At 44.4% G+C, this 71,769-nt stretch overlaps 2 protein-coding genes across 2 annotated transcripts in view; one reads left to right on the top strand and one right to left on the bottom strand.

The window, feature by feature from the left end:
* The window catches only part of BIRC7 (baculoviral IAP repeat containing 7), a 7,110-nt gene extending 5,378 nt beyond the window's left edge, over window positions 1–1,732 (top strand). Inside the window, exons 5-6 of the mRNA XM_010569524.1 lie at window positions 960–1,031; window positions 1,530–1,732. Coding sequence (XP_010567826.1) covers window positions 960–1,031; window positions 1,530–1,732 — 275 coding nt within the window. The remainder of the gene's footprint in view (window positions 1–959; window positions 1,032–1,529) is intronic.
* Window positions 1,733–11,755: 10,023 nt separating this feature from the next.
* NKAIN4 (Na+/K+ transporting ATPase interacting 4) lies at window positions 11,756–57,842 on the bottom strand. The gene is made up of 6 exons (XM_010569523.1): window positions 57,789–57,842; window positions 32,237–32,374; window positions 31,644–31,724; window positions 22,796–22,993; window positions 14,900–14,960; window positions 11,756–11,844 (listed from the first exon to the last, which is right to left on the bottom strand). Exons 1-6 carry the CDS (start codon window positions 57,840–57,842, stop codon window positions 11,756–11,758), a joined length of 621 nt encoding a protein of 206 aa, XP_010567825.1.
* Between the last annotated feature and the right edge of the window lie 13,927 nt (window positions 57,843–71,769).

The following is a 71,769-nucleotide window of genomic DNA, read 5'->3' as shown; positions in this document are numbered from 1 at the left end:
CTGACTCGCACACCCACATTCTTGGTGCTGGTTTAACTTCTTATTCACTTCATCTTGAGCACTGTTGTGGCTGTCTTGCGGGTCTGCCTTCTCTCTTCCTAGGCTGGAACTAAGAGTAGTAATGTACCCAAGCCTGCCTTTCTTTTGAGAGGCTGACAATGAGGTTCTGCTTTAAAGAAATCTGAAGGAGCTGTGATTACTGGGATATCAGTAACTATATCTGCCTCCAATAGGCTGTAGTGTAGATATCCTCGATATTTTTTGCTGCCCCTAGACCTGCAGTAGCAGACAGCTGCATGATGTGAATTTGTCCACAAGCTTCCACATCTGATGCAGACAGAGGCAGTTGTCTGAAGCAAGGCTTCTCGGATGGATGAGTACTTCAGGCCTATTTAAAATTGAATCAATGACTTGATCAGAAATAGCCATACTTTTTTGTTTGTTTAGATAATGTATATTCTCCTTATCTACATCTGTCTTGTGTTATCTGTTTTATGGAGTCTGTTTGCCAAGTGAAGTTTATTTGAAGATGCAGTTCCACACAGACTTTCTGTGGTAGCAAGCCTGCTTTCCAAAGCTCCTGTCTCCATATCATGGTCTGCCATCTCTTCAGCTAAGGCAAAAAAAAAAAAGTTTTCCACAACCCCAAAAGTGTGATTAAATAGTAGCACAGGAGCAGGAATGAGCAGCTGATGGTTCCTGCTGTCTGATAGATAAACTGGCTTTGAGGAGATGATGTGATGTGGACATGTCTTGGTAGGGAGGTTAACATACATAGCGACTGAAGCACCACTGAGAACATCAGCTTCACCAGGCTGAGTGTGTAAAGCTAACAGTGGAGTAGAGGCATTTAACCTAAGGCTACTGAAATCCAGGATGTTTCATCTTTTTAAACAGCACTGCCTGAAGAGGGAGGAAAGGGGTAGCATTTAATGCCATCTTCTTTCCTGGTTATACAGATGCTGTTCAGAGAGAGACTGAAACATCAAGTTCAAGAGAAGAAATGCAACCTGTGCGACAAAAGGAATCAGGTGCACTGGGCTTACAGTGGTGGTGAAATTAAGCCTAGGCATAATTGGAATGATTTTGATAGTAATGGTGTCATTGGTCATTATATTAATTATTTTTTTTAATCCTGAAGGGGAATGTGTGCTAGCTTGAATGGTAACTGAACATAGAGACCCTTATTCAGGAACTGGAGTTCCACTGTGAAGCAGACTTATACAAAAAATTTGGTTTATCAGGATAACTTACATATTACAGTAAAAAGATGTTGATTTCTGTCCCTGCTCAGTCCAGCATGTGTAGATAAGCTGATTGTTGTGTAGATAAGCCAGAGTCTTATAATAGCTGTAGTTTTTCAGTTTAAATGAAATTTGCCTGAGAGGTACTTCTGCCGCCTTCACAGTCAGTCTCTAAACAAAATGATGAGCAAGTTGCAGTGTGACTTCCTAAGATGACAGGACTGGCACTCTGGAGCTGTTATAATACTAACAGTTTGGGCTTTTTTTTTTTCTGTTTTGGTAAAGATGAGTCTCGGATGAGCACAGAAGAACAGCTCCGACGCCTGCAAGAGGAAAGGACGTGCAAAGTGTGCATGGACAGAGATGTGTCTGTTGTGTTTGTTCCTTGTGGCCACCTGGTAGCTTGTGGAGAGTGTGCCCTTAATTTGAGATTGTGTCCTATCTGCAGAGCAGTCATCCGGGGAAGTGTGAGGACTTTCATGTCCTGAACTGTGATGTGCCTAAAGGGAGAGATAAGTCTATACAACTCATTAATAACACATCAGAGGAGGAAAATGAGTAAAGTTTGACTGATGCTGGAACAATCTTATTTGCAGGGTAGCTTGGCATAAGTGTAAAAACTTACTAAATGTGCCTTCTATGCACAATTCCTAGTAAGAGTTGCTGGTTTGCTGTACTCTTGCTGATCTTGCTGTAGCACTGCTCCAGAAAAACTCTGCTAGTTTCTTTTGTCCTCCAAAAAGAGGCTTTTGTTGACAGATTCTCCTTCTCCAAGTTCTTGCATTCTCAAATGAATCCCTGCTCTGTGTTGAAATCAAGGGCTGTTTTCAGTAGACTGTCTCTGGTTCTTTTTCCCCTCATAACAGTTTTTTTAGAGATTATTCTGCTAGGGTTGATGGCTTCCTTCAGTAAGTCTGAGTCAAAATCGGAGTATTTTTATACAAAATGTGTTCCATAGAGATGAGAATGCTTAGCAGCAATGTACTGTGGGGGAAGGAGAATCTAGCTCTTTCTTCTGAACTCCTTGCTGTCTTCCCTGTCCCCCATGTTGAATTGTCAACAATTGACAGAATGTTTCAGTAATACTCTAATCCACATAACTATGTGAAAAGCCTGGTTTGCTGTAGACTTTCCAACCTCTTTACTCTCAGCTGACCTCCCTAGACAGAAGGTGAAAGGCTCTTTGGTCAGGGTGACTAGGTGATCTCATAGAAGCTTCTTACAGAGCCTCTTCCCTGGCTGTTGGGTCCTATTCTACTAGAAGATAACTATGGAAACTTACCTTTTTAGGACTTCTGTTTGCTGGATGAACTGATGATTCTTATTTGAAATGGAACATTCTATCATGTAGCCAAAAAGAGAAAGTTTTGTCAATACTATAGCTTGTTAACTGCAGGGGGAAGAAAATATGTTTTTTAAAATTAACTGTTCTTTTTCACTGAATAAAAAGTTTTCTTTTATTTATCTTACAGAGGTATGAGTATCTGATTCTAGTATAATACCCTGCTGGGGGAGTGTGTGTGGTGGTGTCCTAAGATGTTAGAGTGGCATCAGATTGTAGATCACTTTAACTTCTGTCCTTCAGTACTACATGGACACGAGTGAGAGAAGCAACTCTTCTTGCCATCTGTTAGCTTCCTTAGGAATTCACAAGATGGCATGTGGGCTCTCCAGGCTCTTAACTGCAATAGAAGTGGTGAGGATGCAGGAAGATAAGGACCTGATACTTGAAGCTGTGTAAGTGAGGAATAATTCTGTATCTGAACTCAAGACAGTTTTGGTACATGGCTGCATACATCTGTGGAGACTGGAGCAGTGGCTCTGGAGTTGCTTCTGTTTGGTTCTGGCCCTGGATACTGAACAGGGTTATAGGCTTGTCTCTGAGTAACTTTAAGGTATTGGTTATCTCTGGGCCATGTGGGAGGGCAGATCTCTTTATCCTTGCCTTCAGAAGAAGGTAATATTAATGCAGCTCTTGGCAAAGATGACAGAAATTACTAGTTGAGCTGTTTTTAAACTCTCCAGCTTTTGGAGGAATTGATGGGTCTTTGCCAGACAGTAGCTTTCACAGAACAGAGTTGTACCACCATGCCAAATCGGGTGTTGTGTCTGCATTCAAGCTATCATTGGCTTTATTTTGCCTCTATAAGTAACAGCAAAAGCTTACAGTTTAAGTAGATGTGCTAATCTGAGAAGGGAAAACAAAAACAGCTCAGTGTTGGAATACTGTTATTTCCTCCTAAACTTTAGCTCAGCATGGCTGGAACCTAGCCTGAGCATCAACAGGTCTACAAGGCTGTAAATATACCAGCTATTTCTGGGGCTTCTTTGATTTAACACTTTGAAAATTGTGGCTTTTCCAGATCTGGAAGGGTGGAGCTGTTTGTTTTTTTCTATGGGAAGATACCCTTTCAGAAACAGGTACACGTTGTTTTTTGACTAGTAGTATCTCAAGTAATGCCTATGCCCAATAGAGGGCACTCCTAACCTGGAGATAAGGGAACCCACTGGAGCAAAACCTTCAGCAGCTCCTTGCTCTTCCAGCATGCTGGAGTTGCAAACGACTGAGTCCTCACCCTAACAGAACAGGATCATTGCATGACCTTGCAGTACTTAGAGAGTAGGTCTAGCACAGGCAGACCAGGAGGAAGGGTTGTCAGAGCATGAAGGATGAATGGCTCTACTAATGAAAACTAGAGGAGGTAATTATGATCCTTGCTAGCTTGTCTTATTTTCTTTCTTCTCAGACTGACTTTTTTTGATGATTTATGGTGGTCATTGATACTAAATATTGTAGGCTTACCTGAACATTTATTTCTATTAAAAGATAATTACCTGTGTCCATCGTAACAGAGTGGTAGTTACGAAGCTACTCAGTCATCATACTTGTATTTATTTAATTGATCTTTACCAGTGTATATTAAAGTCAAGCTGTTAAGTGCATAGTTTGATGCTTAGTCTCTTTAGAGTACTTGGCATGTGTTTTTGATCAGTTTTATTAGTAAATGTGGCATCAAGGCTTGGTCAGTTTGAGAGCTATAGTGTTAAAAACATGCAGACCTCAAAATAATTCAGAGTTCCTTCTGACTTCATATTACCATCTAGAAGAATTCCTTCCTGAAACTACTAGTGAAATGTTTCAGCTGTTCAAAGCTGAACTGTGCTTTCTCTACCATCTGTGCTGGATTTTGATTTCTCTCAAACAAGGCCAATAAAGAATGCTGGTATCTGATGGACAACATTTCTCTCTGAGGAAATCTATTAAACCAAATGGTGTAAAGTCTGTGTTTTCTGATAAGAAAAGGGAAGATTAATTTCAAAAGCCCCAAATAAATGGAATCTTTCATGGAACAATCTCATTGACTAGTAGATAAGTATTCTTCCATTCCTTTTTCTGCCCCTCCAGGGAACATCAGGTAGGCAAGTTAGAATGAGTGTAATACAGAAATGAACTGAATTAAAGAAGAGGTGGAGAAACAGCTAAGAGATAGTGATGCACACTGTGATGCACGCTGTCTAAATGGTGTAGTAGCTTGTGTTCTGCTATAACTTTTTTTAACTTGGTAGTGGCACAGTATTGGCTAATATGAGAGGTAGTTATGTTTTGTCAGGTAGAGCTGTTTTGAAAAGGGCTGAGCTTTTTCTTCCTCAAATAATGAAACTAGTATCAAACCAGCAACAGTCAGTTGTTTGTTCTGCTCAGTCAGAAGCTGTGGTTTCTACTGGCTGAAAAGAAGAAAAAATACCTACAGAAGACAATATTTTTTACTCGCAGCTGCACCTGATCAGAACTCAGGATGTTAGGTTGCAGTGGGCACCTAGAATAGAAGTTGTACAGAAACAAAAAAATGTTCTCAGTACCTATACTTTTGGGTTTATAAAAGAGGATTTTTCTTCCTGGGCCCTTTGGAATGGGACAAAGAAACGTGCATCATTCTCTTTGACTTAGCAGTTACTGTTTTTATTTTAATTCTTCCGTCACACTTCCCCTCCCTTGCATGGCTTCTATCTTGACTCTTCTGAAAAGCATTACTTAAAAATGCCAAGTAATCTCAAACAGATTAGGCAAGACAAAGAATTACAACAGCACTTGGAATGTACGAGCCAAAAACTGCCATGGATGGCTGACAAGTGCTCTTTCTCTGCTTGACACTTAACATGCTGGGAGATGTAGCTAACAAAACTGACATTGGTTTTTGTTTGTTTTTTAATTAATTGCTGCAGCTCATTAATGCAACTTAATTACACTTATATTCCCCCCTTTCCTTCAGCCCATTCCCTCCCCTCAAAATCATCCTGTCACACAAACCCCCTTCCATCAGGATGTTGCCAGGCTTGTGCCTGGAATAAGTGTGGCTGCTCGGTGAAGAAGGCAGGGACAAAACCATCTATGATCCATGAAGAACTAGGCCCTTTCCAGTGTCCTGCAGCAGGTTTCAGCTGTGTATTTGGCTACACCAGCGTTAACTTACTGTGGATGGGCAAACCCAGAGTAAGCTACAGCTGCTCTGAGAATGGCTTGGCATGTTGAAATGGGGCTAAGCTCCATGCTGAGTAAAGATTTGTTGCTTGTACTAGTTCTTAGCTGTTCAGCATTATAGGAGTTAGGTCACAGAACATGGAAATCCAGGACAAATGCCTATTGCTAAGGTGCTGGCCATGTCTAAAGAATAGAGAATGAGTAAGGGAGTCCTGGGTGGGGTTGGGGGAAGAAGGGAAGAGCTCTTGTCTATAACTTAAAAAAAAAAAAGTGCCTAAATAACTCAAATGTAAATAGCCCCCACCTAGTTCTATACAGGCAGGGAGGAGATGAAGTTGTGTTAGGGGATTTAGGCTCTCTTCAGAACAAGGGAAAGGAGAAGGGGAAGAAGCTAACTACAGAACATATGAAATGTCCCAGGGTGTTATGCAGTGCTTCCTTATGGATCCGTGGTGCAAGGAAGCAGCTCTGACTTCAACTGTATCTCTTGAGAGAAGCTCTCGGTGAACTTGCTCTGCCTGAGGTCTTCAGGCCTGTGCCGTTTATCGGCTAGTACCACCAGACTATGGTAGGAACAGTTCGTCAGGGCACTTGGAGAATTAAAAAACAACGGCATGGCCATTCTTCAGTGTACATTCATTGCATTTGAAAAGAAGACCAGGAACAAAAAGTGGAATGGAGTTCACCATCCTCTGCCAAAGATCCAGGCCGTGTGGGATTGTTTCCTGCAGCACCTTTGATGGTGGAGTGCAAGGTTTGTCCATCCTCTGGCTCCTCTTTACTTACGCAGGCCTGGAGAGGGGGGAGGAAAAGCAAAGGCAGGGCATCAGTGTGGAGCAAGTACTAAGCTGCGTACTTCAGATAGCAGAATTGGTGTGGAAATAATGAGGACTTTTTTTTTTTCCTGTTCTGGATTTTTAAATATGATTGACTACAGATGAGGAATAGGATTGAGAGCCCAGAAGTAATGTGGTTAAGTAGTCTTTGAGTCTGGAAAGAATGCTATGCACGTACCAGACCTGAATGTACTGCAGTTAGACTAAGGAATAGATATGAGCCAAAGTGTTAGATCTATGTATCCTCAGCAGTTGGAGCTGCATAAAATTTGGTTAGGAATTTTAAAAGCTAGGGGTCATCTCTAGAATAAAGTAGCTTCTTGAAATTGCAGTGATGTGCTTTTTGTGTAGATGCAGCAGTATAAGCAGATCTACTTTTGTAGCCAGCAGTAAAGATGAGTGAATGTTTTCAGCTGAAACATCACCTCTTAAACATGCAGCTTCAGGCTGATCAAAACAGTTTGCAAATTCATGTTGATATTCAGCAAATTGTTTGTTTGGGAAAAAGTCTACCTAGAAAAAAAAAGCAGAAGCATTTTGTTTTGTGTTTTGTGGTTGTTTTTTTTTCTCCTCAAAACAAAGCAGGATTTTTTTTCTGTTTAAGTAAAAGTTTCCTTTGTAAAAAATTCTGGTCATCAAACAAAGTTTGGAGGGGGTGGGGGGGAAATCAATCCTAAAGGAGTTCCCCCCCTCCCTCCCCCAGTGTTTCAGTCTGGATTTTTATTTTTTATTTTTCTCTTTTAAATTGAGGAATGTTATTTGTGTACTTGTACCTCTCAGTTGATCTATTGAAGAACCTACTTTCAACCTATAAGTGGATGACTGTTATATGGGGTTTAGTCCTTTAATCCTGCATGCTCACAGCTGCTTCATGCCTATGGCTAGCAGACAGACTGCACCACAAAAGAATTGATTAGGGAGTATTAAAGTGAGAAATCACCAACTGGAGCCTTAGATCATTCAATTAACCAATACCTCCTGTTGCTATCCTGTCAATACTGAAGTCTACACCTGATAAAAGTCACACCCTATGTTACCATATGGCCCTTTCCACTGGTAGATCTGAGGAAAGTCAAGTCAGTGAAATCTGGCTACACAACCAAAATCAAATTAAAGCTCTTAAGCCATTAATGTAATGTAGTACTTGGGGTGCCAGATCACAGTGAGTGTTATGGACTGGAGCCTCACAACTGTGCAATTCACTGCTTGGCCTTATAAATAGAGCCTTAAGAGGCAGGAAGATCTATTGCAAATAAATAGAGGCTATGTCCTGTCATCTCATGTGTTCTTGATTTAGCACTAAATCATATCCAAAATCATGCTTTGAGACTATTCTGCTTTATAACTGAGATTGCACAGTGCTTCTTTCTGAAACATTCAGAGAATGATGTCAAAAGAGTGAATGGATGCAGCAGGAACTGTTGACAGATGATCTTGATGATCTGGGCCACCTCCTGTACTGGCAGGTATTGCAGGGTACTTGGAGATAACAGCTTTAGTCAGAAACTTCAAAGCTGTCTTTCTCAGTTACCAGTGCAAGAATGCTTCCTTGCCTCAAGTGACAAGAATTCTGTTACTACAAATGAACAAGAAGAAAAGCAACTCAGAGCTGATGTCCTGTCCTGTGCAGCTGAAGGGGAGACAGTGGTGCAAGCAGGCAGAGCCTGATTTTGAGCTTTAGCTAAGGGTGGGGTAAGAACTTAGCCTTTCCTTCCTGAAACCTCATTGGAAATGCTCTCTTCTGGCCTCAGGAGAATAACTTTGGTTTTTCAATAACTGATTTATTATCCCTTGGCGAAGTACTTTGACCCAGAAACTCATGCACTGAAGACTTTAATGTATCTTCTATCAAGATTCCTAAAATATTATTAAATAATTAGTGCAGTGCCTTGATTGGTAAGCAGCAGTGAGATTAAGGGTAATTCTATTACACAGTAAAACTTCCAGAACATTTTCATGATAATTTGAGTCTCTTTTACTTAAGCTTGTGACTCGAAATAGGAACTATCACAACCAAACCCCCCTGGAGTCAATGAAATATAGAACAGAAACAGTTGTGGAACCTGAAATAGAAATAACTGTATTTATAGGATATTATTGTTGCTGTGTGAGTGTTGGAGTTGCTAATTAAGATGAAGCACACTTAAATCATGCCTTTGCAAGCAACAGTACAAAATTATAGGTTGATTTTTTGTTGTTGTTGGCTTTTTTGAAAAAGAAAAATAACACCTGACTTGATAATTTGTGAGGTTTTCCACTAACTGGAGACTCACAACTGAAGTCAAGGAGGTCAGTAGATTACCATGATAAAGCTGGGAGATAACTGGATTGTGGTCTGCAGGTGCTCATTATCAGTAATATTCTGGGGAGATGTTTTTTCTTCCTAGTAGGAGGCAAAGGTATTTAAGAACTTCTTTCAGTGCAGTGGATGGAAGCTAAAGGCCAGAAAGGGCGTGTACATTCTGAATACTGAATTTAGCATCCGATAACCACTGAAGTAGGCTGCCAAGGAACACAGCAGTTTCCCTTTAATATCTTTGAACCATGACAGCATATTTAAAAGTTATCTAACTCATAGGCTGTGTGCTTGATACAGAGGTTATGGGGGTTGGTCTTGGACTTAAGCTATGCTCATCAGTCTAGGTCAATGCCATTGTCCTGTGGTGCCTTCAGATATATGAAAATTCATAAATTTGGAGAGAAGAAGAAAGACTAGGGAAAAATGCAAGCTAGGACAAGGGAAAGGACACATTGGGAGGAAAGGAAAGAGTGTAATCTCATCTGAAAAGGATAGATAAAACTGGAGTGAATAGGACAATTCCTTTAGGGAATGAAGGAAAGTGATCCTGTTAGAGTTGTGGCGACAGGGCAAGTGCATTACCAGGAGAGCAGCTGACTACCGACAGTGGGGTGATGCCATCCTAAAATGCAAGTTCATGGTTGCAGTTAGCTCCAAGTCAGTAGCTGTAGAATAGATTTGGTTTCGTTCAGCATTTCCTTCAACAAAAAGGAGTTAAAACCAGAAATCCCCTATTCCTGACCCCTAGCTTTTCTGTAAATTTAAAATTGAAAGAAGTTTGGTATATTATTTGTTTTGCATCTTCTTGAACAGGATATAAAAAGAGAAAATGCCTTCAATCATCATGAAATGATTTTCACAGCAGGACAAGGGCATCTGGCACTCAGCACCCCAGACTGCAAAAATCCATGGTGGTGTTAGTCAGGAGTCAAGTATCCATTCCTCCTTGGGCTCCCATTCATACATGTGGAAGAAAGGCAATAGCTAGGCTGAACTAAACAAACAAAAATTGCTATTTGGTGGTTGCTGTGAAATTTATAGAGGGTGACTTTATCTACTGCTCAGCAGCTGTTTTCACCTCCCAGTAGCCAGAAATAAATATTATATTGTGCTGGCAGAAGCTATCAATAGATAAGTGATGGTCTGAAGAATGGGACTGAAGAACAACAAAATTATCTGTGTACTTCAGTAGTAGCTTACCATCTCACTGAGACTCTTGTAAGGAAGTTTTACGTTGCTAGCTTCTGTTCATATTACAGTCTCCCCGTACAGAAAACTTTGTTTATAAGTACTAGCTTCTTTCAGAAAGAGATTTTGTCTTTTTAAGAAAAAAAGCAGCCCAAACCCCATACTGTAAGTGTGATGTTTCTTCAGCACACTGCTGCATCAAGCTAGTAAATCAGGGAGCTGCTTAAAGCTCCACAGCTTCTGCAGACTGTGGAAAATTCCATCCCACTGTGACAAAATGAGAAGGAAATCAATATTTAATCTCCTGTAGCATCCTTTCTAATAGTGCCATAGAACCCCCAAAGTTACAGGGAATTTAACTGCTTTGCAAAAATTACTTGTTCTCCTGGTCTTGTGCTGCAGTGACAAAGTGGGTAATAAGTCCACACTACATTAGAGGAAACATCTACAAATCTATTTGGGGGCAGTTTTTCTTCCCTCAGCCTCACTTTTCTTTCCCATCCTTACATCCCTCTTTTTAGCAGAACTGTCTGGTAACATTATTCCCCAAAACCAGCCTCCCTTAGCAGCTGCTTTAAAAAATTTCTGCATGTTGAACTGCCTTCTTGCAGCTCAATTTAAAGGGTATCAAAAATTCAGATCTTACTGCTGCTTTAAACAGATAATACTGGCTTTCATGTTTGAGAATCTCATTAAGAACCAGCTTTTAAGTGGACAGTGTGAAAGTGCGATCTTGTGCCTTCAGCAGTGTGGAGGGATTATCAGAGGGCAGAAACTGGAATTCAGCAATGGATCTCTATTAGTGGTATGAGAGGAAGTGCTGTGGACAACTCCCCTGTCTGTTCCCTGCTCTCAACTGAACTGGCTGCCCCACACATGGAAGCTTCTTGTAGGCAACAGAATTTAAAACAAAAACAAAAAACAAACCTTATGAGCAAACCTGTACCATCCTGCATACAAACCATCTAATGCTCGGTTTAATTTAATTCACTGGTGTGTTAGCTTTGCACCCTACAGGTTCCCTAGAAGTACAAGCAGATACAGGGAGACCATGTACCCAAGACAGAGTCAAATTTTGTGGTGCTACCATGCAAAGATTATTGGAGGATGACAAAGACAGGGCCAATGATTAAAATTGCATGGATGTATAGGTCAGAGTTCAGTTATGACTGCCTGTCCACAGAGCTAAAATACAGCTTAAATAACTAGATGATGTGTAAATTTTACCCCAGTAAAGATCTTTCATTGAGGCTCTGCCTGACAGACCACAGTTTAACCTTGAGAGCAAGAATCATATTCTGCTGTTGCTGTGGCTTACTCTCAGCATCCACTGAGGCTCAATCTTCCTTCCTCACAGCTCCTACCTTTACCTGCTTGGGCACCATTCACTGCTGAAAAGCCTCTCTTTGCTTTCTTCAAGGAAAAGGCATGCAGTAGTTTGTTTACAATAACATCCTATAGCTGGCCCAATGCTTCCTATCAAACAGCACTGCCATAAGCCAAGTATGGCAACACCAGCTTCACCCTGGCAACCTGGGGCAGAGCAGAGGCAGTTTCATCCCTTCTGGTGTCCACTTGTTCAGTCCTTCCATGCCTGAAAAGCCTGCTGGAGAAATCAACCTGCAAGGAGGAAAAAACCCAAACCTGTGGCACCCTTGAGCAATCAAACTAAGAGGCATGCATAGCCTCTTAGCACAGGAGATGATACTTACAGGTATGTCTGCTTGAACAAAAGGTTGGTGGGTTTTTCATTGACATGGTAGAGAGGAAATGGATCAAATCCACCAATGAAATCAACTGAAAAAAAATCAAAACTCAAATAAACAAACAAACATGGCCAGAAAGTTGAAAGGAAAAGAAAGAAAAAGTTGGTGCATGTCATGGCATAACATAAAAATTAGTGAGAGAACAGAAAAATGATTTTGCAGGTATGGATTGCCTGGTGGAAATCTCTGCCTGTACAGACCTCTTTTCCAGGATCTCCTGGGATGCGCAAGTGTGTCAAAGAGGAGATTCAGCTAACACGAGACTTCAAGCAGAACTAACGAAAGACTCCAGAAAAACAAGGCAGCCTCCCTCAGCACCCTTGGATATTGCCACCATGCTGTGACTTCACATGAGAACCGAGTTAACAAAGCCTCAGCCATTCAGCAATGTGCTGAAGGAAGCAAGCTGGGGAATAGCTCTTGAGTGAATGCCAGCAGAGAAGTTGGCAGCACAGCAATCCCCATGAAGGTTATATAGTGAAGTGGGAATTTTCTTGCCCCACTTGTCTTTCCTGCAAGACAGACAGCAGCAGCTTTGGAAAACTGCAAATACCTCATTATCTTCAGCTCTGATATTTTTCACGTTCCCTCTGCCAACTCAATTTCTTTTAATTGTATACAAATAGGAACAATGCTTCCCTTCTCCAGTATTCACATAAGGGCAATGTAACTAAACAAGGAAAGTTTTAAGTGGCAATTCCCTTAGTAACCATAGAATAGTTTTCCAAGTCTCTCTCAGTTCCCCTGAAATTAGGCCAAGTCTATATTACTGAGCTGGCCAACATAGCCAGGTCAGTAGGGGTATGATGTGGTGACTGACCTAGCAGGCCCTGCAAAACCCTTTAAAATAGATCCAGCTTAGACCACTTTTTGGTGCCAAGTTAGTGCATTTTGTTTGGAAGTGTGAAAGCCATCCCGTCCAAATGCCATTTAAAAATAACTGGAGAGTCTTATTAACTGTATAAATGCCTGTTTATTTTTCGTTCCTGAAGGTGGCACTATTATTTTAAATTTTAGCTAAAGAGTTTTGATATTTTTTAGTGAACAATAGAAAAAATATTTACTAAATATATCGGAAGTGAAAAAAAACCCTCTTAAAAAATATCTAGAAACCCAAAGACAATGTATTCTCACAAATTCCATCTTGATGGATAGCTTCACGCTGATACTGTGATTTTGGAACAACTGTCAATTAATGGGCAAAATCTGTAATTGGGGGGATAATTCCCAGTAGTTCCAGTGAGACTTGACCTTTTCTCAGCCACTTTTGAAAGTGTTTTTGAGTATTTTAAAATCAAGACAGTCTGCAGTTTTAAAAAATAGATTCTAACTATACTACCTAAGTTGTGGAATGTCTAAATTAGGAAGCCTTAAAGAATGGCAGTTTTCAGTAACTGTCTAGTACCTTGAACAAACAAAAGTCCTATCATCTAAGCACGCAACCATGGAAGCACTCAAAAACCAAGTCACTTACTTAAAAAAAAAAAAAATCTTAACCATGGTTCATTGTTGCAATATATTACAGTGCATTAGCACATCTAAAATATTCTTGCCCACAATTCAGCATTAGTAGATCCCTACTGCTGTGTTTTCTCATGAAAATCACGTTAGCATGAGCTTCCTGATTAATGTGCCTCAGCACTTATAATTACTTCATGCTGCATATCAAAGCAACATTTAAAGGAAACCACAAATGGAAGAGAAAATTAAAACGCAGCTCAAATTTGTTCGGGTCACTGGAAGGATCTACCACTGTGAGTGTGAAATATTGATGGTTTGTCATTGTTAATTATTCAAGCTGGCATTTTAACTCCAAGCTGGGAAACTGGGAGGGAAAAGGAATTTGTTAATGAAAAAAAAATACATATCCTGAAATTAACAGCTCTGTGTTTCTAGATAATCCTTCCTTCCATGTGGTTGCCTTTCCTAACAGATCCCTATTATAAAAATGAGCTCTGTCAAGTTATTACTTTACAATATTTAAAAGGGGCTCAGAACTTAAAATATTACTTATAATGTAGCACCTTCACTAAGTGCACTGCCAAGCTCTAAACAAATGATCAATAAAGCCAGTAGAATGAGTTCAGCCACACAGGAAGGAACAGAAAAATATGAGGACAAGTCAGATAAGCAGTGCACCTCATCTTGCCCCTATGAAATCAACATTCTTCACATACTTTCAAACATGCAGTTCAAAGCTGTTGTTTTTCAGCTAACATCCATGCCAGCTGCTCTTTAAAACAACAAAGCTACTTGCACAAACCTAATTAATGTCTTAAAGAGTGATACTTGGATATAAAGCCTTTGGATCAGATCCTTACCTGGAATAAACTGGCCTAGACCCAAGACATTGCCAAAGAAATCAAACCTATGCATCCATTCTTTTTGTAAAATTATTGGTCTCAAAGGGAGTTTTAGAAGGGCAAAGTAATCCAGGACCAGGTTACAGATATCTGCATAGATCCCACAGACCCAGGTGATTCCTCTGAGTCTTTGCTTTTCTCTGACACATGTCATAGTGAATGCATGACACTTAAGAGATTTGTATACCAAACACAAGGGAGTCAGCTCCTTCCTCCTCCTTGTAATTCAAATACAGTACTTCCTCCGCTTTTAAATGAAGTGGTCAGGTTGGTCCTTGGCAAGAAATCTCATGCTCTGCTTCATCCTCAGCTTGGGGCATACAATATTCAGCAGGTTGCCTACTTGAGTACTGGGCTGTATTCTTTGTTGTAGATACTCTTAATTACAATGGTAGTATTTCAATAGCATTGTTATTAAGCTATATAAGCTTGAGAACAGAAGAAGCTGCCCAGTTTCTCTAAAGCTTAGTCTGAGCGAGAAACCAAATCCAAGCTTTTTTGTGCTGAAAGCATAGCAGAATTACAGCATCTAACATGTAGTCACATGGGGAAAAAAGCCTTACAGTAAAAATAGCTGATCCTTGAAAGGCAGGTAGTGCCATATCACATAGATAGGGAGATGGAAAGAAGTCTGATGGCAATTTGGTCCTGATAGACAAATATCTGAGAGAGAAGTAAAATTTAGTAAAGCCTTTGCCAACAGATCTGTTGATAAATACTTACAGCTGTCTTCTTCTTCTGTAAAAACACTAACAACATAACAGGCGTAGACAAAGCCCACCAGCTGGAAAATAGAGAGAATAAATCATTTTAGCATCAATCTTGTGAGGCTGGTCAAAACTCACTTGGCATGACTTCAACAGCCAATATTTACTCTCAGCTTGGCAGCATTATTGTAATGGTGGAGCCAAGTCATATTTGCTGTAAGGCAGGGGATGCAGGTGTAGGCTTAAGGGAAGACACTGCTGGGAGCATCCTCAAGGCTCAAAACTAAAAACTTGCAAGACCCATCCTCACCTTCAGAGAGGCAGCCTGCTGTTGCTAGGATGGTTGACAAGAACATGGACTGGCCTTGTTGGCACTGAAACTACTGTGCTAAGTTTACACTAAGAAGTGGTAGGGATGCAGGACAGTGCCTTATGTAACATTTTAGACAGATGACTATGTACAGGACAGACACACAGACATACAGGGGTAGGTTTTATTAACAGAGGTCCACGGGCAAGAACTCATCAGATCTGTATTCCTGTCATAAAGGGTATGAAAGGGAAGAGAAATTACTTTGATGCAAGAGCTACCAACAAGATGCGAGTAGTTTTTATGCAGATGAGATGGAAACTTAGTTAACCATAAAAATGGCGGTGTACTGGCAGCAATGTTCAGAGACACTGAAATCTTTAGTAACTTAGGCTTGGAGATCAAAAAGTCATTGGAAAGAAATCCGAGTCTTACTCTAGCTCTGCAATTTTTAAGGTTCTTTCTCTCTTTGGAGAATAAAGACTTCTGCATGGACTAATCAAGCATTGGGCCTGCGAAGTAAACAGGCCAGAGCACAGTGAGAAACAGACAAGACTATAGCAGTGGTCTTAATTTACAAATTGCATAGGTTAGCTCTAAATTGCCATGTCCTGGGAACCAGACAGAAGCAGGGAAGGAGCAGTAAAACAATAGGGTGCCTCTCAAATAACAGCCATCCTGGCATGGTGTGGCCCTCATGTCAACCCATTGCTCAGAGCAGTCGTTACAGCAGAAAACTAGAGGGAACATTAAAAAAAGCAATTTAAAGTAGCCTGGTGAGTCAGTCCTTAGTTGGTAGTTTGGAGAAGCTCTAAAGCATCAGAACTGCCTCATTCAGTTTCAGTAGCAAGTTGTTACTCAGCCTGAGTAGAGAAACAAGTTTCTGGTACTACGGGAGTTAAGCATTCTAGATCCAGCAGGGTTTTATTTTGCTTTGCCTTCTCCCTGTTAATCAAATATCCTCTCCATCCTTCATTTTACATCTTTACGTAACACCCCACTTAGCGAGATCTCGGTTGACAGTAACTGTATTAGTAAAGTTATTGTAAGACATAATTGTTTTCCACTGTGAACTCAATTCTTTTGAACAAGAGTTAGAATGTAACATACAGTGACTCATTCTAAGGGAAGACAGAATGATGCATGGTAGGGCTTGAAAAGTAGAGTCCATTCATTTTTAATATGACAGAAAAATGCATCACACCAGAAAACAAAAGGCAAGATAATGAGATTTCTACTGGGGAGTTATAAGGCATTTGTGATTTCTCCAGCTCTCCCTGACAAACCACACCTTGTTGGAAGGAAACTGAATGTTTTTGTAGCATCACTAAACCTTTTATTTCCTTTACAATTTTCTATAATCATCTGAAAACCAAGCCAGCTCTCTCCTTTCCTCTTGGGTGAGCCTTATGGAAACATGTCCCAGTGCCTCAGTGGAGAAGTAACAGCTCTACGGACTCACTCATTCCCCTGCCATGCATTTTTGAAACCAGGGCTGCTTCAAACTAAGTTTCAATGAGCTACAGCAGACTTCATGCAGAAAAAAAGCAAATAAAGAAATCCTTCGGGGTGTGATACTAACCGCGAGGCCACATGCAAGGGCCAATCTAATTTTACCTGCTGACTTTCAGAATTAGCTCTGAGTAGAAACATTGCTTCCTAAAGGCAGACAAAAAAACCCCAAAACACCAAAAGCCAACAACAAAATAACCAGAGTAATCAGAGATTTTTCTTCTCTTCTGCTGCTTGTGCTGTGCTGACATAAGACCCCGGGATTTCTTTTTTTCCCTGAAATTTGTGGTGGTTTGGGGCAGGTTTGGTGGCCAGGCAGGAGGGCTGCGGCCCCGGCCCGGGAACTGGCCGTGGTGCTGAAGCAGCCCCCGCCGCCGCTCCCCGTTGCGTTGCGTCGCGTCCTGAGAAGGCTTGGCTGCGAAATTAGCAATTAGCGCTCATCAGCTGGGCTGCGGTAGCTAACGACATTAACACTCATAGCTGCTCTTGGAAAAACGGAGTGCTTCAGCTTAAAGCTGTCCCAGCATTCCATGAGATGTCGAACCACCCGTCTGCACCCTCTGGTCTCCAAAACAAGTGCGTTTGCGCTCGCCCTAGGATCAAGTTAGCAGTGTGGTCACACGCATTCTTTGTACTTGCTCTAGCATTTTTATAGTTTGAAGATCCAGCCTTTTACATTTTACAGGGTGTAAGGTAAAATCATGCAATTTACATACACACAAATATCCAAGAAGGAAAGATGCATCTTGAATGTGTGCCCTGATTCCAAGGGAATTCTAGAAAGGCTTTCTCTTTCCCCAGATTTTCCATCATGCCTCAGAGTAGGAACTTTGGGTTAATAACCACACCAGGTGGAAGTCCTAAATCCACTCACTGTTATTACACTCTAACATGTACACACAAACTTTATGCGATATCTGTGTCAGAGAACTCCTGATAGTATTAACAATGAAAATCACTCACCTGCCCCATTTGTGGGCAGAGTGCATGAATGATTATCAGCTATACTGTCATGGGGAACCTGTTAAACCTCTGAAAATTTTCCACGGTTCAGAAGCACTAAGGAAGCAGTAAGATTGACTTGGGAAGTTTGTTTTGCACAAAAATTAATGCCTCATAACTCTCCATCATTCCTCTCACCCGATACATTTTTCCTTTTATGACTAAGGTGACCTTTTGCATTCAGAAAAGCAAACAAACCAGCCAAAAGCTAGTAAATTAAGTGAACTTCCCTAAATCCCTAATTCCAGCTCCATTGGAGTGGAGGGTTTTCTATTTCTTCTATTTCCTGGCTTTGTTTCAAAATTACCTGCTGAGTGTTTAAAACTTACTTTTTATTGACTTTATACTCCATTCCTTCTTTACATGAGTTTCATCAATAAAAAAATGTTTATTTAATGGTGCTTTTTATTCAAAGAAGTTTTGCTAGTCTTATGACCTGGCCAGAACAGTAGAATTTCAGTGGCAATAAGGGAAGAGGCATACAACATAAATATGAATTGCATTTTTATATGGGCTGACATAAACTGTAATTAAACTTATCACCTCAGGGATGAAATGAACTCCTGGGACTCCCCATGTCTCACCTTCTGCATGAATTAGGAATGAAATATAGCTAGAGGAGAAATGCCACTCCTATTGTCCAGTCCTTTTCACTGGAAGAGTCTACTAGAATGTGGGATGAGCAGACTCCAAGAGACACCAACAGTTCCCTTCTGACTGCATCCTTGATGAAGATGTATCAAGCCCCCAAACATCACCAAGTTTAGCAGCAATTAATGTAGAACAGAAAGCTTCAGAGAGGTCAAGAATTTGGAAGTAATTTCACTCTTGCTCCAAGTGCCATCTTGGTTGCTGATTTCAATACAAAAGAGGGTTTTAAGCTCTACCGTCCCAGGGAAATAGCAATAATTCTTAGATCTTTGCAAATTACGTAGGGGAGGTGAAAGAGGAGGGGAAATGTCAGTGATGTAAAGTGACACCAAGCTATTGCTCTAATTCCCCATAGAACATTCTTGGGCTTTAGCCTCTGCTGCTGTTTCTCTACTTGTTCTGCATGTTCAGTACCAGCTTCCTCCAGGCTGCAGAAGTATCCAATTAAGCTTTTTATTAGGAACACATGTTGTAGGCAGGTGTGTTCAGTCAGCCTGTCAGACAGGCTAGGAATGCACATGCTGCTGAACAAAAGAGAATGGAACTGGGATGTCCCAAGCATTCTGCAGGCAAATGAACAGAGCAGGAAAGACAGAAAGAGACAAGTGTGCCCAAAGGGAATGAGGAAAACATAAGTCTGTACCTCCCTCTGCCCCTCAGTCATCTGAAGTTAACTTTTTAATAGTGAGTTGAAAAGCATTCATGAAACAGCAGCATTGAACTAGAGTGGTGGAGCCAGAAAGACTGAATTACAGCAAGATCTACAGAAAGGGACCAGCTGGCTGCGAGTGCACAAAACATGCAAAGGATGGAAAGTCAAATTTTAGGAGATGGTACTGTTGCTTGTGTAAGATCTTAGCTTTAGTCTGCATCTGTCCTAGTGAAGATTCTAGGCTCTTCAACTCTTCTCTCAATAGAAAAAAACTTGCCATTGTTTTTTCCACCACAGAGAATATGTGCAGAGTCTCCTCCTTCAGGGCAGATGTATTCTAGGTTTCACTTCTATTCAGAGCTAATGAAGTGTGTATGCTCTCATCAATGCAAGAGGGGGAAAATAAAGAGATCTCTGCTACAAGAAAGCAAAAAGCCAGCTTGTGAAAGAGCTATTGTGACCAGATAGCCAAAGAGGCAATCAAAATCCTTTGATTCCTTGACTTTCTTTACTCTTTGGATGCAATTACAACCACTGAAAATCTAGCTTTTGCCAACAGCAAAGCATCTCTTGCGCGTTGCTTCTCACATAACATCTGCTGTCAAGGCTTGCATTGCTGCCTTCCTGGGAACCTTCCAACCTGTCAGTCTGAGTGAAAACAGCAGACAGACAGGCAATGAGTTCTCTCAGTTGGGAAGATATTTCCAATTTCCATACCATTCAACGGAGCCTCAGGAAAAGCCTAACCCTTCCCACTCCCAGAACTACCATATGGACAGCCCAGAGCTATGCCAGGTATTTCAGAACTAGAAATCACTCCTCTCCCTGCTGGCTGGTAAGTTGGGGAGATGCAAGATGAATCCTTGCAAAGATAAAAAACAAAGCAGACTTCTTTTCTTGCTGTTGCATTTCTTAATAGGGTTGGTAGGATTAGTTTTACAGTGACATTTTTATACCTGTATAGACTTAAGATGTTGTTACAATAAGCTTTTTCCTCAGTGTGTTCTGTGCTAAATCATTGAGAAAGATTTTCATACTGGGCCCTACAGCTACTTGTATCATGCATGGTGACCAGTATGCCCAAGTTTGACAGCATTCCAGGTTAAAGGAGTTGCTTTTGCCTTCAAGGAGTACAGACGAGCTCTGAGCAAAAGCAGACTGAGACCTTATGTATCTTCAAATGTATGCCCAGGAGCAGGATAATATAGTCAGCAGGAGTCAAGATGACAGCCAACACTGTGCTCACCATATGGGATCAGGTTTGCTTTCCCTCTCCTTTGGCATGCAAGATCAAAATCAGTGAGCCTTACCCCAAGTACACAACATGGTGCACTACAGTTCCTCAATAGTCTCAAGGACGTGGTATTTCCAGAAAACAGCCAAAATGTCCACAGCTGGGTACTGCATAGTTAAAGTACATGGATTTCACACTACCATGTCTGGAATAAAAAAACCAAAACCCAAACACAGCCCCCCCACCCCACTTCTAAAAACCATTAGGCAAAGCAAAAAAAAAAAAAAAAAACTACAGAAAGCAATTTTTTGCCTGTCCCTTGCCCTTCTTAACAGGGAACTGACTATTCCGGTCTCAAATGTGTGGCAGACAAGGATGGAACTAGGTCATGTCCCTTGCTGCATCCCCTGAGCCTTCAAGTTCCCAGTCGTGTTTTTTGTACTATCGATCTGGTCTCCCTGCCTGTCTGCAGCACAGTACCTGCCAGGCGCTCTGGGAAGGACAGCAGCCTGTAATAAAATCTGCCTTAAAACGAGATAAAGAGAACAGAAAAAGATACTGGCAGGGATCAAAGAGTTTGACCCTCAGAGACTAAAAAGGGAAAGAACTGGCTGACTGTTTTCAGGCAAGGTCTGAGTAAGAAAGTGAAAAGGCCTTACCTCAGCAAAGCAGAGAGGAGAAGCTCTATTTGTCCCACTACCTGACAAAATTATATGAGCATTTCAGAGCTGGCAGGAGTTACAGACCTGGGGCTTCAATATTCTACCTTTATTACAGGACAAGTAGAAATTTACTTCACTCTGGATAGCTCAGCCCATACGGCTTTCTTGCCTACAAATATTTTAGCCACATTTCCAGAGTTTAGGATTCAAAAATCCACTGCAACTTAAATCTCAGGGAGAAGGAGAAAGAAAATATTTACCTAAATCCTATTTTATCTTACAGTTCCCTCCTCTGTCTCCCCATCTGGCCCTTTGTGGTGTTTTGCAGATGCACAGAGAATATTGTCATGTACCTTTGGGAAGAAGCAAAGGAGAAAACGCTCCCAGAGACACAGACTCTGTGTGATCACTTAGCTCAGGGCCATGTGCCTAAGTTAGTAAGCTGCCACAAAACAAAGGTCTATTCCAGACAAACTCAGGACCATTTGTTGGCTGAACCTCTAGCCTGGGGCACAGGGGCTTATGCCAGCTCAGGCATTTAGGAAGGATGCTAATAGTGACATACTTCTGCACTTTAAAAGTCTGGGATGTTCTGACTTCAAAGTCTGTCAATTGTTTCACCAAACTCAGGAACAGCACCAGCTCAGCAGCATCAATGCCATTCCAGCTAATGGCCCTTTATAAAAAACAGCAGGGTCTATTCTTCTGGATACCTAGGTTTGCCCTTCTCATACACATGCATCAAAGCAACTCTCAGGCAGTTTAATGCAGATCATTTTCCCTGAAGGACAACTAACCAAATATTAACAGCCAGCACACGCACCAGGGAGTTCATCCAACTCAGGAAATAAGAGCTTCTCCGTCTGCCTCTTTTTTTTTGTGACATGGCAAGAAAGGAGTCCGAGTCTTCCCCCCTCCCTGCAGTTCACTGTGTCAGACAGATCATCCCAGCTAATAGGAAATGCACGATCAAGACGGTGGAAAGTTGTACCAAAAACGTGCAGAGAAGTACTTGGCACTCCAGAAGCTTGGAATTTCTCTATTTGTTATCCTTTAACATTTAATCAGGGCAAGTTACTCTTCTTTTTTAAGCCAAAACCGAAAGCTGAAATGTGAACGTTTCAGCAGTCCACATCCGTCTTTACTTAAAGCCATTAACCACAAAGTAACAAACCAAAGCGGATTAGAAAGATGCAGGCTGCTAACTAATGCAGCTACAAAATGCAAGAATACCTATGAAGTAAGGGGGACAATGGACATTTTGTTTCAGTTAATTTCACAGACAAGTGAGAAACAATTAATTAACAGTGAAAGTTAAGGACATTGAGTTACTGCAGAGTACTTTTAAAAGTCCATGGAAGACTCTGATGAGGAAAGAGTTGATGAAAACATTTAGTGCATGTATGTCAGATGTCAGCAGAAAGAAAATTGCTGCTTTCTGCTTCCTTAAAGTTTCTTTCATTTTCTGGAGATAAGTATCTTTTCCCTTTTATTTCTTTACAACAAATGTGCACATATGTGCTCTGCCACCCATTGCTAAGTCATGTGGAGTAAGAGAAATCCTTCTTCAGATGGGTCTCTGTCCTTATCAAAACATTAATTCCCACACCCCAACAGGGATACAGAACGATTTGTTATTGTATTGTTGCATGTGATGCATTACTTCAGGTGTTAGGTTGCTGGTATCCATTTCCAGTTCTTTCAAGCAATATCATTCATCAGAGAGAACAGGAGAACAAACACAAAAAAACACTTACAGAGGCTTTTGCAATCAGTTGATACAAAATGGGGTGGAAAATATGGGCCAGCCTCTGTGCCTGGAAAAAATAAAACCAAACAGCATCCCCTCAACAACCGCTACCCCGCAGGACTGTCAGCGACATACTCACAGCGATCAGGATCTGGAAGGAGCTGTGCATGACCTCGATGTATCGATACTCCAGGGCACAGCCTATCACAGAGATGTAGGAATGGCTATCCAGCCCTTTGATCCCAGACATTGAAGCCTCCTTCCTTACACAGCCAGGACCATTTTCACTCCACCATGACTGGTGCCGGGAGATGTTGAATGTCAAGAGTTCGCTGTCCTGAAGAGAAAAGTTGCCAAGAGATCTCCATTTACTATAAGAGTGTCTGATATGCTGTCAGATGGAGGTCATACTAAAATCAATGGAAAACCTGAAATTTCTAAGATCCCCACCCTCAAGAAATGATAGCACAGATCAAGATACATTGGCTTTATGTTCCTTGTAAGTGTTTCACAGGCAGGCTTCTGTGGTGGGAACCATTTCTGAGGCAGTCCTGCAGCACTCCAACAAAGCTATTTCACCATCATGTAGCACACTTCAGAAGCAGGACTGAGCAGCTTCTAAATCAGAAAGACAGTCTCTAGGCTGCAGACCCAAGACCACTTTGTTAGTGGTTCATGCACCCAGAAAAGAACCCTCAAGTTTTGGGTTTGGGAGATTAACCTTACAAAGCTAGAAGAAAAAGGTAAACAAGGCAGCACTAAGCATCCTGTCAGAACCATGTGTTATGGGTATGCTTTTCCCAGCATGGGAATCAACACAGATAACTGAGAAATATGAACTTCATAACCCAAAATTGAGTTTCAAAACCCAACAGATCTTCCTCTGTTCCTAGCTTTTAACACATCTAACACGTTCCCTTACCGTTTCTGTCTCATTTCCTTCCACACTCTTCACATATGTTGCTTCTACACCTTCTGTTGACCTGACACACTCAGCCTCAGGTCGGACTACCTAGCTGAGCAGACCTCACAGCGATGATTGCAGCTTCTTGCAAACACTCCCCCAAGCAATTCCTTGTCACCTCTACCCCGAGAGAGGCTTTTTGTTTTGCTCTTCTCATCTGTACTTGTTCAATAATTTAAATCATTCCATTGTGGGGATTACATAGTGAAATGCGACACATGTAGTGCAGGATTTTGGTAGGCAATCAGGTGCTCATTTAAAAATAACACTTTCCTCACACTTGAGAAAAGAGTGGTTCTCACTGGAGTGAGAGCTTTGAGATTTTCCCTTACATGCCATGGCAAAGCCCTCCCTGCAGACAGTAAAAGACAAACTCAGAATTGGCCGAATAGATCAGCTGCATCAGTTCACAGGTGAGCACTAAGTGCTAGATGCCCCAGCAGCCCTCTTGGGTCACTCTGATGCAGAATCAACAACCCCTTTTGACCACAAAATGGGGCAAGGGGTTGGAAGTTTTATTCTGAAGGATAGATTATGAAATGGATCAGGCAGAGAATCTACGTGTGTCTACAAGGTAGAAATAGGCACTGGATATACACACACCACTAAACCATTACTAGAAGTTTTAGCACCTATCCATATACTACTTCACACTGCTCATGCCAGGGTCCTACACAGTCCCTGTAGGAAAGAAGTGGCTCCCAGAACAGCAGCAGTCAGAGCTTGGGGCATTCACACTTCTTAACATGGGAAGCATCACGTGGCAGCTCCTTTGCCTCAGCTCCCTGTAGAGTCAAGAGGGAACAACAGATTCAGAGCAGCTAATCCAGGCTCCTGCTCTGAATTACCTTCTGGAGAGAGCACTTGTCTCCACTGCCAATACAGGGAGCCCAGCCAGGTAGTCCTGCCGATACACTTTTCTGCGTCCGTGTTTGTATCCAGGGGCAAACTTGAGCTACAGGAGCAGAAAATTTGAATGACAGCCAGATAACCTGTGAATAAAAACCAAGTGCCCTGCTATGCACATTGTGCAGGTACCCTCCACTCTACCACAGGTACTCAAAAACAGTTTGCAGAGCTGTTATTAATATATGCTGCAGGAAGCACATGTTAAGAAATGTGGACAATTAAGTGAGATGACAGCTGCCAAACTCCTGACATAATCACCGCAACAGATGGGGTGTGCTTTACAGTAGATGGAGGAGGGCATGGAGATGAAGTATGGCACCAGTGCAAAAGCAGCCTGAATAGCAAAGACAATAGGGAAAATTCTATCAACAGCTGGGCGTTTAAATGGAGCTGTCTGCATTTGAAAGGCTATGGGGAATAATTATTAGATTGGCAGCTACAGGATAGTGCATGCAGTGCAAGGTGCTGTGCTAGCTACATTTCTAGAGATGGTTTTCTCTTCCAGCTTCTCACAATTTTGGCAGAAGTGTTTTTGGCTTGCTCCCTCTGCTGGGCATTGCTCTTCAGTGGCCCACGTATATCGCATATCCACCAAATCGCATCTTTTCTGCAAAGCTTCTTTCTCTCCCAAGTTTGCATGTTCTGAGATCCATGGATCTTCCCCAGAAAAGCTTTTCCTCCTGGAGACAGCCAGCCCTCCAAGCTGCTATGCTCTTCTCCCTCTCACAAGCCACTCACCACATCGGTTAGGGAAGGAATCATCTTTCCCTCAAAAAAAAAGGATTCAGTTGCTGTTTCTTTGCCTGGGGCTTCCCCCAGTTAGCACAGAAACAAAGCTGTTCCACAGGATCTACTCTTAACTTTGGTCCCCAGGGTTTCCCTCTCCCAGCTCACAGATGGTGCCTTCCCAAACCTTCTGCCTCACTGATGCAAAGAGCCCCTTCAGTGCCTTCTCTACTCCTCACAGAGGCATCTATGTGTATTTGGCAAAGTAAGAAACAGCCTGCTTTCCTTCTTGGATCTCCTTATAGAATTGGCTCTGGCTTAAATTTGCTGCAGAAGCTGAACTTGCTTGTGAATTAAGCCTGAAAAAGCAGAACAGGTGCTGGACTGGAGGTGGGCAGGTGGAGGAACAGTAGGTCCTAACCAGCACTCACTGCTTTTTGCCTACAATCACACTCCAGCTCTGTGAAAAAAAAAAAATTAAAAAAAATTGTACTTCAGTTAAGAACAGGTTGGAAAAACTGAGCACATTTGGATTCTAAAAGCACCACAATGACTCACACACATGAGCCATCCATCTCGCAGATGTAAAATGAGTACTGATTGCACACTGGGATTATGGATGCCCTCACGTTCAGAGACACCTTTCTGAACAAGCATCTGTCTGGAGCACTGCAGGGCATGAGGGCAGCATAAATGAGAGGGTCTCAACATGCAAAGCAATGCCATTCCCTTGCTTGTGTCCCTGGCTGGATGTCCTCAGAGGATACCTGTGCTGTTGGGCACAATAAAAGAGCATTCAAGAAAATCACTTAATCGACCTCCAGTTGCTCAGTGCTTGCTGGCAGACTGGGGGAAAAAAAAAAAATATCCCAGAATGTCTTCTGTGGTTTGCCAGCTTCATTTGCTAGGAGAGGGTTGAAAAGTGAAACTACAAAATAGGAACAGCACACTAAATTGAGGAGAAAAGAACCAGTTGCAAGAAAGTTTAGGAACAGCTGTTTCCCAAACCTTTCTGCAGCGCATCTGAAGTCTAAACACACTGAAATACTCCCTGAAGTGGTATGCAGGTTGGAAGATGTTAATCAGTCCCAGAAGCGAGCAAGCCCTGCTGTAAGAAGAGAGTGATCTGTGTGTAACTGCACTCCCCCTTGTTTCTTGACAGGCTGCTATTTGAAGGGCTATCGCTTCCTCTTTAACCTTCAGCCTGAAGAGAATTATGAGCTAAGAGTGATACAAGCTCCTTCTCAGGAGCATGTTGAAGGCCAGCCAGAAAAATCACATATCACTCTGAACTGTTGTGGCACCTGGTTGCCATCCATTTGCCATCAGCATGAGAAGGAAGACAACAGCACTAAACTGTAGTCCCTACATTTTAAAGAGTCTATTTTCCGCTCCCAGCCTCACTCCACTGTGTCCCACAGGGAAATTCACACCTACCTCTGACACCCACAGGGCCAGCTGTGTTCCTTTTCTAAAATAGTTTTCTGAAAGCTGTTCTGAAATTATTTGCAAAGGGTCACTATCAGAAATGGTTTTATTTCTTGTTGTTAACAGCCTTCTGTAGCACCTCCCCCCAAATTTCCTTAATTATCAGGCAAGCCAGCACTAGAGTGGCTCTGGAAACAAACTGAACCCTGTATGGGAGCCTCCAGAGCTTGACAGCAGAATAATTTTAAATCCTTTCGTTTGGAAACATTCCTTATCAAAATAGGAAATATAATGTTTATCTTTTAGTCATGTGTGCTGAATAGCTGTATCACCCTGAGACAACAGACAACCACTTTCATTGTCTCTCAGCAGGCCTGTTGACAATGGCACCGCATTTAAAGGCCAAATCCCAGGCTTCCAGTTTCTAAATTTAGATGGAGTTGAGGGACAGTTGTAATTACGCATGCATTTATCCATCCCCCTCACGGTGTTTTTTCCAGGTACAAAGTCATCCCAAGACGCCGTCCAGATTCTCTGGAATACAAATAACCCCCCATCTGACTAATAAGGGCTGCTTCCATTTTAAGAGGAGATTTAGACCACCACCATGGCTCTGGATTCAGATCAAAGCACCGGGTAGACAAGAAAGAATATAAAGGAAGGGTAAAAAAAAAATTCACCATTCCAAGATGAATAATTCGAGGGGGAAAAGATAAAGGAATACATTGAAATACACAACACCAATTCCTCAAACCTCTCTGAACATTTCTCAAGTACATGATGAAGAGTCAATCAGCATGGCAGCTGGACAGACAGATGCTCATATGTCTTACCAGCAGGATTTAAATAATTAACTCAGACTGGGGGGTTGCAGGAGGGACTGTTTCACACTCGAGTAGACAGGGAGAAGCTTAACACATTATTTCAAGCACAGCCTAGAAACTTCAGAGATAGCTCCCAACAGTTCACCTAACCAAATGGCCAGATGGACAAAGAGAAAAGAGGGAGATGGAACAGGAACAGAGCAGTGGAGGAGGAACAGCAATCTGGAAATTCGGCTGCAAACCCCACCGCAGAGCAGCGGTACAGCACTTTCAGAGAGGCTGTACTTCCCCCAGATGCTGCAAGTGTGCTCAGAACTGCGAGCGGAGCAAGTCAGCAAGGCAATGCTGCCAGAAGCCGCTCAGAGGCACATCTCCATGTCGCTGCCAGTGCTGAGAAGCAACCCTTCAAATCCAGACTGCTGTATCTCTTGCCTGCTTATTGGCAAAGCACTTACGGGAAAGCTGGCATAGGCTACACACTTAGGGAGGCCCTTGCAGCAATAAGGGAAGTGCTTTCTTAGACGCTTATGCTGATCCATTTGTGTCTGGCCACCTAATGAAGTTCTGCTGTGCCATATTTCACACTCTTACTCCTACTAAGAAAAGATTGCAAGATAAAAAAATGACAGGATAGAAACATAGAAATCAGGCCAGTTTAGCTCTTCCAAGAAGTAGAGAATAGACTCACAGAGCAGGAAAGAACATTTTCCTTTTGGAAAAAAAAAAAATTCAGTGTAGTTATAACTAGTGGTTAGGAGGTAGATGGTTAGTAAGTAGTTGTAACTACCCCGAGCAGGGCTGGCCAGAACAGCCATTCTCAGGGTTTCCATGGCCAGGAGAGAGCAAGCACTGCTGGAGGAAGAACACTTTAGGAAATGTGAAAGACAGGAGGAAAGAGAGGGTGAGAAGTGGTGGGCCGACAACCCAACGGAGGAAAGAGTCAGTGGAGAAGTGATTGCTTGGTAAAGGAAAGCGAACAGCCAGCCCCCAAATTGCAGTTCAACAACCATGCACCCATCAGCCCATATTCTACTGATGACATAAACTTTACAACTAAGAGATAGTCTCCTTTGCCAAATTGCTTACGGGCTGACATGGGACCTTACCTCACACACCCCACAGCTGTGGTGCCCCTGGTTTCTGCTTTTAGATCAGGCAGGTGCCCAAAGCAAGGGGGGCACAAGAACAAGCGCCCACGCTCACCTCAGCCCTGCACAGCACTTCCCTGCTCTCATCCTGCACTCCCTCACCACTGTGAAATCAGATCTAGGCACGAGAGCACGAAGAATTATTTCCAATAAGTGCCCACAACCATATCCTAATTTTTTCCAATTCTTCAGGCTTTTCCTGAACTTGTTACAGCAGAAACACTTGCATCCTTTGCCCCCATTCTCACCCCACCTGAGTTATCTCCTGTCTCATTTGCACTGGGCTGTCATTACCAGCCACCAAGTTACCAAACTCCTTTCTTTCTAGCTTACTGCCCTTTCTGCATTTTGTCATTATAAATTAGCTAGCTGCTGACAGAGATCTCCCTGGCAGGCTGCCCTTGTCGGGAATACAGAGGGGCGAGCACAGCGCTGGCAGGAACGCTGCTTCCCTACTCCCCCAGCTCTCTCCCACAGGCTCCCCAAGAATCAGGGAAGAAACAGCACCTGAAGACCTTCCTCAGAGCTATCAGCCACTTAAGGGACTTGCACAGGAACACAGCCCTCTCTGAAACACTCTCCAGCATATTCATGCTTAGTCTAGTAGTTAATGAGTTAGTCTTTACCTGACCAGCTCCATCAGCCTCCCTCCACCAAAGCTCCTCTTCTAATATTTGCAATCTACCTGCTTACTGCCAGACTAATTACAAGCTTTGACTTCTTATTAGGAACAAAGCTTCCTCCCAAGACCCCTGAGGGCACACAGAGGTACCTGCTCCTCTGCAGCAGCGCTGCCATAAACCCCCCCCGCTGATACTGCCCTGCCCTTGCCCCCTCCGAGAGTCTGTTCAACACATGTTCATCCAAGCCCGGGTGTCCTCCTGCAGTCTGATCCCAAGACTACAGAGATCAATAAGACTCCGCAGATGTCGGCTGGCTTTGGATCAGGTTTCTAGAGATGCAGCGGGAGAGCGACACTCCTCTTGAGTCCAGCCTGCGAAGCACCACGCTGTCCTACAGAAACCTTATTTCCTGCTTCAAGTGTATCTTTTGTTCTCATGTGGAAGTGAGGGGTTTGTTTTGCCTTTACAAAGACCCAAATAACTTCAGTTAAAGGGGAGGAGGAGGAAAGAAAGCAGCATCATGAGGTTTTCTTACAAGACAGCCTTTTATAAAGAAAATAACTCATTAAGAACAGCAGCAAGGCTGTAGAGGATTTTACCACCAAATGAGCACAAATACTCTCTTGTTTTTGCCAGTTGCCACCAAACTAACAGCATGAATTTCTCATTGCAGCTCTAGAGGGAAGTCCACTGAGCTGATAGCAACTTATACTGCAGCCCAATTCCATAAAACAGTCCCCAGTCACAAGAATCATCCTGTAGGCTAAATAAAGGTTCTCTGTGTGCCAGCTTTACTAAAACAAGCCACAGCACAGAGCGAGGTTGTGAGATGAAGCTCCTCTGTCGTGGAGAAGTGGAGTTTGCCATGCTGTTTGAATTGCAGAACAGCAACCCAACATGTTGCAGGGCAGGTTGGGATTAGTAAACACAAGTAATCAGCTGGCTGGAAGCAAACACTGGCTGTCGGAGAAGCTCCCAGAGCAGTTTATCAAGCCAATATTTCCTCCGCAGAAGGGAGCGTTTAAATAGTTACTTAAAATTCTTTTTTAGTTGGTCACAGCCAACACCAAGATCATCTCAAGCTGAGCTTTCAGACCATGAGTAATCACTGGTTTGGGCAAGAACTCCCTCAAAGTTTCTGTGGATAATTGAGAGAGGAAATGGAGATTAATTGAGGAATTAGGAAGTTACATTTTCTTATCTGCAAAGGATTTAAGCTGTCACTCACGACTTGCTGTAGGCCTGATAAAAAAAAAAACCATAGAGCAGTTCCAATTATGACTGCAACTTAGATGTACGACCTGGGAATTTAGGCCAGATGTAGAGTGCTCCAAAATGAACCTCTATCCTATAATCACTCTGAGTCTGCTAAGCTACAGCAACACAGTAATTCATTGCTTACAGCCCAGGCTTAATTTAGGGCCTGCCTCCCATTTTTATTATTTCTGACTCACCCCTCATTAAGCAGACAGCAATATTTAGCTTATCTAGTCTTCAAAGAACTTCACATATTAGCTCACACCATCCCTGGCCAATAGCCACGAATAACTACCACTGTATTTAAGAAGGAAGAATTAAGACAGGGAAGCCACATCATCTCCGAAGTGGAGATGCACCAGCCTCCCCAGCATCCCTCTGGTTTCTCTGTCCAGAGAGAAGAGCCTCTCCCAAAAGGCACAACAGGAAATATTTTACCTGGTGTGGCAACAACCAGGTACCTACCCCTGCTGCTAACATGCACTAGGTCTTCAGCAGGACTGGGAGGCAAAAAAATACCAAGAGCTGGTCGGGTCTGGAGCTACAGCAAAGTCCTTGGTCCAAGTCAGGCCAGCCAGACTGCGTCCCTGCGGCAGCTCTTCCCTGGGACAGGCTGGCAGAGAGAGCACGCTCCCTGCTGCACAAGGACCTTCCCCTCCAAGTCACACACCTTCTTCCCAAGGTGTTATCAGATCACAAGGGGATCAGCTGTAACCTAGTTATCTCATAGCCTTCCTCAGCCACCTCTGCACCACGACTGGGAAGCAGCCCTCAAACCCCCACCTCCCCTCAGGCTGACTCTGAAATCAGGCTTGTTCTTACCTTTAAAAAGCAAAGACACCCTACCTGCTACGAGGGCAGGGTTCATTCCAGCCACCACCTGCACTGACCAGCAAAGGGCTGTAGAAATCAGCATTAACTCCCCATTTTTACCCTACAATCAAGCAGTACTCCTCCATTCCCCTCCCTCCATAGGCAAGGGGGCAGGACCTGCTGCCAGGCAGCTCCCCACCACCCCCCTTAGCCACCACCCCCTCCTTATCTCACAGCTAAGCTCCTTCCCCTTTGATGCAAAGCCTGGGCACTCACCCATAAAGCTCCTACTCACCTTTGAGAGCCCTCCCACTTCTAAGTAAAAGCAGATGATGAAGATGTTCCAGGTGACCCAAATTGCAGTCCAGATGGCATACTAGAAGGGAATGGGGAGGGAGAGAGAAAAGCAATAAACATTAGGAAGTCACTGGAATTAGTTTATATATGTATATATGTGATCCAGCTGGGTGCAGTTAAATGCCCTGAGTCAGCACTGCAATCGTTTTCTCCTCCTCTCTTTGTTTCCCATATGCAGGTAGTTGCTTGCCTGATTAGAGACGCAGGGGCAGAAGTTGGGAGGGAATGGAAGAGCTTCTGCCATGCATTTGTCCAGCATCTAGCTCTCCCTCTCTGTTGTGCAGTGTCTCAGTGTAACTTTGGTACCAGTAATAATTATCTGAAATCTTCCAAGTTTGGCATCAGTACAATAAAAATGCGGCACCCTGAACAATGCGTTCCTAAGCACAGCACCTCCTGCTAAAATTGTTTACAACGCTTGTGCCTGATTTCCCAAGGGCTTTACTCAGTTCTTCATCGCTTGCCATATTCCGCCAAAGCAAAGGCTGCGAAAGGCTTCGAATGGCTCCGAACAAAACAGCTGTTACTTACCACCACTATGTAGCGAGGTCTATATTGAATAGTGCCAAACAGGCCGAGGATAACAATGATGATGTGGAGGAAGTTGGCTAGGATAGGGGCCCACTGGTATCCCAGGAAATCGAACACTTGCCTCTCTAATGCAGCAAGCTGGAAGGGAGAAGGAAAAGGGGAGTTACAGCTTCTGGACTCATGATGTTTATTCTCAAGGCTTTGACATGCTTCCTGAGCAAATCACTGCGGCAGCTGAAGATGTTACTCCATTCCCAAAGCAATTTACTGCCTCTGAACAAGGTCAGTAGGACAGAACATGTGTCTACACCCCCCCCTTCCACTTTGTACCCATCCCATCTCCTCCAATGGCTAAGCTAATGCAGACCAGTGAGCTCCAGTGTCTACGTGGGAGCACGTTCTCTGTTCTGTGCGCTTTGCAATGGGGAGGTGGCCCTGGCAGAGGGCAGAAGCGGGACAGTAACATCTTAAATGGCTGCAGCAGGACTTTCAGGAGCTCATTTATCAGAGCCTTCACCATCACTCCATCATTCCTGACACCTCTCATGTTTCTGTTCTCCAGCACACATCCATCAAAGTGAGAGAGAGGACGAAACTCTCTCCTCCACCTTAACCCCACAGAAAATGCTGCCACCCAGTAAAGAAATTCTGCAAACACATCGGTTTTCCAGGAGGACAGGCTGTCTTCCTCTCCAGCGCTAATAACATGGTTCAAGGCTAGTGCTATGTTCTAGAAGTAAAACTCTATTAGTGTTGAAGTGCTGTGTCTGATTTTCAAATCATATTTGCATAAAAATGTGCTTTTCATCTGTAACCATCATCTGTGTATCAGGCAACAGCTGGTCACCTGGATCTAAACTGCTGTGTTATGCATGCAGCTGAAAAAGCACAGCAAACATGCAATTGCATGCTAGTCTTTACATCCCCACAGCCTTTAAATACTATGTCTATAGCTGAAACAGCCAGTGGAGTGGGCAGAACAGTTCCTGCCGGTTTTTCCCCAGTGCCTGGCCTTACGCAGAGAGATCTTCTCTTTGCTTGTCTTCACTAACGCAGTGCAACCAACCTCCTCCCATTGACCAGCGGCTTTGCTAGTGCTAAGGCACAGCAGGAGATTTCCCTCTCAGGGTTAGATTTCAAAGTGTGTTTAAATATCATAGTAGTACACTGGGACTGCATTATGACATTTCATATTTATCTTCACCTGAATAAATCATTGCAATTTACCATCGATAGTCAATATTAATTTAACAACTAATTAAACATTAACCATGGGTGATCCTAGTCCACTGTGCATCATCAGCTATGTGACATCTTTTCCTGGCTTGGCTTTTAAATGGAGCTGGGGACTGAGCACTGGAGCTTCTGTAATGGCTTAAAGCATTTAAGGAAGTGAGTGGTTGCAGGTCCCAGTCAAGCCACACAACGAGGGAAACCACACTTATTAAATGACCATCATTCCTCCTTCTTCCTGGACCAGTGGGGAAATCACCTTCACACCTCTCTTGGGCGAGGAAGGTATTGCAATTCTCAACACTACCTTGGAAGTCCAACAAAAATCTGTATTTCAGAGAAACTTATAGCAGCCCTGGTTAAAGGAGATCAATCAGGGCGGTGGTAAGCAGCTTTCCCTCTCTGACATGTCTCTTCACTGGCAAAGGGGGACAGAGAGAGTGGGGAGGGAATGGAGGCAGTCTCCAAATCTGTCTCTTCTGCAAAATAATTAGTCTTCCCTTTGAAGCAACACACACTGCCCTGTTCTGATCCATCTGAACCACTTAGAAGATGCTGTGAGATGTGCTGCATGGCCACGCGTGGGGCTCCGGGGCTGGAACAGGGCAAGTGCTGCTCATTTCACCGTTCAGCCTGCTCTCCCCCTGAGCACAGCAGATTTTCTGTATCTCATCAGAAACAGCAGTAATAGGTTAAACGCTTAATCTTTTAGGAGGGGATTAACGCACATACCTTAACGATATTTGGAAATTTTGAATCCTGACTGGTTGGCAGTGGGTCACTTGACTGTGACCGCTTCATCCAATCAGGCATTTAATTGGCTTTGTGCGTTACATTAACGCGGGAGTATGTGCCGCAGGAGCCAGCACCGCAGTGCATCAATTAGCCGAGGGGACACAATGGGGGTGTGTTCCGCAGAGATAACGCCCCGCTCAGCTTCGCCTCTTGCCTTCAGGCCCTGAAAAGGGGGATAAAGACAGATCCTTCCCACCCATGCCTTCCACCATGTGTTTTCCCACTTAGACATCCATGTCTGGAAAAGCGTTTTCTTCTCACAAATGAACATTTGCCACTAGGGCTGTATAAAAAGGGGGAAGGTTGTCCTTCCACAGCTTCCTGATGTTTCCTGGCTTCTTTGGACCAGGGAAGACATTGCTCTATGAAGTGAGAGGTACCCAACCGTCCTGGAGATGGACTTGCCAATCTACACTGACTTCAGATTGGGGCACAGCTCCTAGAGAGGTCTCCGGTCCCCGGCCACACTGGATTTTTCCCCATGATCCCAGAAGTTAGCTTCGTGTCATACTTCCCTCTTCCTTACTGCAACTGCCCTCGTCTCCAGGTTGTTTCTGTCCTGATTTACGTTCCTTTGCCACTTTCTCTGCATCTTTTTATGGTTTTGTGTCCCTGGGAGCTGCAGGCGTGACTCAGCTGGAACAGAGATCGGCTGTGCCTGTCTGCTGGTTCAGCCAAGGGGAGCGGGAGCTGGGTCGGTACAACTTCATGTGATGTGTGAGCTCAGGCAAGCTGTTTCCTCATTTATAAAAATAAAAGCAATTTTCCATAAGATGTGTCTTGATGACAAGCGCAAATGCTACCGATGAAATTCTAATGCTGTATTACTGACACGCAGGTAGTGAGTCTGTGCTGCAATCCAGCCATCAGAAATGTAGCCTGAAGTTACCCTGGGCTTGTCCCTGTTCCCCCAGGAACCTAGCATAATAAAGGAGATATTTGCTAAAAACAAATACATAAACAACCATTTCACTCATTACACTACAGGTCTGTGTGCAAAGCTTCCCCATTAAATGCTGCTGAGATTTGCAGGTAAACAGGGCTGATGTTTGTGCTAAGCTGGCCTTGATTTGGGGTTGAGATGTAAAGAATGTTGTGGTAACCTTCAGTCCTGGTTCCTTCAGCCTGGCTCAGAAATGGCAGGGTCAGGGTTTGCCCCTGCCTACAGGTACTGATATATCTGCACCCTCGTATGGAACCTCTCTTGGATCCCTCTTGTTGAGCAGGGCAAATGCCATCTTTCTCTGCTGCCACTAATCTTCTGCAGAGTAATATCCTTGCTGTAGCATTCTTTATGATGATTCACACTATTCTATTGAGAAAGCCTATTATATTCTAGAGATATTGGTTGTAAAGAGGAATTTCACAGATTGTGGCACAGGTTTCAGCCCATTCAAAGCTGACAGGACCTTTCCATCAGGGAGGACAAATTTTTCTTCTTTATGACTATTCTTATTAAAAATAGGATTCCTTCTGCTCTTTTTTCTTCTCTAGCCCATAGAACATTTTTACCTTTCATTCTTTAGATTAAATGATTTGTTGTGGTACTAAAATCAGAATAGTTGTGGCAGACTTTTCCCTCCTGAAATAAACCACATTTCTGCTGATCTGAGTGAAAGTGGAATAGCAAATAACCATGTGAAGCGATTGTTAGCCAGGCAAACAAAACAAGCCAAAGCTCTCTGTTGGGCCATCGTTCATTTATACGGCCGGGAAAGATAAGAAAGGCAGAGAAGATGTTCTGCCGTTTACAGAGTCCTATCACATAGCTCACACACAGTGAGCAAAGAAAGGCTTTGTAAGCCAGCACGATGGGACATTCTCAAGGTCTTTACACCATTAAAACTTCACCAGGGAGGGAAGCTGTACCTGAGCTGGAGGGGAGCATGGCCTGATGGAGCCCATTGCAGAATAGACAAAATGGTCTTAGAAAATATCTCAAAATGTGGAACAGTTTATTATTGGGGGGGTTCAAACCGTTCCAGGTGCATTTCCATTGCCTCTGGCAGGACAGCGTCACTGCGAGATGTCAAAGCCAGCAGGACACTCCGAGCTGATTCAAGATGGGCTCAGAGGTGCTTGTTTAAATTCTGGTCCCTCAGATCTTTTCTATCCCCTCATCTTTGTCTTCTGTTGCTCCTGTCATGCTGATAAGCTGGAGAGTTCAACCTCTTCCCCTTGTGCCTCCATACTGCTAAGGAAGAAGGGATGCTGATGAACAAGTCAGTTACCTATAATTCTTTAATTCCCCATCCTTTATAGCCTACTATCAAGGCCATGTTATCAGCTAGATTTGCTCTTCTTAGTTTATTAAGCTTTTAAAGCCTTTAATCTTATTTGGTTGGATCTGTGTCTTTCACTGCATTTCTGAAATCAGTTGGGACACAAAATAACTAATATCGCTTTCAAGATGTTGATGTGAGTCGTACAGATGCAGGAAAGATGCTCAGAAAGCCCAATGACCAGTACAGATACACAAAGAGGATGTCCTGCCTACACACACACACGACCATACGTATCTGTTCCTGCAAGCAAACCTGCTTTTACACTTTCCAAGTTCAGCTTTAATAAGAGATTTCTTTTTAAAATTAAATGTGAGAAATAAATTTACAAGCATGCAATAAATGGAGCAAATGGGAAAGGCTGATCCTACTGCTATGGGCCAACCAGGACTTAAGAGAGATACCCCCACAAAAAAAAAAATTCCCAGAAACTTAGACAATTGTCCACTTGGCCTATAAAACCACAACTTATCTCTTTTGCTACTGCTTGTCTTTCACTGCTATAAGGACACATAACCTCACAGACTGCTCCAACTCCTGCACTGCCCTTGTTCAGTGGTGTACACAGCTGCCTTGGACCCCCGCGTGCGTATCCGCAGCTTCAACACAGACAAAATTTGCAACTTAAACCCCTATATTTACTTTCTCTCTAGCCTGAACTGAGAGCGAGCCTCAGCTGCAGCCCTCGGTCACCACCGCGCTCCTGTGATCTTCAGGGCTGCCGGGCTGATGCCCGACGCGTTGATTCAGCGTTTGATTTCCTGCCAACTGGCTTTGCTTTTTAAGAAGATGCTCTTTGTTTGTCTCCTGTGCAAACACCATCGGCGTGGCCAAGACTTTCACTGAAAAAGGTCACGGGTCTTTTCCTGAGGAAAAACTTGCATTGATTTCCTGAGGTATTTTGGCCATGCAATGGTTGATGGCTTGAGTTCAGGACAAAGTCACAGTGCTGCTATCCCTATGAGACATCATGTAAGGATGAAAATTTAAGTCCAGCTCACTGAAACAGCAGGAAGATATTAAAAAGTCACAAATGTATCATTTAAAAAAATGTATCTATTCAGGTTTTGAACACAAATATCTTATTTTTGGTTCTTCCATACAGTTTAAGTTTGGCAATACTAAACATCTGTCTGCTTTATTATTATTGTATTGGTGTTATTGGTATTATGATGTTATACTATATTATTATACATAGTCCTTCTATACTATTGCTTTGCATTTGTAAATGGTGAAACAATGCTGCATCTAAAGAATCCTAAACCCAAGCTGCAGTGTGGTGAAACTATCAGCAGTGAGCAGAAAATTCCCTTCTGTGCCAGTGCTTATTCAAGGTGGAGAAGATTTTGTGGGTAGAAAAATTAAACAATAAGTATGCTTTTACCACAGTGACTGCATTTCTGAATAAATATTAATGGTTGTAACAGCTGTTTAATTAAGTTTATCTGAAAAAGCAGTTCACTGAGCCACTACTTCACACCCTCCTAACCAAGGGGCTAGGAGCCACGTCCTTGCCTCTTCTAAACTCAGCACCTCACGTGCTAATACCCACTGCATTCATGAAATCTCATTTTTCTTCAGTAAGTGTTGTCAAGGAAACCTTCCTTGGGGCCTTGCGATCCACAGCTCCCTTCCCAGCGTCCCTCGCCGAACCACAGAGGTCAAGAGACTAATTGCACGGGAGGTCTCCGTTTGTCACATTGCCTCTCAGACATCTTTGGTTACTCCGGCCAGTGGATACAATAAGCCTCATTCTCTGCTCCGTTTGGCCTGTTTTCTCCCCAGAAGCTGCTGAAACCCCTTCTATTCACACAGCCATTAGCGAGGCCTCCAACAGCAGACCTTATATCTTTAAATCATTTATGTTTCAGAAGCAAACTCCGGTCACGGCGGTGACCTGGAAGACCAATGCCTGCCAAAGGCAGCTGGAGAAGTCCCCGTTACTGGCTTGAGCCCCGCACCAGTTTGCTGCCCTGCAGCAGAAACTGGCTGCTCCTGGGGCGTTGTGCTCCACCAAATACAGCTTTCAGACTGCACCATGCCAGAGCTGAGGATCAGGACTTCTCCCACCCCAGTACCATCCTGTGCAGAGCCTGGGCAGGCTTCACCCCTCGGTGTGGTTCAGCAGAACTCCCCTGCTGAAGCCTGGAGCATCCTGCCGTTAAACAGCCCGGTGCTGAGTCCTCACCTCCCCATTCCCCCTGGCCTGGCACTTTTGTGGTCTGGATTCTCCCCTCCCGGTGTCATTTTTGTGTGTTGGCAACGATGCTCTCAGGAGCGCCGCTGCTTTGACCTTGATCCCTATGCTTTCTGCTGCCGATGCCTTTCAGAAACATCCTAGCTGCAAAGATATGTCATTATTCAGTCCCATGCACCCGAATGCTGCTTAGCATTCCAGGAAAGGCACAATCCTTGCTAAACATAAGGGATGAGACTGGCACTGAAGCAGCGTTTGTGTCTGGAGTTGAGGCTCCGGCTCCAGAAGGACTGAGGTTTCCTAGTACATCACGTATAGCCACCAGCCTTGCTCAGCTGAAGACATGGGCTATGCACAAACATTCCTGCACACAAACCTCTTTTTACTCCAAGCGTTGGGTTGGGTCACACAGTGGGCAAAACAGCAGGGATATGTGAAAGGAGAGAGAAGGTGCTGGGGTGTAAGGCAGTAGCTGGCAATACTTTTTCTAGCAAAACTCCATAGTCCATGGTCCCTACCAAACGGCACATCCCCAGGTGAAGCACAAGTGTGGCAGCCCCTCTCCTGCTCTACAACCCTGTAAATGGGGTGGTCAGTAGTACAGTTAATTAGCTGGCTCTTGCACATAACATTTCAGAGGGGACAAGAGGTTGCCCAGCACTGACTTTCTGAATGGTGCTCAGAATACAGCTCCCAGGAAAAAAAAAACGCTTCCTGGAAGGAACGTTTCAGTAAAATTATTGCCCTGTATTGCTTAAACTTCTCCCAAATTGGGATCAGTTACATGCCTGGTGAGGCTTGTGCTCTGTACATCCCACACAGCCTCTGGCCTGTTTGGTTTTCCTGGATCACGTCTTACCTCAGGGCTCAGACCTCAGGGATGCAGAGAGGTGTCTGTGCAGCAGCATCAGATACTGGAGCTGCTCTGTTCCCTTTGCTCCTGCTTGTGTCTCCTGATAACATCTAAGTACTGCATGCTGCTGTGATTGCTGATTGCTGAGATTAGCAATCAAGCTAAATTAATAAGCAGGTGCCTTTGTGATCCAGGCAAAAAAAGCACTCTGACAAGAATGACAAACTTGTTTTATTTGTAGCCTACATCAACACTCAAACCTAAGTTTCCCAAACATAATTAAATTAATCTGTTGTGCCCATAATGCTTCCCCCCACCCCAGCTTTTTTCTCCTCCCTCAGTTTCATAGCTCAGCTTTGGCTCTCCAGCTTTGTAACAGAGAAACAGGGTACTGGAATGAAGGGGACGTGACTGTATTTGCAACAGACGTAAAAAATACTGAGTTTCTTCAATAAGTGCCTGACATTTTTGTCAGCCAGATGCTCCGTAAGGCACAGCCTTATCCCAGGCTCAGGCTCCACACTTGTGGCAGTCCTGGCTTTCCCTCGCCTGTTGCAGGACTTGCCACTCTATCTTAGCCCACCTCATACTGATGATCGTGGGCAAACCTCCTTGCTGCTCCCCACAAACAGCATCCTGGCATGGCAGACAGCTTTAGCCCTGGGGGGACCTTCTCCCACCCGTAGCACAAATTTCCCTGTTGAGTGAAGTGTATTAAAGACGTACCATTAGCTCCCCAGCCATTTCCCTCGGGAGATCTGCTATCATTTACGAAGCCATCTAAACACTATAAAGGCCGCGAGGCAGAGCAGTGTTGGAGATCAGCAGGAATTTAATTTTCTAATAGAGAAATTTATTTCCTACCAACAGGGCATTATATGCTGTGATCCCTGCCTCTGCTCAGCCAGGAAGGCTAACCGAAGTTTGGGCTTATTCAAGTGACAGGGATGCAGGGGAAAAGTGAAAATACTTAAAAATTATCCAAGGGGTTGTTGGGTATAGGCAATATACCCTATACACTCTGGACCTGCTATGCTAAGCATCGTCTGCTTCGCTGAAAGAGCCAGCTCTGCTGCTGGAGGGAGAGAGCAAACACATCGACAGGACTTGCACAGAAGGTAAAAGGCTGTACTGAAGCACTGTTTGGGCCAGGACCGTCCAGCCTATCTTCTAATGATAAAGCTCTCTAGAGTCTCCTGGGTGTAGGAGCAGCAGTTTGGGAACAGCTCGGAGATTCCCATGAACTCTCAAGAGCATTAGAAAGACTTAAAATCATTCAGGGGCCGGACCAAAACTCACAGGGTGTTTAAAGCCCATGAGATACCAGCTGGACTCACCTAGTTTAGATAAAATTATGGCTATCATCTTTGCTATTTTATAGGCATTTATGGCAAACTGCAATTTTATTTTGCCTCTGGTTACCCCAAAGTTGGATTATGACCTTGAATATGCTACTGGCAGTTTCCCAAAGGGGGAAGAAACTTGCTTCAGGCTCAAAAAGCCAAGCTCCTTTTTTCCTCTGTCCTGTCCACACACAGCCCAAGAAAGACTCAGGGTGTCCAAGTGACACAGAGAACATCCCTGCCTTTAGCTGTGTGAACAAAAGTGTTCAAATTTAGTGTTCCCTCCAAGTCTAATTTATGGCTGGCACCTGCAGCGCTTTCTCTTCCCAAAGGGTCAGCTGTGGCCTGAGTTACAAAAATGCCTCTCTGAAAGCAAAACACCTGCAGAAAGCCACCAGAAGCTGTTTTTCTCATCCAGGGGAAGACGAGGATGAGAGTTTTGTGGTGTCGATGGCCAGCAAAGCCCCTCTTTCTGCATAGCTCTGCGTGTCAGAGCAGTCCTCAACTCAGCAGGATACCCTCCAGCACATGTGGACAAATGGTCTCTGTGTTGCTGGTCTTTTGTGAAAACCTCCCTGGGCCTGGATAAAGCTCCCTGCTCTCCCCTTTGCTCGATGGTCCCTCTCCCTCTGCTCCGCACCTTCCACCCACCCCGTCCTGCTGCGGCCGGCTCGGCGACCGCTCTCCCCCAGCTCCTTATTGCACATTGCACTGGGAGCTCTAGCAGCTGATCCCCTTAATTAGGTCACAGATAGATCACGTGTAAAACACTTGCACCAGCCAGATCCTCTGAAGGAAAAAACATGCAAGCTCTGCAACTGGGATAAAAGCTCGAGAGAGGAAGGGTGCCAAAGCCGAAATAACTCTTCAAAACTTTGTCCGTAGGAACCCTGTTTCAGTTTCTGCTCAACAGCTGGGTCCCCGCTCCCTGACACTGTAGCCAAGTGGTAGTGTTGCTTTAATTTCCTCTTGCTCCTGCTGCAATGCCAGATTGCTTGGATATTCATAAACAGAAGGAGTTTAATGAAAATTATAATTAGAGCCCTGCGGTGCTCTTGCAGGTCGCCTTTACACTGGGCTGCCTATTTACATTACAAATCAGGCTGGTGTCACTGCGCAGTCTACAGCAAGAATTCATTAAAAGGGAAGCGCAGGGTGGGTGAGAAATAGGGGAGAAAGAAAATGATATTGTTATTATTAATAGTATAGGCAATTGGGATCTGCCATGGTCTTGCTGCAACTTTGCTCCTAGAAGAAAAGCCTGTTTGTAATCATCCTGCAGCAGGAGGGGAGACAGCACAGCCACCCTGAAATTTCCACTGGTAATTACTGTAAAAACAGATCCTTTTTCATAGGGCAACTCCTTCTCATGGAAAGCAAAGTGGCAATGAAGACTTTATCTCCCCCACCAGGACACAAAGAAGTGCTCTTAGCACTTCTGCTTCCTAATACCTAGCTGTGAAGTTGGCGGGGGGGTCAGGGAGACACAACATGTGAAGGCAAAGGGATGGATTTTGCAGCTTTCCCTTTCCACCTGCCAGCAGCTACATATGATGCTTTTTGCCCCACTGTAATGCTGTGAGCAGCAGCTCCTTGAGAAAGACAGAAGCCCTCATTCAGTGAAGCGCTGGAGCATCTGCTGACTTGAGGCACAGCGTCCGTCCAGCTGCACTCACGTGCCGAAGGGCTCTGTAAAATCTGGGTCTGACGGAGCAGGAGAGGAGATCCCATGGGAACAACACGGAGGCATCTGGGCATCGATACACTGACACCCAGCCCGGCTCCCGCACACAGCAGCACAAACCGGTGTTATCCTAAATACGGATCAGTCTCCTGGGTTTGATTCTGCTACTGCTCCTTCCACCAAAGCCCTCCGGCATAGTTGCTAACTGTCTGTCTTCCCATCTACATAGTGGAATTAGAAATAACACCCTCATTTTACACAGAGGATAGCTGGAGACTTGGGTTGTGCTTGTAAAAAGCTTCTTTAATATTTCATACTAATCATCCTGCATTAGCAGAAACTGCATCATCATTGCAATAGTGTTTTTATTGGATGCCCACCTGCCCAGAGTGGTAAAAAGAGGTGGCATTTTAGGTTGGGAACCTCCGCATGATGATTGCAGCACCAGCCCAAACTCCTCACCTTTCCCATCACTGTCACATTCTGGAAGCAGAGAGGTGAACTCACTCCGCTCCCGTGCCTGCATCCCCCAAATTCAGCCCTACTGATGCTCTGACCAAATCCCAGCAATGCCCAGTAAAGGATGCCCAGTCAGTCCTCCTGCCAGACCCCCCACTGCTGCTCATCTCAGCTATTAATCTTACCTCGCCCTCCGCAGCCAGAGGATGTAACTTTAGTCTAATAAACAGCTGGGAAGTCAGGACAGAGCAGATGAGCTAATACTGCAGAAGTGATTGGGTTTATATATCAAAACTGACCCAGGAGACTTTCCCCTCTGCACGTCATGGCAATAGGCAGAAAGTTTTCAGGCAAATTAGAAGCTGGAGGTATTTTAGGAGTTTGGCTGCAAATGGGCCAAGTGGTTTGCTTGCATTTCATGCAAGCTATCGTCAGTATAAAATGTCCCATACTGCGACAGCTGAGTTTTAATCATCACTAGTAACACTCTGTTGTCTGTGCTTTGCCAAAAACAAAACCTAACATAAAAATGTGCTTATTTCAGTTAAAAAAAGGAAAAAAAAAAAATTTCCCTGAAAAAACTATAGATGAAAAACATGTAGCCATATTTTTCAGCTGAAAAATAAATATCAGTGAAGAAATACTGATTAACTCTCCCCTAATGAATGTACTAGCAAACTTCCAGGCCTGTCATCAAAGCACGAAATGAAAAAGAACTGGGAAGAAAAGAGTATTTTGGACATGAAAAACATTTAGTGGTCCAGCTTCTGGTTCCAGTAAAATGCTTTTGACAGGAAAGGTTTTAAATTGGAACAAACAGGAAAACGACTATTTTGTTACAAATAGGGACTGTCAGAGGCTTTCGGGGTATTGCAGGAATTTTCCAATAACCACAATCCCCACAAAAAACTTCCCTTCTCCGAAGTGGCTAGAAAATGAATCAATCACTATTGACTTTCATCTTCTGATTGCTTCACTGGAAGAAAATCAGTCATACTTAAATAATTGATTAATTACCTTAGTAATTACAGGTAACAAAGTTAGCTTCCCCTGCCTCCCTCAAGACATGTAAACTAGGGATATTTCAGTTTTCCAGCCACTTTAGGAGGCAAAGCCGATTTTGTGTGACCCCAGATGACTTCTGAGCTGCCACCCACATCTTGGGAGTCACCGGTGCCCTCAGCACGGCCCCAGCAGCGTGGTCCCCGCTGCTCTTGGAGGCGAGGAAGGCTCACCACCTCTTGGGTTTCTTCTTTGGCTGTAACCTCCCCACGAGCGTTACAGGCTGGGAAGCAGAGATCCAGCTCCATTTTCTTAGGTCAATAAAAGCAAGAAAACAGAGACACATGAAGTGCTCAGATTAATCAAGTAAATACCTAAGGATGGAGTTGGTGAAAAGTTTAGGCACATTTGAGGCTGAAGATCAGCCTCTCTCTTTCATGGGTTGATAAAGCAGCTTGGGAAGTGCAATCTGCTCTGGGTAGTCATTAAAGGGTGAGAGTGCATCTCTGCTACAAACTAGACTGAGTGCTGGAAATAAGTGCTTCGGGGTGCAGAGTCTCAGGTTCAAAGCGTGAGATTGAGCCGTGGTAGAAGTCACTAAGCCCGTGTTTTTCTCATGCTCACCATCCCCTGCACTGCTGTGTTTTCCTGCTATACTTGAGCCGAGTTCAATGAAACAAAAGATTCTCATCAGGGATTTATTAGCAATACAGTATCATGCTAAAAAAAAAAGCTAAGGTTTAACAAGTTCTCCCACTCGTATGAATGGCATTGACTGTATCACTTTTTGTGTGGCATCCCCTTTGTTTTTGCTCCTCAGTCCAAGTAGATGATGAAATGAGACCCGTGACGTTCACTTTGATGGAGGCGAGCTGCTGGCTTTCCAACAGTGTAAATAAGGATTCAGTGCCTTTTAAAAAGCATTATTTTTAAAGGAAAGCTCTTTTGAGTGAGGGCTAGAATGGGGTTATTTTCCACATGACCAAGCGTCAAAAGGAAAGCAGCAGCCCAGTCCATGCTCTTATCACCCTCCCCGAGTCACCCACTGGATAGATTTGTCACAAGGTGAAATAAGAGCAAGTCCTCAATTTATTATCATTTTCTACTTGCCCTCCTTAATGCAGTTCCTGCCAGGATGAGTTTGCTGTGGGAAAGTGGAATGAAACCAGGCCTTTCAGTTTGCTGCTAAATGGGACTGGGAGGAGGCTTGCAGGGGGGAGGGAAATCTTCCTCGTTATAAAGGGAAAATGTGCAATGCAGAGTTTTCATCGGATGCTGCCCAGCCTCCCAATTAGGATGGCTGAGACAAACAGTGGCGTTATTATATGTAACTGTTTATCCAGTGTCACTCAGCCATTGTTTATTTTATGAGCATAATTTATCTCTTCTGTTGTGCTACCCAATTTGTTTGCATTTTCAGTCCAGTCGAGTGTCTCTGTTTTATTGTATACATCTTTTGGCCTCCCACCAACCGACTCTCCAATTAAGTTTCCAAGAGTGTCGCACAATGGCCAGGCTCCTCCTGCGCTTCATTTTTCGCGTGACGTTTGCGTCCCCTTCGTTTCTGCGCTGCCCCTGCCGACTCGCAGCTCCTCAATGGCTCATGGTTTATTCAACAGCAAAGCTGAATTTCTCTTTTCCCTCTCTTTTTCCCCTTCTCCCCCCCTCTTTTTAAAATAGGGGCTGGTCAATAGATGCCACTTTGGCAGCTCTGAGGAACAAAGTTCATTTGCAGCAAATCTTTAGCAGTTGTGTCTCCGAAGTGCAACGGTTTGGTGACCTTGCAGGGACTGAAGCCCGAACTGCGGGACAGCAGCTCAGATGTGGGGCACTCACGAACTCTTGGGTCTCCTCCAGTCACGAAAGGGGACAAAGCCTTGCCCTCTATTAGCATGTGTTACCAAAGCTTCATCCGCACATGGCCCTGCCTCCCTGCTGTTATCGCTCCCCTTGGAGGCGCGAGATGATTCCTCATCCCTGAAACGATGGCATCTTTGGCTTGTCCCTACTCCAAACTTTCTGACCAGTTTTTTCAAGTCTTTTGATCTTCTTGCTTGCAGGTCTGTCTGCAAGGATTAGCTAAAATAGAAAAGTACTAATCCACACTATGGAAATTCAGATCCTTGCCACTACATTAAGTAATTTCAAGTTTAATCCGGCAAGACTCTGAGGTGAACTCCAGAACAGTGATAATGATATCTGTGTATTGCCTCTTCCACCAGCGTGACAACACTGCAGCAGTAAGAAGCAGCATTTTCCTCCTTATCGTAGCAGGCTCCAGACTATCACTATTTCTGATGGGGTCCAGCAAAATCCCATTGAGTTCTCAGCCCTGGGTTGCAGTTAAACATGGGGTTTACTGCTGCATTCCCATCGAGTCTGCCAGGACTGAGTTCCTAGGATTTCTGCTAGAAAATCTGTACAGTGTCTCACCACCAAACGCTGGCACTCCATCTGAAATGCCCTTTGTTTGCAGGTTAGTGTCCAAAACTGGGAGTGAGGAACTTTACATGGCCATGGGAGCCACCATGAGGAAAAAACTTGGCAGCCACGAAACCTGGGTTACGTCTCATGCAAGGAAAACATCCTTTGGCTAAGGGATCTGCAAAGGAGTTTACTGCCCCTCCACCTCCTGTCACTATGAGCTGCTTCAGAAATTCATCGTACTTTAAATGATTCACTCAAGTATCCATTCAGTCCCAGTTCATAGATTGCAGAGCCTTTATTACACAGCCATATATTTAGCACCGGAATAGTTCTCAGCAGTTGTAACAGCCCTGTCATCTAAGGAATAAAACAAAGAGCCATTATTCATCAGAAGGGAGACACAGTCTTTATTGTCTGAAGCCACGGCAGAGTTTTTATATCACCCTATCTATTCTTTCAGGCTGTCACACAACTCAGTTTTAAGCTGTTTCTGTGGCAGCCCTGGAAGCCCAAACGCTTCTGTAGGTTCTCATAGCTACACTTCCCAGCTAATATTGTTTTAAACTGACAGCAGGACTGATCCTGAGCGCACCAAGTATGACTTAGGAGCAGGAAGGTTAACCTTTCCAGAAAAGCTTGAAGTAGACGTTAGTCTCTGGCTAGGTCAGGACTAAAAGCCATGCAGGGCTATTTAAAGACATGAGGAAGCATGGCTACAAGGCGCAATGGATGAACGTGCATTTTGGGCACTGATTATATGCAGGAGATCTGGGTTTGGGCTCCGTTCTGATGGCAGAGCTTTGTGTAGACTGCAGGACCCAAGAACACTCCGAGGTGTGTGTGCCAGCCGTCCCAACCTCACACTGGTGTGGCTCCGGCAGCCCTCGCGTAGTGTCATGGTTTGCTTGGTGGGTGTATGTCCAGCGTGGAGCTGGAGGAACCAGCCTGGTTCTCTGGATCTAGACACCTGGGGATTAGTACCTTGAGGTCTACTCAGCATGAACCACCCTCCACCCTGCCTGGCATCTGCCTGCCTTCTGCATCTCTGGGAAAAGCAGGTCGGATTTTGGGCCAGAAGACCTCTTCTAACATGCACTTCTGCGGTGCAAATGAGCCCATTAAATGCGAATGTAGCAGCACCATTCACAGAACCAAGTACCATCACGGTCTCCTCAGGCTTCTGAGAGCATTTAAGAATCTGCCTGTGTCAGCACAAAGGCAGGATAAAGAGCACACAGAACAGATACCTCTGAGAAGGTGTCGTGCTGCGGCTCTCGCCAGCTGTTTGCACAGCGAGGCAGACCCATCCTTCCCTTGAATGTCTCCTCTCAGAATAATGAGATGGGAAACTTGAAGACCCAGAATCCTAAAAAGTGGCAGACATTTGAAAAAGAATTGCCCTTTCCCAGCTTTGTAATTTGTTTTAAGGCCGGCAATCGCATCTCCAAACCCCCCATGCTCACTTTTCTCCACATGCTCGGAAAGCAAAGGGCACATAACAGACTGTGAACTCCCATCGCACTTCTCCCAACACCCACTCCCCTCCCTGCCGAACAGCCAGCAATCTCCCAGGCTAATTAGCCAAACTGTATTCTGCACATATTTAGCATTTCTGAGTAATTAGGATAATCAGATTTCTCCCCTAATTCTGTACATATACAATACAAGCAGGTGTATTGCCTTTCCCACAATGATATCACAAAAAGTGTGTTGTCTGCCAGAGCTAGGGATGCCAGCCGCCTGTCAGAGCCCATTCTCATCTCACACATGGAAATCTACTGCTAACGGATTACCAGTAGCCATGGGAAATTAGGAACTGGATTTGATTTGGCTAAGTAGCCAGCAGTTCAGATATTCATGCAAGCTATCTAAATGCACAGTCTTCAAATCTGGCCAGAGATCTGGATGATCTCTTCACTGTCCTCCAGGGAAGAGCTGCAGAAGTTCTTCTGTGCTGCAGTTGAACAGGAGGTGTTTGGCCCAGAACCTCAAAGGTGTTTTGGGTTCTGGGGAGGTGCAATAGTGTGCCCAAGACTCAGGACTCAGGTCTTGGTCATTCTCCAAGAGGTTAATCAGCCTGCGAACCTAGACCTTATCTCTGTGAACCTGTTAGCTGGTAAACATATACTTGTGGTCTTGACTGCTTTCAAGGGCTCTAAGTGAAGGTCAAAGCCAGGCAGGCCAGGCCAGCCCTTTCTTGTGCTGCTGAGGGGGGTCTTTGGTTCAGCAGTATTTCCTCCAGTCAGCTTCACTCAATAATTCCTTCTCAGGGAAGCAGAAAGGTTTTTTTAAGTGCCCATGACTACATCCTGGTCCTTGGAGCATTTGGATGTGGTGCTTCCACCAAAGTGCAACTATTTCCCTCTTAATGGAGTATCAAGAGTCCAGCATCTCTGAAAGGAGGAAAGGATGCTCCCAAGCCCCACAGCATGGTGTTAGGGACTCCTGAGCATCTGGACCATAGCAGTAATATTAAGCAAAGACCCTGCCACATACCCTCCACAAAAAGACCATCTATCTGCTGAGCTTCATGTATGGGAAAAATTTTCTTGTAGACCTGAGAGTACAACCCAATATACTCCCAACACAAAGCAGCCATTTCTAAATGTGCAGGGCAATGCTCTTACTGTAGTCCTGTAGAATAATGCCCAAACCTCCTAAATATGAACAAATCTGAGTAAGGCCAGGATTTAGATTCCTCCTGATTTCCAGGTAGGTTAATCGTCCTAGTACTGAGATTGAGCTCTGGTTACTACAGAGGTAATTTTCAGGTGGAGCTGAAGATAGACAGTGACAAACTGTTAATTGTGGTGAGGCTGTTTATCTGTGATGGATGAACACACCATATAGAGCACTCCATGCAAGGTTACACTCAATATTTTATAAGTTCTGTGTTGGTAATAAAATGCTCCATCCCCTTCTTTAGTGTCCTCCATCTCACCTTCCCTGTTCAGATGAAACGGTGCTTACAGATGAACTATCTCCAGAGAACAGCACTTGGAAAATATAATTCAGCACCAGATGCTTTAATGTGTCCAAGGCTGTTGTCAGGGTCACCACAGACACAGGACGGGTCCCTGTTCCCCAGAGAGGGGTCACAGGAAGCATCTTCCTGGACTTTGTATATTTGCTCTAACTGTGTATTCATCTGAGCACCAGGATTCAATTCTTATTAAGTGTACTTAGCCCTTGAGGAAAAGTGTAACCCAACTATCCTCAGTAATACTCAATTCCTGTTCTTCCATATCTTTGACCAGGTGACTGGTTGCCCAAGTGCTCGCTAATGAAGGAGAGAGTCTGTCCTGCATCAATTCTGACCTACCTTCTTCAGGTCAGCGATGTCCCATGTCGCACAACGACAGGGAAAGAGACTCGGAGAGCTGTGCTGAGAGAACAGACCCTGTCACAGAGCAATGCCCTCCTAGACCTGGGAGACCGAGCTCAGGGGCAGCTCTGCGGGATGTGGGATGGAGCGAGCCGGGATGAGGAGCCCTTGGCTCAGCCTCCTCCAGGCATCCCATCTCCAGGGATCTCATCAGTGGGATCCTCAGCTGCGTTCTTGTCTCCTTTGAGAGAAGTGCAACGAGGAGCAAGTCTGGGTGGTGAGGGGCTGCCCCAAAATGCAGAAAGGGCATAAAGGCTGGATTCCCCCAGCTGTTCCCATCACTCTGCAGTGAGACTGCCTGCTGCCGTAATGGGGTGGCAGTTTGTGCTCCCACACTTCTGAAAATCAGGGTCTGGGTGGACATCTGTGTGCTTGCTCCATTGGTGCAGAAAAAATATGGTGATGGTCCTGGTTTTCTAGAGTTTTGAGCACTGGATGAAAAAAACTGGAGAAAAAAAAAACAACAAACAAAAAGAGGGAAGAAAGCAGATATTTTGCTGGCCTGAGAGAGCCTGGAGAGCAGGTGGGAGGCTGCCTGCAGGGCTGGCCAGTTGCTGAAAGGTGGCAAAGGAAGCTGGCACAGCAACTCCTGACGTCTGCCTTCTCCAAGCAGGTGATGAAGACAAGCTGTTGCCTCGATTCCCACAGTATATTTTCATTAAGCCGTGGCAGACGGCTGCGGAGGTCACTGTTCCACACCATCATCCTTTCAACCGAAAGGTGTCAGGGAATCTGACATCTCAATTACTAAACCTAGATTCACCCAAACAACATCCAGGAGGAAGGAGAAAGGGGGATCAGAAAAGCTGCTCTCCTCATTTCCATGAATCCTCACCTTTGAGAGAAAATCTGGGACGTGCGCTTCCCCGATAAACAACATATTTGTTCCTAACGTCCTGACACAGAAGCAGCTGTGCTGAGAACAAGCCGCAGACACCAGGAAAATGGCAATTAAGTCCTTGTGGGAATGAGACCAAAAATCATCCCTTGGAAAAGACAGTTGATGCTAATGAGCTACAGCGAAGTCAAGGGAGGAGCTATTGATCTTGCCCCAGCAGAGAACCGCTGCTCCCTCCTCTCTAGCCTGTGAAACCTCAGGACATACAGCAAAATAAAACTTCTGTTCTTCACTTCACAAGGACTTTCGGGTGTGGGCCCTGGGCTCAGCTAACCCACGGAGAAGCCAGAGCAACATCACCATTGACTTTTCTGTGTTCAACGTCAAACACAACTCTGACATGCTGGTGAGAAGCAGTAGTTTTGTTGAAACCCCATCTCAGAGATTTCTGCTAGACATTTCAATCACTTCAGTTCTTCTCAACCCTACTATTACTACCTACTTGCCTATTACTGATTCCCTACCATTTACTACCATTAATCCTCGCTTTTGTAATCCCTACTATTATCCCTGGCCAGGAGATGACGAAGTAAGATTCTGACCCTTATCAAACTCAATAAACAAGCAAAGCAGAAGTCATTTATTCTTTTTCTGAAATCTCATGAGCTTTAAGGTAATACTACGGCTCTGGAATGATTACAAAATACCTCAGATTGGCAGTTCTGCAGGGTGTTTATTCACTGAGTTTCCTTCTACAACAAAAATACCAAAACCCACTGGCCTATGGGCAGACGAGTCAGCTTGGCAAGGCACTATCCTGTAGCAATGGTCAAGCCAGTGCTTTCTCTTTGAGGACTTCTCCCCTTAAACTCCAACACGAGCTGGGTTTTGGGGAGACATGATGACCTCAGAGATATTTGGAAGTTGAGAACTTCCAGACTGCACAACTCCAAAGAATAAAAACACCACCAAACCAACTTTTTAGTGAGACTTCTCAGCTTTTTTACAGAAGCTTGAAAACACTTCTGAAAAGTTCAAAATATTTGGGGTTTGGCACAATAACCCCCCCCATCATTTTCAGCAAACATTGCTAAACGCCGGAGTATTTTCGGTTTTTTGCCCAGAAATGTCTTTTTTTCCCTCCTCGTGTTCTAGAGACGGGGAATGGGAGAAGAATGCGCTACTTTTGAGACAAAAGTTTCCACTTTGTTGAAAACTCTCTTTCTACCAAACTTAAACACAGAGACACAACCTACGCAGTTAGGTGTGCTTATCATATCTACTGCAGCCCAGAAAGAGTGGGGCAAAGGGAACCCCAGAAGCATAAGGACAGTAAATCACAAATTATCTCACTTTTGTTTGTTTTTTTTTAGTAAGAAAGAGAGGTTCCATTCTACTGACCTCAAACCCAATGTTTTGTTAATGGGAAAAGGGAGCGCTACAGCTGGGGCACTTACTGCTGGCTAGATCATACGCGTTTTCATAAGTGCTCAAAAAGTGATGGGCTATTCCAGGGTTTTCCTGGAGGAAAAGTGATCACAATCTGGCCTTTGTTATCCAGTTTGTTCTCCAAGAGTTCCTGCTTGAGGGCCCCCGGAGCAAATTCTTGGAACAACTCCATTTTGCACCCCAGCCAAAATGATCCGAGTTTCCGTATATTATTAGCACACAATGGAGCAACGTCAGCTCCCTTAACCCCACACCGGCTGGGGGAGAGGTTCCCCATTGGGAGAAAACCAGCTCCTTCTCTTCTTGCATGGCCCTGGTGCTCGGAGAGAGGAAAAAGGGGAAAGCAAAGGAGTGGAGAGTGACCGGGAGAAATCAGAGAGCGGTCAGGCAAACATACTGCATCAGCTGAAATAAAGCCCCGGTTCTCCAAGAAGAGTTGACTTCAATACCACCCTGCCCTCAGCTGCCTTTTGGCTTGGCTTTTGCCAAATTTCATTCCTGGTCTGAATGGGTTTGGTTAGAGGACACAAAGAAACGTGGTTCCTGTGAGTCATTTGCAATCTCCGCCACTACGATGGGAAACGTGGATATGGGCTGCCGGGCAAGGCACAATCTGCAACGAGGCATGTCTGAAACACGTACCCCAACCTTCTCTTTCCTTGTGCCGCTCTTGGGCTTAGACCACTATGCTGCAGCGGTGCTGACTCCAGCTGCTCAGGGAAAAAAAAAAAAAAAAAAATCTCATGCAAAAATTCAACCTTTTGTAAGAAAAGCTCCACAACTCCAAAATTAAAAATGTTTGCCAGCACAGCAAACATTTGCCAGCACATTTTTGATTTTTCGCCAAAATATTCTGGCCAAAACTTGGGAGAAAAACTCAGAATTGTCTATGGAAAGCAGATACTTCTCATGAAAATATTCATTTAGTCAAATCCCCAGGTTTCTACTGAAAGTCAGCTTCAGTGGAAAATGCTGACGAGCTCAGTTATTGGCACAGCTTTAATTTTCCTTTGTCTGGAACAGACACGGAGAAGACAGCATCTGTCAAACGTAGTCTTTAGACTTACGTTATTATTTAGCCTGGAGTATTGTGCAAGGACTTCAGGAAAGGTTCAAGCCATCACGGTGCTAGGTGCCGCGCATATACACGAAAGATAGTCGCTTCCCTAGAGGGATTATAATTTAAGCACAAAACATGGAGGAGATAAACAGTTGGGGAGAGCACAAGGTAATTTTGGAGGTGTCCTGAGCAGCGTGATGAGCAAAGGGACACTGCGCTTCCCCTTGCACCTGCTCTTGCCTCGAACGCTTTGTGCTCAGCCGTACCACAGCTGTGTGAGCTCAAAGCTCCCTCCGGAGATGCATCGAACTGCCCCAGCTCCGGAGGCAGCTGCAGAGGAGGGGAGAGACGGATCTTGCTCTCCCCACCCTGCCTCCAGTTCAAAATGTTCCTGGGATGGAGAGGAGAAAGCCAAGAAAGGCATCTCCACAGCCTCCACGTGTCTCAATCCTGCTTGCTCCTTACCTTGGATAGGAAGATGCTTTACCACCCTCCCTCTTGCAGCCCACATGTGCTGATCCGATCGAGCCCACCTATTTTAATTCATGCTTTTTTTTTTTCCCAGATCCTGCCTTGTCGTGCAATCCCACCTGCCTGTCTGCCACGCTCCCCTTCTGCCCTCACCCCCTGCGTGCTGCTCATCGCTTTATGCCTCGACCAAACTGACACGACCGCTTCAGTTACAAGAAAGTAGTTAGAGAAGAATCTGTGCTGGTTTCAAATAGTTTCCAGAACTGGTCATCCCCTTCTGTAAGAGATTAAAAAGGCATCGCTGAGAAGGGAGTGAGGGAGAAAGAAAGCACGAGAAAATAAATAAATAAAGGTATATAGTTACTTTTGGTTAGTCTCAATATGCAGTCCCGTCCCAGGGCGCCTTGTTCTGTGCTCATTTGAAGTATTAGTCACTTTTTCCATTAGAAGCTCTTATTCTAGGGGGATTTATAATGTATCTGTAAAATTGTCTCCAGGCTTTGCTTGGCATCTGAGCTCTCAATCCATGGACAGAATGTAAAGAAACTACAGTTGTTTGATTTATTGGGACAGGGCACGGGGAGGGAGAGAATTTTTCCATGCTTGGTGGAAATAAATTCACATAGTGCTTTCACTGCACAATCACTTACTGCTCCAGAAAATACACCGTTTGGGTGCAGTCTCACGCTGGCAGAGAGGAAAGAAGCAAATCAATGATTTTTTAATATCTCCCTGCTTGAGACCCAGTCCTCGCTTGTGGTTTCTTGCCACGACCCACCCAGTCCCCAGTCCTGCTGGGTGCGACAGTCTCTGTCATACCACTCGGGTTCAGAAATCCTGCCCTTGACAAGCCTTTTTCAACCCTAATTTCTACAGGGGACATTCGTTAACCCTCTGCAAGGGCTGTCTTACAGAGTCCTGATTTTTTCCTGGGGAAGACTTGTGACTCGTTTAAGTTTTGCTCATTTTTCTTAATATGCAACTGCCCAAAGGCTAGGAGGGATGAGCAAGGGCTGGCAAGCCGCTGTAGGTAACATCAGCACCTGAACGGCAGAGGTGTTTGGGCAAAGTGAGAACTGGGAGGTGACGACACGCTTGGGATGCACAAACTCTGGGCTACAAACACCCCATCACCTTGCTGACGGTCCTCTGCTATGCCACGGCTGAGGGTAAGCTCATCTGCAGGGTGGCCCTGACCTGGGGCAACGTTCACCCAAACAGGGGTGGATTGGGAAGAAGGGAAGGATTAGGGACAGTGACACACACTGGGATCAGGGAGAAGGAAAGCCAGAACCTTCTCACAGCCTCCCTGCAGCACCTATCAGCAAAGCAAGAGCCTAACGTGGATGTTTTAAGGAAACAATAACCTAAAATTGGAACATGGCAAATTATTTATTCCAACTACAGCCTTCCCTCCCCCCTTGATTAGCAAACCGCTGGGGAGTCAGCCCTGATTTTCTTCAGACAGACGCATACGGCTCTCCTCCTCTATCTCCGCCACAACTGCTCAGCCCATGGGGGGCTGAAGATCTAGTTGGTATTCGCATTGTGTAGCAGCTCCTTGAATTCACACGTTGTTCTGCTCTCCTACTGGATCACAAACTTTTTCTTTGGGAGCATACAGTGCAATGATGAATATGTTTGTTTTCTGCCTTTTTTTCCAGGGAAACATTTAGGCTGCAGGGTGCAAACGCTTCCCCACACACTCACTCAACTACTTGCACCTAATAATAAAATGATCTCTATGAAGCATTACAACTCGAATTCCTACTTTGATTTTTTGGGGGGTGGTTGTTTCATGTTTCTGTTCATCAATTCTAAAAAGCCCCAGCGAAGCCTTGAGGAACAGACGTGAGAACGCGTAAAGAAACACAGGGGTGTGCTGCAAAACTGAAGTGGGAAATCCCAGCGCTGAAATCCTCTCCCCACCTAACTCAGAGGCAAAGCATCCACTGACCATAGAGGAGCCAGGATTTCACCCCTGGGACTTCGGAAGCGGGAGACACGGTGCTTGGCAACATGCAGGGAAGACTGTGAAGGGTTCAAAGTATCAAATGAAGCCAAGCAGAGACATGGAGGAACAAAGGAAGTTCACGTCATTATAATTTATTGATGATCTTGGCCTGATCGCTTCAGTGTTTTGTCTTAACACAATCCACCCTGAGCAGCAGCGAGTCCTGCAGGTCACTTAGCTGTACTGATGTGGAAGTGATGTGACGATTTACAGACAAAGTTTACTTAAAAAAAAGTAAAAAGAAAAATAAAAAAGCACCAGGCTGGATTGCACCCTCACCCAAGCGCTTGCTGGGAACTGGCCAGGATCTCCTGACCTCAGCCCCACCGGAGCATGGCTCCAGGAATTCCCTCACCATAGTTCACATTTTTCCAGCTCTACCAATTCACCCAGCAAGTGCCATGGGAAATTGCTATGGCCGAGGCATCCAAACTTGCTTAAGAATGAGCCAAACTGATTCTTTTCTTCAAGGAGGAGGGTCTTAAGGAAAATAAAATGCTGGGGGTTCTTTGTCCCTGTATCTTGGTTACGAGAAAACTCCCACGCTTGTCAGAAATAAGAACAGCACCAGCAGCTCATGGCTTTTTCTCTTTCTTATTCTTTTTTTTTTTTTTCCCCCAGTGTGTGCGAGTGTGTGCTTTAAAGCAGGATGACATAGTGATGGGTTTAAGAGACAGTGAGTGTTGAGATGCCAATTTCTAATGTAATACAGGGTACCGTTTCTTTCTTCTGTGATCACGGGTGAAAAATCAAAAGAAATAATCCAGGAGACTAAATACACTCCCCAGCCATTCAACTCACTCATAAATATGCCTAGTGAGATGCTTTGTGCAAGAAAACCCCACCACTTGTATTCTGTATTTTGTTTAACTACGAGTCAAATCTTCCAGCCGCATCTTCCACTTGTGCTAGTCAGAGTTAACAGGGTTGCATTCCCACCCTCTTCCCCTTCAATTTCAGGCTGATGGCTTACATTTAAAAACTAGCAGGTTTCTTCTAACGAGAGGTTCTCTCCCACCTTCAGCAAAGTGCCCACTCACTGTCCCTTCGCAGCAAACAGACCACTGTCACAGTAAGCAACTCCAAAACAAAGAGTTTTAACTAGCCTCACCCCTTGGCACTAGCTTACTATTCAACAGAACTTAGCAGGAAGCCTGCCCTTTCCTGCACGCTGCTAATGCTCCAAAATAAAGCAAATTTGGAAGAAGTAAATGAAATTAAATACATAGATGCTGTCATTTCCTTTTTAAGGCTCGAGGAGCCCTGGAGCCCTTTAGCTATTGACAAGAAGGGGACCCTCCAGATCCAGGCTGGAGGCACACAGCCACTCGGGGAACAACCAGACCTTTGTTTATCGTGTTATCATGTACGCAGATGTCATGAGGACGAGGGACCCCTGCCCATCAGGGGCGACACTTTCTGCACACCGGGAAGTTTATTCCTAAATAAATCCATGTATTATTGATAAGCACGTTCTATCCAAGCGCTTCATCCCGAGGAGGTTTGAAACAATTCCTTCCAAACCAGCGCAAACCCTTCCCGTACAGGCGAGCGGGGTGGGATACGGGGCGAGCGGGGTGGGATACGGGGCGAGCCCTTTCTCGCAGCCGGACACGAAAGAGGCTGAAGGTACCGGTGGGTTTCGGCACGTATGGAGTTGGGTTTGGTTTGCAACATCGCCACCGAGCCCGCGGGGACTCCTTTCACAGTGTTTTTTTTTTTTTTTCTTTTTCAGTTGTATTTAAAGCACAAACTTAGGAATTGATAACTACTTTTTTTTTCTTTCTTTCTTTCTTTCTTTTTTCTCCCCCCCCCCAAGCGTTTCTCCGAGTTTTAGACACCCCTAAATCCCCCCCGCGCAGCAAACCCTTTCCCGCAGCGCAGCCTGACATCCCTCCACCTTTTTCCCCCGAGACGAAGTTGAGGAAGCACCGGAGCCTTTACCAGCCCCGGGCCAACGACCACCGAGGTGCTGAGAAGTGGAAAAGCTTTTGTTCTTCCCATCCCGGGGAGCCCACACCGTATCCCCACCTCCACCCCCCGGGAGCGCCTGCACTTACCAGCTGCAAAGTGCAGAGGAAAATGAGGGTGCAGCGCCCGGTGCAGCATCCCATGGTCCCCGAGCAGCGGGGACGGGGACAGGGAGAGGGACAACCCGGCTCCTTGCGGCCCCGCTGCCGCTCCGGGGCTCTCTCCGCTCTCCCCTCCGCTCTCCGCCGCCCGGCCCGCAGCTGCCGCCGCCGGGAGCGGGGAAAGGGAGGAGGGAGAAGGGAGGGAGGGAGGGAGGAAGGTCGCAGCGGCTGCCGGAGCCCCTCCGGGAACCGGGGAGGAGGCAAGTGGGGGCCACAGCTTTAAAAGGGCAATGCCCCGACGGCGGTTGTCCGTCCCAAATCGGGGAGGAGGGGGGGATGCTGTTGGGATTCCTCCCCCCTCGCAGGCGCGGTGGGATGATGCTCCCGGCCCCCAGCCCTCCCCCGGGAGGCTGAGACAGGCAGCTGCTGGGGGGAGCTCCTTTTCGCCCCCGCCGAAGGCTGTTGGAGTGGCTCCGGATTTTGATTTTTATGTTTTTTGGTTTTTTTTTTCCTCCCTGGATGGGACGCTTTTCCCCAGGCGGTGCCAGCTCTGCCGCTGGCCGGGGGGGTCCGGTATGTGCCGGGGAAGAGGGGCGTGTGGGACAGGGAAGCTATGTGTATAGGACACGAAGGCTATAGGGCATCCCAGGGGATGGGAATCAGGAGTTTCTCTCCCCCTTCCACATGTACTCATCACCTTCCTCCCTGTGCACGTGCTGGCGTGCTCACCCTAAAAATCGTGAAGCCTGGAATGATCTAAAATGCAGTGGTTCTTCCCATAAAATTTGTCAGCCAGGGTACACGTGGAAGACAGAAAGGGGAATAAGACAAGGAATTCTTTAAAATGCACATTTGTGGGTATTTTAAAGAAGTACATACCCAGGCTTGTGAATGAATCACTGGCTGACTAGTAGCAGAGGGACGTAGGGGAGCATCTCTTGTTTTCCAAGAAGAGTTTCTACCTAAGCACCATCTATGAACCACTCGCCATACCCTGCATCTGTAGAAAAGCAAGTCAGTCTACTTCAATTGCAAATAGTAGAGAAAATCCACGAGCGCACAACCACCTCCTTTACATGCCCGAGTCCTTCACATTGCCTCCTCTCCAGAAGGAGAAGCAGGGCCCAGAAGACACGGGATCATGTCAGCCCTCCCTGTCATACACGTTTCTGGTCGGCCCGAGGAGCAGGTCACACACCACGGGCTGTGATTGGGACAGACTTGTTGCTAAGCTCAAGACAACAGGATAAGAAGCTTTGGGAGAGACTCATCTGATGATGATGTCGTCTCTTTGCAATCTCCAGTGACTCCAAAGGCTGCACGACAGTTTGCTCTGTTACTCTCAGGCTGTTCCTTCTTCCTCTGAAGCAAGTCAGGGTTTTGCTTCTGCCTCCAAAGCAGGGTGCGATTTTGTACCATGAGCGACAGGTTCCGCTTTCCTTTTAAATAAGCATGCCACACTGCAGGAGTGTGAGAAGGAGGTGGTAGCTGAAATGATAGAAGCTCTACCATTTTACTCAAGGAAAGCATTGCTTAACTATACCCCAAGGAAGCAGGATTAGTCCGAAAGTGCTATGAATGTTAAAAACCTTATATTAACAACATTATTGTTACTCAAATCAGCCACAGGGAGAAACAGAAAAAACAAGCAAGCAAACTCTGAATACCTAAGATTAGGAGACAGACTCTGAATTGATCACAAATCCTGCTGGTTTTAAATGGTAAAGTATATCGATTATCTGACCTGTGCACTGTGCATAGCCAGGGCATCAGTTAATGCAGTCAGATACAATAAAACACATTTTATTACAGGTGAAAGGAATACACCCAGAGAAGAAACCAATTTACTTCACCCAGAAAACTGTGGACTGAAGAAGCCTTGGCAGTATTTGCATTCCCAGGAAGATGGTGTTTGGATGGCGGAGGCAATAGGAACAAAGACCAGTTTATTTTTTAATGAACGTAGATGAAACTTGCTTTACAAACTGCATAGGGAGGTCTCGCTCTGCACTGTAGGGTCAGGCAACCTGACATCAAAATTAAAACAGGAGCTTAAGACTGCTGAGAGCAGGCTGGGGTTAGGCTGGTTTGCTCTACGTGCTCTGGAAACTGCTGGGAACAGCATGGGAAAGGCTGGGTTGCAGCCATGCAGGTTAGTACCTGGCCTTTGTGCCATTTCTTAAGGTTTCCTGCATCTCTTCTGCTGCCTCCTGCTTCTAAAACCCCCCTGTAAGCATAGCTATTTTCCAACTCAGTTGTACTACAAAGGAGACATCATGTGAAACAGCAAAAGGTATTGCTGCTGAAATAATAAGTTTGACATAAACAGGATTTTTTCCACCTGCACTTTTATCGTGATAAGCTAAGTAAAAGGCAACCATGTGTTGGCTGGGACTCCACATGCATCTGAAAGAAAACACACTGACTCTCCTTAGCTTATTAAGAAGGGTGAAACCACAGAGAGACTTAAAACTTGCAGAGCCTGATCTTACAGCCTTCATTCGTATGATTTCTTATCTGCGTTGGTATAGCAGGAGGCCTGGACACGGAGGGGATCTGCCTTTAAGCATCCAAGTAGCCTCACTGGTTTTAGTGGGGCTATTCACAAGTTGAAAGTTGGACGTGTGCTTCAGTACTGTGGTCTCCAACCTCTTTTGATTATGGACACCAGTGGAGGTGCACTGAGTTTGAATCTCCTGACAACAAATTTGGTTTTTTTGGTTACTCTTTGCAGACTAATCAAAAAGTCTCCTGCAGACCTCTAGAAAATCCCTTATTTCCGTGAGATGAAATCTTAACTTAGCTGAATTTGGACCTAAGCGAATAAAACACATAGAACTTAGATCCTAATTAGGTTTATTTAATTAGCAGGTAGATTAACAAGGCACCACTGGATGAGGCAGTGCAGAGGCTGCTGAAACACAGTGCCATCACTGATGTGCAGTATACCACAAGTGATGCCCCATGTGCCCTTATACACATCTACCCTGAGAGTTTAACTCATAAAACCAACTACAACTTTAAATTAGCAAAAAAGAAAGAATACCAAAATTGCTCAGTATCCTGATTTTTTTACTTCCTGGAGTACAACCTCATTCTCAGCTTTTTGACAGGCAAAATGTTGCTTTGAGAACCCAGTCTGGATGTCAAGAGGGTTTTTTCCTGATTTTGGATGGGGTCTGAGGGATTCTCAGTGGGGATATTGATACCTGATATGTGTACACACAGCAAGGCAATCACAGGCAGCTCCATCCCTCTCCATCAGACAGCCATTAGGAGAAGACCAAGAAAAGGGAATCGGTCAAGCTGTCATTACCGCAGTCCTCTCCAAATGCCATGCCACATGTATGTTTAAGAGATCCTAGTTGTTTCTTTTTTCCTCCTTTAATTCCTGAGGATGCCCCGTCATTTTAAGATTCTGATGCACATGCTGGTCACAGCCTGACTTCATGGAGGGAATGAAATCCAGCTGGGAATCCCCCTCAGGTTCAAATGATGCTCCAGAGACCGAATGTCCCTGTTCTAAGCCAGTGCTTAAATCAGAAACCTCTTCCCATCCAAATTTGTTGTGCTGAGGGGGGGTTGCCTGGATCCAGCTGCACTGCTAGGGGAGATTAACCTGAGACAACTGGACCTTGTTAGCACTTGTTCCTGGCTGATTACATCCAAATTACTTCAAGAAGTCACAGGTTTACTTCAGAAGAACTCAAGAAGCAAAGTTAGCAAGCTTGAAACAAAGCAGCAGTATCCTACCACAGCTTGTTATCTCTCATATCTGCAGCCTCCTTGCCCTGACAGATCAAGATGAGCAATAGAGGCTAAAAGTATTAGCTGGGGACAGGTCTCTTCACAGCCCAAACCCTGTAATTGTCACAGCTGCTGAAAGCTATGGATGGTCTTGCATCCCACGATACACATGGGGTGCATTATTCCGCTCAGTTCATTTACATTCACCTCCTCTCCATTTTAATAACCTCATCTGGGTCACAGTGCCTTTACAGATGTCTGATCAAATGCAGTGGTGTCACAGTACTCCAACCTTATCAATGCCACATCCAAAAGGCAAAACGTGCCTGCCCCAGTGCTTTATGGACTTATGAGCTAATCAGCCAGCCCGCTCCCCTCCTTCAGGGCAGACAGCAGCCTTCCCAAGGTGGCATGTCACATCATATTTCTCCATCACAAATTAGAAGTAAAAGCCACTGCCAGTCATCTGACTGATGGCAGCTTTCTACTGCGCACAGTAGTATTTCGCAGGGGAGACAGTTAAAACGATCAATTGGAAAGTCTTTGCATAAGAGCTAGGCGAGCTGTGAGGCTTCCTGCCACAGGACACTGTGGATGCTTAAACTGTATACGGGTACAAATGGATTAGGATAAATCATCTTCCTGGGTGGGAAGAGGAAAGGGCACTAGCCTCTGCCCTGTCTCCTCAAAAGAGTATGTTGGATGCAGTGACAGGACTTACCTGCTGCTGACCAGAGGCTGCCACCGCTCACCTTGGGCAGCTAGATCTGGCTATAAGAACCAGACACTTGTGATATTCCCATGTGTCTTAGTGAAGACTTTTTACATAGAAAACAGGTAGAAGGAGAGAGAGATCATGAAAAAAGGGTAAGGACTTTTGACCTTCTAATTTTAAACTTGTAGTTTTTTAAACCTCCCATTACCCTGGGGTAATAACTAGAGAGTTGTTACAGAGCTCTGCTGCTCTGAGACTGAAGTCAGCTAAAGCCAAGACTATCAAAGTAGAAGACCTAAGAGAGGTAGCAATAGCACAGACAAGGTCGCCTTCTCTCCAGAGGGACCAGAGAGGCAGAGAAGCCCAAACCGAGCAGCACTGTAGTGGTACACCCTCAGCAGGTGATGTCCAAAGGAACCACACTCTGCTCTTCCCCTCCTTTTGCAGCCTGGTGAGAGACATTGCAGAGAAAAACAGCCCTGTCAGAGCAAAGCACAATGTTTTAAAAATTGTTCTCATCACTACACAAGAAAGGAAACAATCTCAATGACTTTTACGCTTTGAAATGGTTCCCCAGCAGCCCAGGGCAATCTGTAAAATTTATCAGAACTGGTGTGTGAAATCTGTCATTTTCTCTCTGATCCCTGTGAAGTCTTGGATGTTGGGGGGGAGGCGGCTCCTAATCAGGCTTTTCGGCATTTCTACGCCACCGTCATCTACATTCCGCATTTGTAATTCCCTAATATTAACTTGCTGAGCTGCACAACAAATTCTCATCACTCTTTGATGAGCAGGTGGAGGATGGCAGAGGTGGAAGGCAGATTCACTAAGCTCACCAGTATGTCGCAATAATAGCATGGTGAACAATTTGTCCACATCTAGCTGATACAACTACCTTGTTTGTATGATCAAGGGCTTGTACGAATGAAACATGACTGTTATCGTTCCTCCCCTTGATCAAACACACAGGCACCCATTTACTGCTACAGTAGAGATGGGGTTCAAATTCACACTTTTACAGCTTTAATAAGATGCCTTGACAATTCTGCCATAGCATCCTGCAAGCAGCCTTTCAAATAACTCTTTTTCTACTTCTCCATGACTACAAAGTAAAAACATAGAGACAGAAACACCCTGGAACCTGCCAGAATTTTTGTTAGTCTGAGGGGGTGCCTTGTGCCACGGACCAACACCTCACCTGAGCAGCAGCACTGAAGAGCCTCCCTCATTCACTGAAATTCCCAGTCTGTCTTATTTACAACCTGGAGACCAAGAATGTGAAACAACTACTGAACTATTTTGGGAAGAGCTGCTCAGATTAGGGCCATAGCAGCTCTGGGAATTGCATGTCAGTGTTCCCAGGTAAACAGCGCAGGTGCTTTCATAGGCACGGCCTCGAGTGGAGAGGAGGGAGTGCCTGAAGGGTTAATTCACGCAGGAAAAGCAAGCTGTCACAGCTGACACCCCAGCATCTCAGCCCATGCAATCCGAGTAGCTGGCATGATTGCAGCCACATTTCCAGCTGCAATTTCACTAGGCAGTGTGACCAAGAAGTAATTCAGTGCAGCTGCCAAGGTCCCTGGGTATTGATACCAAGTGATTATTCAAGGTTTCCATGCAACAGTTGCATTTCTCAAATGATGTGGCAAAAAAAGAGCCAAAAGGGTGAAAGCAGTCTCTGGCTTGGGGCAGTGGCTTAGGGCACTCTTGTTTAGACAAGCTGCTTCCCCACTTGCTTAGGAATAATTTTTTCCTCTCAAACAATTACAGACTTCCCCAAGACAATTTAACAAGTCTCATGTGATACGATGGAGAAGAAATCAATAACAAGTTTCTTTTAGTATCTTTTGAAGGACATCTACAGCAGTGCATGCATGAGTGTACGGTGTCGGAAGCCGGTGTATATGACCACTGCCCCGAGGTAGGTGGTATGAAACCTGCAGTCAGAAGTTACTCGAACACATGCGTACACAAAACAGAGCTACTTTTCTGCCCTGTTTTCAGTGATATTCTTTCCAATACCAGTCAGTGAGAGCTAATGTGTATTGAGAAGTCAGCAGGGTCAGGTGCCACCAGGCTGAAGGAGCATTTTTTACACTTATTTACTTTAGAAATAATTAATTGCCTTGGAAATAAGACTCTTGAACCAGCCTCCCAAAGTTCATTCTGAATATCTGCCGAGTAGATACAGGCAGCTAGCAGCCCTTCCAGGCTTTTTCATCCTGCCTGGGCCATGCTAGATGACCACTTCGGTAGCTGTGATTGACAACGATACAAATTGTGATGTGACACACACATATGTGACACTGACACAAAATTAAAGCCACATGTAGTAACAGCTGCTTGTTAAATAAAAGCTTTTTCTTTTCTGTTTGCTCTTTTAATACCAGAGGTAAGGCTTCCTGCTGTCTCATGTGAAGATTTTCCAAATTTTGTCTCATTCCTGAAATGAAAAAAAGTGCATAAGCAGAAGGTCTGATGGGGGTCTCTAAATACAAGTATCTGCTTAAGCCTTCCTTCAGCTCTAGCTATGAAGTGCAGAAACATAATGAAAGGATATCTTAGTAACCTGATTGATAGAAATGCACGCATTAAAATGCACTCCCAGCTGCATGAAGAAGTGGGCACGGTGAGCTCAAATCAGAAGTGAATTTCCTATAAATATGCAGTGGAAGAATCAGGGTTGATTACTCCCTGATCTTGGTTGTGCTTTGAAGAGCTGGACATGAAATTCAGCGCCGGAGGCTATGGCGTGTGATCCATAGCGTAGGCAGGACTCCTTGTTTTAGCTGTAGGACTAAACTCCTGCCTAGACTCTAGCTTCTCTTGTCTGACCACCAGTAGGGCTGTACTGGTAATTGGATGGAATTATGGATTTTGCTAGTGTCACAATAACTGAGGAAACATATCAGAAAAGCCCTTATACATGGGTTTCTCAGCTGAAAAGGAAGGACAAAGTAATGTTCACTTATTTTATTAAGTGCATGTGGCATTTCTATAACCTAATGGCAATATTCATTGTAGCTGGGTAAGGTTGCTATGCTGCGCCTGCTGAATGCAATGAATATCAATAGCCCTGAATGCTATAATTAATAATAAATCTTATTTATTCAGCATAATAAATAATAATCAAAACCAAACATTTAATAACAACTGGGTTGATGTTTCATCCCATGGCAGAAAATATGTCACACATTACTTTTCTAATATTTTTTGTTAGGTGACATAATGTTACTTTGGAATGAGCTTCTGCCAAGATTTACAAAAATAAGACATCCCCCCGCCCCCCAAAGTCACTCTGAGTTCTCAAGCCTATTAAGTTAAAAATGAGATTGAGTCTTTGGTGGCTCAGGTGACAACCTGCTTACCGTTCACAGGGTGCTATTCAGAGCATGCAACACACAGAAGTCCCCAAAAACCCTCCAAGAAAAGGGTGTTACCACATTCCCATCAATTAACGAGACTACTCATGGAGCTAAAAGGGCTGAGTTTGGGGTTTTAGTATTATTCACACAGTTATAGTCGCATAAGTCATAAGTAATGACAATGCAGAACTTGAATGGTGACATTTATCATGCAAACAGGTCTATTCCTTGCTTCTCGCTCTTCAGATTCATTAAATAGATTTATCTAACAAGGATATCTATGTTTCTTTTTTTCTCCCTCAATTTAAGCGCTGTGACATCCTGCACATTACTCTGATATAGTGGCTAATCTCAGGTGTGTTGGGAGAGAAAAAGGCAATAAAAAGCCATGGCTTCTCAGTCCACAACAAGTGCTACTAGTACCAAGTATGGTATTCAGCCTACATAGGTGTTAATAAACAAGTCAAAACAGGGTTTTGTTGTTTCTCTTCTTCCTTTACTATTTGAAGAGTTATGAGGAATCTCCCCCAAGCCCATGCTCCTGCTGTCAGCTATTGTATTTTTTCAAGTATTTATGTGCGATTTAAACTCAGTGGTAATGCCACTTCATTTGTGTCAGGGGCTGCAGTATTTAATAGCCAAAATCAAGTCTTATTAATAGATTAGAAAGGGTTCAGGAAATCTATAGAAGAGGAAAAAGTGAAAATGAATGCTCTTTGGTTTAAATCCTCTTCCAGAGACTTTTTTTTTTTCACCTAAGAAGTTTCAAAGCCATTCAGAATCATTAACTAACAAGCAAAATTGCACATTAGGTAGGTTATGTTAATAACCTTTCACTCGCTGTTAGTCTTCCTTGCTGCAATTATGATGCACATATTCATGAAATCTCTGCAGAATTGGGCTCTAGTTGTTTTCTGTGCTCTCAAATGGGACTACCCTTTACATGTTTATTATCCTTTCGTAGCGAAGTAAAATTATTTCTATCTGAAAAATCTCAACCTGGAAAACAGCTCAAAGAGACTGTGCCTGCCTTACATTTTATTATTTTATCCTGTAATTTGTTGCTTATCTTCACATTTCATATGTGCTTGACAGTGGGCATAACAATTAAAACAATGGCAATTGTGCTAAAAATATTTGTGATTCAGTTTCAAGCTAGAATCAGTTTGTAACTATAGAAAGGGAAGAAGTAGGGAATACAATGCAGGATGCCTCTGTAAATGTTTCTTGTTGCCATTATCTGTTATCTTAGAATAGATATTTGTCACACATTGCAGAGCTGGGAAGAGAGCTATGCACCCATCCCAAATTCCGGGAATTGAGCAAACTGGACTTGCCAGGGAATGGTGTGCATTTATTTGCTTGCTAAGAAAGGCGACTGCTTGTGGCTTCCCTTCATTCCCACCGAAAACCAGATAGCCCCATCCTGCAGCCTTCACTCGCGTAGGTAAGTCTTTGCTGCTCGCCGTACATCACGGGTTAAAGATGTCTCCTGGTTGAGGGCAAATTGCAATATTCTCACTATAGTGAAAACAGAAGCACTATTTTGTGCTGCTTTGGTGATAGCAATTCTGATCCAAGACAAAGCTGCCACTGCAAGAGTTTGCTGCCCAGATAAGAGTCTGAACATGCATGTTTGGTAAATTAAGACCACGGCATCAGTCTCCTGGCCCCGCACCACAACGGATGAAAAATGTTGCCCAACACTGCTCCCCTGAGGCTGTGAGCCCAAGTATGGAACGTGCAACGCACGCCCTCCAGAACCACCACCGACACCAATCACTGGACTATCTACAAATTACAGGGAAACACTAAGATTAATATTCTCATTAGACCCCGTAATACAGCGTCTCTATAATGGGAAGCTCATTGGTTCATATTTACCAGAAAATAATGGTGCTTATCAGGAGAGACCACTTTCTTCTTAACTGGAAGAGCAAATAATTTCAGATGAGTTTGCTTTATATTTCATACCCCTCCCTCTGTCCTTTGTACGCACGCACATTTAAGTGCCCATTATCTTCTCGTTGCTGCAAGGGGGTTATGTATGTAGCTACCATTAATGGTAATGAAAATGGCTCCTGTTAATCTCTCATGCGCTGATAGTAAGATTATAGCCTACTTATTAAATACCAAGGCCCGACTAGGAGTTGCGCTGAAACGAGCAGCATATTGTCTCTGTGGGATTCATATATAAATGCTAAAGCGTTGCTCTGTGTCTACAGCTGACGATTAAAAAGAAATTAGGGATAGCATAAACCGTTCTCCGGGCCTAGGAGCAACCCGCCGCCTCAGCTGCAACGTACCCCCCCCACCTTCAGCTCACAGAAATAACTGACTGAAAAAGATCCCATAATGCGATATATTTCACTTTTAGGGCAATCTCCCCTCAGAACACCACCACCCAGCGTTGTTTTTGTGTGTTTTGTGTTTTTTTTCCAGTGTGGAACTAAACTGAGCGGAGGGGCACACCGAAGTTCCCCGTCAAGCTTTATTTCGGTTTTAGCTTGCTTGAAACAAATCCCTTTCTTCACCGAAGTTTGAGAAGACAGTATTTTGACTGTTTAGACCCTGAATAACTTCAGATTTCTCTCATGGAATGGGGGGGTCGGGGCCTCGGCCGAAGCCCCGACCCCCAGGCCGGGCCTTAGCGGGTTAAAGCGGGTACCCACAATGCCTTGCGGCCCTGCAACGTCGCCGGCCGCTGTGGGGAGCAGCGACTGCGCCGTGAGGCGCCGGGCGGGACCGGGACCGGGCCCGGCGGTGCGTTACCGGGCCCCTTCCTCGGGTTGCTGTCCGTTATTTTTCGGAGAAATTCGGCCCTGAGCTTTTTCAGCCGTAGCTCCGTGCCTCAGCGTCCGCCCCGCTTGGGCCCGGCTCCCTGGGCTGTCACACAGGACGGTCCCTGGGGGAAGGTGGTAGTGCCAGGCTGGCGAGGCGGGGAGGAGGCCTGAAGCTCTCCTCACGACCGCCTTTCCTTCCCTCCTCTTCTATCTTTTTTTTTTTTTTTTCTTAGAAAGGAGAGGCCGGTGTGCTCGCCGGGAATCCGGCCATGTTCTGAAGGAGGCCTCCAGGACTCAGCTTGGATCCAGATATTGCAGGTGTGCGTGAAGAAATTGCCCTCCTTGCGTCCCCCGTGAAGCTCTTGGTAAGGCGGCTGCGCTTCCGAGTACGCAAAACTGCACGACTTTAAAAGTATGCAACAGTCCCTGGTATAGATGTGAAAGTCAACCCTGCCTGCGCCGTGGAGATGGGTGGCAGCGTTTGGTTCAAAGCATTTCTTCAGCTGACGAGGCATCTGTGGCCTTTTTGCCCTGGTGAGACCCATAGGGAAGTTTCAGGACCATGAAGTCATGCAGACAACGTCACCCGCTTAATCTTTGTACACTGAATTGCAAAGCTCTGTGCAGGCTGGCTGTGTGAATTTGCTGCTACATCAGAGGAGCAAAGTCCTATTATAGCTCGTTTCCACTTAAAAGTGTCTAGTGCCACTTCTGCCTTTTTGCTTGCTTTTAGCAACCTAAAGATTCCTAACATGAAAACTCATATGGTGCATGTGTAGTTTTCGCTCTGGAAACAGATTGTTTGGGAAATAAGGGCGTGAGATTGGTCTGTGTGAAGCTGTCTATTTCCACCTTGGACCCCTTAGTCCAAAATATTTCTATTCATCAATGAAAACTTACTCCTAAACTAAACATTTTCTTTACTGCTCATGTCCATTTACATCAGAGCGAAACGATACCTATTTGTTTAAGGTGGCTGCACAGTTGTTACTTTAGTATTTACTCCTGAAACTTAAAGAGCACAATGGCTGTGTGCCTAGTCAGCTAGTAGGGCTCAGCTTTTAGGTGGTAAACAACGATAATTTGATCACTTACAACTTTGTGGGCAAATACAGTTGAAAATAGACTAGGCACCTCTAAAGATGTTGCCTACTAGGAAGCTTAGAGCGTGACTCTTTTTCCTTGTCCCCCTTCATTTCTAAATGCTTTGCTGGAGGAGAGAAAGGTGAGAAGCTGGTGGCCTTAGTTACTGCCTCCTTTTCTTGGATGATGCTGTACGGATGAAGTTCTGCCTTCCCACTAGACAGATGTGGTGATTTGGTCAGGGAACTTGGTGCTTCTGCAGTGGGCATGTATTCAGATTGCAGTTGACCAAAGTCTTTCTTTTAAAAGGTTTTTATCAAAAAACCAGTTATGGCAGACCCAAAGGCAATTGCTTCCTCTGTCAGCTTGGAGTTGGAGATCTGAAACTCATGCTGTATGTAAATGATGTGGATATTGGCTGTTGTAGGATGTATGTCTCATTCTGGTCTGTAGAATATTCTTGGCGTATGCAGAATTGAAGTGGGAAAAGGCTTTCTTGTTCAGCTCCAGCAATGATCGTTTGCCATTGAGGCTAGAAGGCCTTTGCTCTGGAAGGCCTGCCTCTGTTTGTTATTCTGAAGGAAACCCTGGGAAAAAGGAGGAAAAAATGTTAAAGGAGGGATAGCGGTAAGGGGAGATGAGCAGCCAGCCAAAGAGAGGGACCTTGTAACTTGTCCGTAATGTACAAGGAGTCGCTGGGGAAATACAGCGCTGAGGAAAGGGAGTTGGCATGCAAAGAGAATATAACAAAAATGGCAAAGAGGAGGGCCCAAAGTATGCACAATTGTCTGCCTGGCTATTACTGCTAAGTTATTTACTTTATTTCTGTACTGCAGAGGAAGGATTTTCCCTTCTCTTGACAATGACAAATAGTGGAATTGAAGATGTGGACTTTGATTCATGTAAATGTGTTTATGGCCTCTGTTTAGGATATGAGCAAACATATTATATGTGTAGCGCTACCTCCCTCCTCACATGCACATGAGTAAGTTAGGTAAAATTTAATGTTGTTACTGGAATGCTATTGGAGAAAGTGTGTTTCATTATACAAGGGTTGCTTGCCACACTTCTGTTTCCTTTTTCTTAAAGTTACACAATTTCCATTTGACAAGAATAATTCTGTTCAGTTTTAATTTGATGCAGGGTGACTGGAAGATCTTACTGTTAATTACAGTAACCTTTCCAGTCTAAACCACTTTTTTCTCACAACTTACCTGTTTTGTCTAATACAAATTAAGAGCGAAAGGTAGCATATTCTAAACGTCAGTGAAAACACTGTTCCTTAAGTTACACAGAATTATGTATTTGTCAACAAGATGTTTACAAAGGAGTAAGTGCTTTAGATAAAAGGCAGTGAGTTCTGCTACGTATGACTTCTGCTTTTGACAATGATAATACGTAGGTACAATGATGAGCTAATTTCTTTCTGAATCATGTTGTCTTAGCTGGTGGTGTGTATCATTGTATTTATTGTACCGCTGTGGTTGCAGTTCACAGGAAGGCTGTTCTGCTTTAGAGATGTCTAAGAAACTGATGTTGTCACATTCACACAAATCTAATGTTTTCTTACCTGTAACATTTTTCTTTTTAAAATAGCGTTGCTTTTCTAATTAAAGATACGTTCTCGCTCCATTTCCTACTGGGTTGCGGCAATTTTATGTAACGCTTAATCATTTACCTTCTAAAATTATTGCAAGATTGTTAATCCTACTGATAATCTAAGGACTGATGACTGTTAAGTCAAATAGCACAGTGAACAATTGTCAAAGACTTGAATAAAGGTGTTTCTGCCTCTCAGACCAGTATTTGATGAAAACACTGGCCTGCTATTTTTTGCTTCGTATCTTGACTGACCAATAAGCTTGACATTTAGTAGTTGGTGCAGTTTCTAGTCAGCCTGGTGACTTCTTTGCTTTTTATTATGTGTTACAAGTTTGTTTTCTGGAGTAGAAATGAAAGGATGGACTGGAAGTCAAAAGGAAGAAGAGATGTTATTTATTTAAAGTTAATTAAAATATTGTACTACCAAATTAGTTGGAAATGTGAATTCATTTTTTATCTAAATTGCAGTCTTATGCTGCACCCTACACTGTATTTATTTTAATCATGAGTGGTTTGTGTCCTTTCAGTTTTTCCAGGTTGTGTGCTGTGTGTGAGTCTCATATTTTTCTTAATGGGAATTTTATCTGTAGCTTGACACTGCTCCCTGCTGCTGCATTTCATGCTTCATAAAAATTAGAGTAAGATGATGTGGTCTGCCAGTGAGACATGACTGT

Source organism: Haliaeetus leucocephalus, unplaced genomic scaffold, assembly GCF_000737465.1.
Source record: "Haliaeetus leucocephalus isolate CR32 unplaced genomic scaffold, Haliaeetus_leucocephalus-4.0 Scaffold273, whole genome shotgun sequence".
Lineage (NCBI taxonomy): Eukaryota > Metazoa > Chordata > Aves > Accipitriformes > Accipitridae > Haliaeetus > Haliaeetus leucocephalus.
Note: the sequence above shows the minus strand (reverse complement) of the source record. Positions and strands in the feature narration are given on the sequence as shown.

Coding starts and splice junctions, on each gene's coding strand:
- NKAIN4 (XM_010569523.1), bottom strand. CDS start 57,842: ATGGGATGCTGCACCGGGCGCTGCACCCTCATTTTCCTCTGCACTTTG. Junction 31,725..32,236: donor GACCTCGCTACATAGTGGTG/GTAAGTAACAGC, acceptor ATTCCCTTCTAG/TATGCCATCTGGACTGCAAT. Junction 11,845..14,899: donor TACAGAAGAAGAAGACAGCT/GTAAGTATTTAT, acceptor ATTTTTTTTCAG/TTGATTTCATTGGTGGATTT.